The sequence below is a fragment of the Arabidopsis lyrata genome, assembly GCF_000004255.2.
Source record: "Arabidopsis lyrata subsp. lyrata unplaced genomic scaffold ARALYscaffold_1, whole genome shotgun sequence".
Lineage (NCBI taxonomy): Eukaryota > Viridiplantae > Streptophyta > Magnoliopsida > Brassicales > Brassicaceae > Arabidopsis > Arabidopsis lyrata.
This window is the reverse complement of record NW_003302555.1, coordinates 14,633,453-14,703,266: the sequence shown is the minus strand read 5'-3', so window position 1 is coordinate 14,703,266 and position 69,814 is coordinate 14,633,453. Positions and strand designations below refer to the sequence as shown.

The following is a 69,814-nucleotide window of genomic DNA, read 5'->3' as shown; positions in this document are numbered from 1 at the left end:
GGATAGAGAGCGTGTGGGATGCTAAAGATAAACCATTCCAAAGTTTTCACCTTTCTAGCTATTCCTCTTCATGTGATGAATATTTTAGTTAATTTATGTTTAGTAAAAGACATTCGAAGGAATTTTTCATATGAACCTACTTTATTTCATACTTTATTCTAATTAAAATGAACATTTTCTATTTTCTTAGAACTGCGTAGGTCACTAATTTGACAAACTTCTTACGGCCATCGCCAAAGAAATGATTAGAACAAGATAAATAAATAAACCGTAAAGAAGTACCTAGCCTTAATTTAATTATGAGACCAATATATTATTGATAATTCCATTTATTCATCTTTTTGGGGTGCAAATTCCATTTATTCATATTTATTAGTTATAGGGGAGAAACAAAAAAAAAACGAGTGGAAAGATAAAATAAAAGGTGGAATGTAGACTAAGAAAAGAACAATAAAAATGGTTTTAAATCACAAATAAAGGATTTACTTTTCTCCTCCAAAGAAAACAAAAGAGTGCAAAGAAAGAAAGAAAAAAGAAAGCCTTATTTACCATTTACCACTTTTTTTTTTTTTTTTTAATTTCTTTCTCTTTTCATTTTCTTTATCCCTTTGCTTTTCTTCCCCCTTTCTTAACCTAAGTTCCTCTAGGCTCTAGCCCCCCATGTCCACACAAATACCTTCTCTCTCCTCTCTCTCATACACACTCAAGTGTCATTTTCTCACATATACTTCACACAAAAGAAACAACCCATTCACTACATACTACCTTGTCATTGATTTTCTCTCTCTATATCTCTCAAAAATCTTTGCAAAATCTGCTTAACCTCAAACAATATAAACAACATTCTCAACAAAACCCAGAAATCTCTTCCTCAAATCTTTAATACTCTTTTCTTTTTCCTCCTACCCACAATAAAAAAAGGATATCTTTCTCTTATTATCTTCTTTGTCCTAACCCAAAGAAAAACAAGAACTAGGGTTCATCATATCTGGAAACCGACTGAAGAATCTCTTCAAGAAGAAGGATAAGAAGTTAAAGGTCTCTTTCATGGAGTTATTTCCTGCTCAGCCCGATTTATCCTTACAGATAAGTCCACCGAACAGCAAACCAACATCGACATGGCAGCGAAGAAGATCAACAACAGATCAAGAAGATCATGAAGAACTCGATTTAGGGTTTTGGAGAAGAGCTCTTGATTCAAGAACATCTTCTCTCGTCTCTAATTCAAGCTCAAAAACGATCAATCATCCATTTCAAGATCTCTCGCTCTCTAACAACTCTCATCATCAACAACAACAACATCATCATCATCATCCTCAGCTTCTCCCTAATTGCAACGGCTCTAACATCTTGACCTCTTTCCAATTTCCGACACAACAGCAACAACAACACTTACAAGGGTTTCTTGCTCGTGACCTTAATACTCACTTAAGACCAATAAGAGGAATCCCACTTTACCACAACCCTCCTCCACATCATCACCGTCCGCCACCACCGTGTTTCCCTTTCGATCCGTCGTCTCTAATTCCCTCTTCCTCCTCTTCCTCGCCGGCTCTTACCGGAAACAACAATAGCTTTAATACAAGTAGCGTTAGTAACCCTAATTACCACAATCATCATCACCAGACTCTGAACAGAGCCAGATTCATGCCAAGATTCCCAGCTAAGCGAAGCATGAGAGCTCCACGGATGCGATGGACCACCACTCTTCATGCCCGGTTCGTTCACGCCGTTGAATTACTCGGTGGCCATGAAAGTATGTTCCCTTTAGCTCCAAGCTTATCTCTTTTTTTCCCTTAATTACCCTTTTTAATAAAAAAAATGTTTTGTTTTATTTACTTGCTAATTAGGAGCAACACCCAAATCAGTTCTTGAGCTCATGGATGTCAAAGATCTAACCTTGGCTCATGTTAAGTCCCATTTACAGGTAAATTGATTCAAAGTATAGTTCTTATAAATTCATCCATGTAAGTATATAATTAGATGGGAATAAAAAGATAAATTTATATAAGTATATAATTAGTTAATAGTAATAATCTTCTCGGGTATCGATGCATTTGACTCGGTGACTTCCTTAAATCAGAGTTCCACTGGAGTCAGAAGAGATCGAATCTTGTTTTCTTCTGATCCTTCCTTTTTTATTCTTATCTTAATTAAATCCAATTTTGCCACACCAATAATGCACCCTTGGCTGAGTTAAGACAAAAGAAAAATGTATATAAACATTCCATATATATTTTATATAAAAAATATTTTATTTTTCAAAAACCTCTTCTTCTTTTCTTCGTGCTAGATCTGATGGTCTTTGTAGACGATAGACAGTCTTCTTTTTGCAAGTCTAAAAAAATTTCGTCTTGGAAGAATAAACTTGTCCTGTTACAAGTAGACCAAAAATTACTCAATATTACTATTACTGACACACATAGAATAGAAAGTTAGAGAGAGAAATAGAGAGATGGGGTAATTACGTAAGTGATTGTGCTAATTATAAGAAAAAAATCTCCTATAGAGAATCAAGAAAAACATTAGTACCTTTGGTTTCTTATCATCCATATTTTCTTGGGTTATACACCAAAATTTAGACTTTCTTTCTACATAATCATATTGTTTTCTATTTTATAATTTATTAGAATCAAGAACTACTTGGTTATATATTCTGTAAGGTATATGTAGATATCTTGTGCCTATAAGAGCCAAAATCTTAGGACTAATTCTAATTAGGGATGATTTCGATCTTAATTAAATGAATATATCGGTAGGAATATTGTTTAATAATAATAAATATAGACTGAAAGGGAGAGTACAAGAAACACCATCATTTCTCAATGATGAAATGGTTTTGGTCTTACACACAGTCACAGTGAGAGAGAGAGAGAGAGAGAGAAGGTTTCTTTAACTTAACCATGGTTCCACTTCTCCATATGTTTAATGCTAGATTTTAACCATGGTTAGACACATAAATTCATGCATGGGTACATGAAAATCGCAAACTTCATTAATAATGTCAATTAATGCTTCTGTGTCCGAACAGTTTTATATTTTTCTCTCTTTTTTATTTATCTTCCAATGTGTCTGTGCATATATATAGAATATAATTGTATGTGCATATATATATATATATATATATATGTTTCTTATTTTGAAAATTGGTTGGTACTATTCAACTGTGTCGGAAGACAACAGTACATTGGTCTCCTTACTTTGGTCTCTTCTTCCTTTGCCATATAATTCGATACATGCATCTATTGTATATACGAATTATAATTAAGAGTGTTGCTTTCTGACTTATTAGTCGAAACTATAATATGGTTCATGAGTTTTATTAATTATATTTTTGATGCATATTTTTTTTTTAATAATATCAGATGTACAGAACAGTGAAGACAACCGACAAAGCAGCAGCTTCGTCAGGTTAGTGTTAGAGAAATAATTCAGATTTTTTTGGGCTGAAATTATTGGATATATATGATTTAATAATTGAAATGTGATTCTGATAGAAGCCCTAATTTTTATCTTTTCTTCATGTTATTTAGGACAATCTGATGTCTATGAAAATGGATCTTCAGGAGATAATAACTCAGACGATTGGATGTTCGATATGAATCGAAAATCTAGAGATAGCGAGGAATTGACGAATCCTCTAGAGAAATCAAATGGTCTATGGACAAATTCTTCCGGGTACGTATACATGAAGTACGGTCTATCTACACATGCATGCCTAGATATAGGTGATTATTCCATCGCTACTATATATAACTATATGTAATGTGAAATCTCGTTCAAGCATGTGCATGCTTCTATATCTATATAAGTGTAGTTAAGAATTGGGTTAGCCGGTTAGGTTTATGTTTCTGCTTTGTAGTCCTGTTTTGTCTCTTTCTCAGCCACAAACCCAATGGATCGGAGTTGAGACAAAACACATGATGGGTTAATCATCATGTGTTGGTCTCTCTCTCAGTCTCTCTACAGTCACAAGAACACATACATATATGACATTCACCACAAAAATACTTACATACATATATATATATATATATATATATATATATATGTGTGAATCTGATGGTAGTGTATATTAAATTATTATGAATAGTCTTTAATTTCCTTAGGTTTTTCGGACTACTTAGCAAAATGATATTACTATATTATGAATATGGCGAATTAGGAGAAGAAACTTAACCCAAAGCTGAATTCCTGAGTAATTAATCATTACATGAAAATCATAGTCTAACGTAAAATCTGTATGCATAAATTTGATGTGTGTGTGTGTGTATATATATATATATATATATATATATATATATATACAAAATCTAGTGCGTTTTATTTTCTAAAAATATAATAATTACAAAACCAAAAAAAAACAAAAATCCTTACATGTACCATTTCAAAGGAATATAACAAATATTTCTTCTAATTAATTCTAGATATTTAGGTAAATTAAAGCTCTTTAGAATGGTTAACCCATGAACAAATGGGCAAACACATGGGTAGGAGGAAAAGATTGATTTCTCAACTTTATACTATAATAAAGTAAAATATATGTCAGAATATAATATTAATACATCGTTCTAAATTTTGCTTACGTTAAACAAACAGCCATGCCAGTCGACAGAGATAAAAACAACTTTGTTATTACCAAAAGGAAAACGCTTTGTTTTCTTTCGTCTTGTAATTTCTTATCTTCCTTTTCACTTTCTTCCTCTTTTTGTTTATTTCATTGATTATTTTATTTTCATTTATTCATTTCTATAAAGCGAATATCATATATATCTCTCTCATATAACAAACTTTTGTTGGCTTTTGCAGAGAAGCACGTTTGCATGGGAAGCTAATCGATAATGTTGCAGAAATTATGCTACCTTCTGAGGTACGATACATCTCTTTCTGCAAATATAACTATGTATACGCGAATATGTGTGTGTAGTATATAACATTGAAATCAATTTAAATTATGCATTGTCGATTTCTTTTCATTGCTAAGTCACCCGAAAACCTAAAAAGGGGTGCCACAAAAAGGGCTTTCATTAAAGTTTGCTTTAGGAATTTTCAAAAGCAAAGGGTATTTTCGTTATTTAGACATTTATTAGGAAAAATAAAGAAAACCTAACCCCATTGACATTGACCATGATGAGTTTTTGTTTTGACCTTTGACACGCATATATTGTGACTTGTGAAAGCTTAAGCCTTGAGGTGCGGTTATCTAAGTTGGCTTATATGCAAATATGGGCAAAAGCAAATCCATGGCAGCTTCCATTGAACAATAAGAAATCTAATATGTATATATTTTTGTCAATGTCAAACATAAGTCCTTAGGACAATAAATAGGGTAAGCTTAGATCTAATAAGAACTAATGTCTTAATTATGAATGATACAATATTAACCTTAAACCTAGTTAAATGTTGAGATCACTTTTACTTAGTGTTGCATGAGTTTCTGCATTTTATATTTCATTTATCGAGACATAAACCATTGATAAATTATTTACATTGTACATGCTGATCATAGACATGTGTACATATAAAAATGCAAACCATTTACACACCAGAAAATTTAGCTAGTTGATTAATGATTCCTTTTTGGGGGTTTTTAATTTCGACAGAAGGAACTAGATGGAAAGTGCTCAAGTTATGAGAGAATATCCTCAGAAGAGATGAGCTCATCAAGCATCTCGGGAACAAGCCCATTCAAGCCAAATCTTGAGTTTACTCTGGGTCGATCTCACTAAATTTATTGTTGTAGCTAGCTAGTAATTAATTAGTATCAATTAACTTATATTTTTGGCTAATGACTAGTTTCGATATTCATATCAATTGAATAAGTGTTTTTTTTTTAAGCTTCTCAATGTCCTCTTGGAAGGTTGGCAACACTGTTCTTTTTCCTTATCTATTGAGAAGAGCTAGTGAAAGAATCAACTACTAGAGGCACAATAAATGTTCTGTTTCTTTGGTTGAACTTTTATTTTACAATCCGATAATAAATAAAGATATAGATATATAAATAAAGAAAAAAGAAAGACATAAAAGAGAAAAAGCAGAAAGAAAAGAAAAGAGAGAAAAAGGTGTAAAAGAAGGACAAAAGAGGACATGGATGAAAGAAAGCAAACATATTAAAGGAATGGGTAAAGTTGTAAGAAGAATATCTATATTTTTTATACAAAAAAAAAATATTCATTTGTTTTGTTAAGAAAACTAAATGGACGTGAATGCTGGTTAATATATGATTAATGATTACCTTTATGATTGGCCTTAAGGTTTTAGAGTGGGTATAAAGCATATGAACTGTCTATCACCATAAGCTTTTCGAAAAGATAATTAACTTATACAATAAAGCAAAGAATATCTCTTTATTCTCGTAAAAAGAAAAAAAATATCTCGTATATGTTTTTAGGTCCAAAGTATTAATTTTGGGACTTGTTCTTGAAATAAATATGGACGACGTATCACTAAAGTTCATTGAATATATCATAGGGAAAAACTAAAATGTAAAAGACATCAAAGAGAAAAATAGAATAATTCAAATGTATAAGGTAGATTCCCACCAAAGAATATTTAGTTCATTGCTTTCACTTTAGCTAGGTTTTTGATGTTTCCTTAGTCGTCAACACTCTATTCTCAGCATTTTGTCTTCCTCAAGCACACATAATTATATTAAGTATGACGATTGCCATCCATATGCAACAGTCAAAATGACCAACACCTAGCTGAGTAAATAGAGATAAAATAACTGCTAAATTGATTTGTTGATGGAGTTGAATTGACGGTAGATGACGTTTGTGTTCAAAATTTTCATCATCTAAATAAAGTTTGCTTTGTGTAATATGTAATTTCAATACGAATACTGATACTGGAAAAATAAATTCCATAATTAAATTCAAACAAAACTAAAAATAATGATAATTTGTGCCTACTTTATATTTTTCTAACTCATGGATATATTCGAAAACATTATGACTAACTTAAGGGCTTGATTGGTTCTCCCGCTAGCACCCTCCTAGCGGTTGCTAGCGATCGGTTGCGGTTGTTAGCGGTTGGTACCAATCATAGAAACCGCTCCATACCGCTTCAAACCGCTCGAAATCGCTAAATTTCAAAAGTTCCTTCCCGCAAGCATTTGCGGTTGCGGGCGGTAACGGTTGGATTTAAAAAAAAAAAAAAAAACAAAAAAAAAAAAAAACAAACAAACCTTTACTTATAATTATTATAAAATATATTTATCCTATATGTATCTTTTATCTTTGTATCACGTTCTCATCATAAACTCTAATCAATATTCTAAAATTTTATTTTCTCAATGTCTTCCACCCAAACTGATGAAAATCAAGAACCAAACATAAGTATCATATATCATTTTATTCATTCACTACCTCATGTGTAACTCTTTGAATATTTTTCTTAGCATCTTTTTTTTTCTTTTCATTATGTATTGCTTTGCTTTTTGATTGAATATATGTTTCGATTTATTTTCTCGAATAGAAAATCACTTGTTTTTTTGATTGAATTCAACGTTATTTACAGTTTGTCTCATTACTTGATGCAATTTTTGGTGTTAACCCAGTATAAAATACTATCTTATTACAAAATTTCTTTATTTTTGAATAACTATTTAGTACTTTATTTATGGTTTTAATTATTAAGCATGTTCAATTTTTCTAATATTATCATAATAATATATTAGTATTTTTATTTCTTTTTTTTTGTAATATTTTTTTATTTTTTTTGGTCATATTTTTATTTAACTGCTACCGCAACCGCTGATTTACCAGTCATAAAACTCCCGCAAACGCATCCATTTTCAAACGATAAACCAGTCGTTCAAAACGCTTGGTAACGCTTAAAACCGCAACCGCCCGCTTCCGCAAACTCCCGCAACTACAACCGCAACCGCTGTGTTTAAACCAGTCAGACCCTAAGTCTAGATTATTTGGATGATAATATTATTTTGGTTTATATAAATTTTATTAGAAAATACTATTTACAAAGAGTAAAGAGTTTTTCTTTTCTTAGAAAAAGAAGTAAAAAGCACTTTTAAACAAAATTAAATGAAAAGTTTTTGTTTTTCATACTACTAGACCGAAAATGTTTAACATTTGTATCATGCAATAAAGATATCAGGTTGGTTTGGTTAGGATATCTTAGTCATGTTCAAAGAATGATCGAATTATGAGTTAATTTGTTTAAACAAGTTTTGGCTAATCGAATTGACTGAGAAAAGATATTAAAAAATAATTGAATCGAATGTCAAACTAAGAGAAATCTGAATGATAGATCAAACGACTTAGTTTATATCACATAGATGATCGGAGAAAAAATCATCAAAGAAAGGTTTTGGCAACTTGGCCAAGTGAGGATGGATGTGTTGATGTCACATCAGAGTAAGCTAGTGATCATGAAAAGACTAAGTGATATAATGAAACTAAGTTAGGCTTATATTAACTACAGAAGGTAGAGTTATGATCATGAGATTGATCAAATGATTCAGTTACAGTAAAATAACCCATAAGATTTAGTACTAATCATAATCCCATAATTATTATACATTTGCAATTAGATAATCAATAGCATTACTCAAAACTACTATTAATTTAAACTTAATTAAATGATCTAACGAGAAGCAACCAAGTGAAAAGAAAACTTTGGTTAAAAATATCTAAAAACTTGCATTAATAGGAAAATATTTGGACTGGGTCGACCTATAAGACAAACCGGATTGAGTTCATGTCAAAATAGGCTTATGTAAAGGTGTAGCTGGCTAATAATTTTAAGTGAGACTTTAAGATAACGCTTAAACTTGTGACAAGAATGACCTAACCCTATCGCTAATGAAAAGGTAACACAATATACATGTGTCATATCAAAATTGAGCTTAGTTCCACCACGCCGAGGCCTTTCGACGAATCGATCTTCAAGAAAAATTTAACTAGTTATATGCATCATTACTCATTTGCATCCAAAAAAGCATATCCTTAACTATTTAAACCTGAAATGAATGATTTAAAAAACACATACACACAAGACGTTATAGGACTGTACATACTAAAAGATTCATAATGTATGGAAACCATAATAAATGAAAGAAATTCCAAAAAAATTGCTATAAAACGTTAGAATACGATTTTATCATAAAATAAATAAATAGAAAATTAGGGTAGTCCTAAAGTAATGAAAAAGCTCAATCGAACCAAACCAAAATTTTATAATTGGAATCAATCTATCCGAACACGAATTTTTATAAATGTTTTTAATCAAAAAAATTACATTAGTTCTTAAAACTACCAAATTATCAAAATGTATCACACCAAACAAAATTTATAAATTATTCAAACTTATTTGCGGTTATCTAAAATACTCTAATATGCATCTAACGGTAACACTTTTATTTAGTGATTTTCTATGATAACTATCTACATCATATATGTAATATCCGATCTATCAAAAAAATTCATTTCAAATGTAATTTTTGCTTTAATATCTTTAACTTTATGCACACATCATTTACTAATTATCTATTATATGATCATTTTTATATATAGAATAAATATGTATATATCTACGTATCAGTTGGTATTGTTAGAATTGTTAAATCTGGATGAATTTAGTAGAATTCAACAAAGTTTAGCTTTTATGTAAATGAATTTGGTGGAAAATGTGTTTGGTATCCGATAAAATTCTATGTAAGATTTCTCTATCATTGGACAACCAATATGTACCCGAAAATTATCTACGAACTATTAATAAACCAAATAATATTTTGGAAAATTTATCCAATTTCATTGTGGCCACAAATACTGTAGTTTGTTGTAATATAGAAGCGATAATCAAAACATATTGTAGAAGTCTTCCAAATATCAAAATCATCCAAATTCTTTAAGAAAAATCTAAGAATTTGACAATTGAAAGTGTGGTTGTCTTCACATTGTATGGGTAGTCGCATTTGACAATCGAAACACGGCCTTGTGTCATTGTCATGTCACGTGCAACATGAAATATCCCAAACATTTATGTTTTAAAAATTATTAGTATTATTGTTTTCAAGTTTCGAAAGCAAAACAGAATATAGATGGCATGCAAAAGGTAGTAATCATTCACCAATAATTGCAACATACACCCACCCACTCATCCAAACTATTAAATGCTATCACATATTTTGGAAATAAAACTTATCTTTATAAGCTGCAATGTAAATCTAGCAGATTTAGATTCTAGAAATATCTAAAATTTAGCTAATCTTATAGTCAACACAAACTTTGATTAGTTTCTTTTACATGTATATATAAAGTTCAAAGTTTTTGGTGCTATGATGATGAATGATCTTATGATTATATATGTGTATATATATTAATGAGATAAAGAGGGATGGCACAAGTTAGTAGATCCATGAGAATCAGAAGGAGAATTATGGGAAAAAGAGAACAATCGGTCTTACTCTCTCTCCCTAGCTAAAAGTCTTTCATCTGTCCTTTCTCATTGGGCTACCCAAAATTTATTGACTTTCCTCTTAAATTATTACTACTTTAATCACACAAGTTCAAAAAAAAAGTGTACTACAAAAGTTTGAAATTATACTTTTGAGTCAAAAAAAGAAAGTATGCAATTATATTTAGCAACTCAATGACTAGTAGCATTGTTGGCTAATAATCGAAATCATCTCCCCTTACTAGGTAGAGTTCAACTCAATGACTAGTAGTATTTATGTAGATGTAAGTAACATTTTTTTCCCTTGACATGTAAGAAATAGTTACAATAGCTATTTGTTTTTTTGTTAAAAAGCCATTCATATTCTTTTCTTTTTTTTTAACATCTAAAAGCCATTCATATTCATCCACCAACGTTACAAAATATTTTCATATATAAATAATTTATAATTTTATTTTGAGCTTGCTTCTGTCACTCTCTCTCTTTCTTCTCTGCGTTTGAGGCAAAGACTGAAACACTGGTCGATATTATTTACTGTCGTACGAACAGAACAGAAGAGCACGAAGTCCACAGAATGTCAAAAGTATAAATTATTAAACCATCATTACATTATCATTTCAACTTTGGATCTTTCGTACAAATTCTTTCATCCACGTGTCGTAATCTCAACGGTTTGATTGTTGGGTCTCTGTTGCTCTGCCAGCCGTCAGATCCGATGTTGCCAAATGTTGCAAAGATGATATACTGATAAACAAGAAAGTGACCAGTAAAGTTGACCCTCCTTGTTTTCACCTTCAAGAGACATCTCTTTCTTATTCCTTTCTATTTTCTTTTCAATATATAGCCTGTAATTCTAAAAAGTACAAATACAAGAAAGTTTTTATAAAAATATGAGCATTTTAAAAATTAAAGAATCCATTAATAAAAGATGACTCCTATGAGTTTGCATTTTGAATTTTTAAACACTTCGTCGTACAATATTATTATTATATTATATATTAACACACCTATAATTTTTATACGGTAAAGATAAAGAAGGCCGAAATTATGAAATTGAATGTTAAAACCAACTTTTAACCAAGAAATGTAAAACATTAAAAAGTGAAAATTAAAGAGCAAGGGAAGAGACTATTTTCATGAAGTTTGCAGTGTTTAATTGAGTAGCTCGAGGAGCTTTTTGCATGGGAAGAAGCTGTATTGTGGGTCCTATCAACGTTAATTCAAACGTCAATGTGAGAAAAGATTTCATGAAACTATACGCTATATATGTAGGAAAATAATTTTGATGAATATTAATAACTAATTCAGTAAATGTCAATCAATTTTCTAATATTTGACATAGAGACATTGTTTCTTTAATTAATGTGATGAAAATTTCTGTGGAATTTTGTATAAAGAAAAAACAAGAGAAAAAGAAAAGAATAATGCAGAAAGTGGAGAAGACAAATATAACAAAAATAAATTATTCTCTAAGAGGACAACGGATAATAAGGCGAAATTCTCGCGGGAACCAACGCCTCCCTCTTCCTCTCCCTTCCGTAATAAATAAACAGACAAATTACATACGTACAAACACACAAAAATACTCTCATATACATAACATTATACATTACATATTTACATATATTATATATATATATATATATATATTTCTTAATGTCAAATTAAATTTAATATACAAAGAAAAAAATCCACTATAGTCTATTAAATCCACTATAGTCTATTCAACCGATTAGAGAAATATATAACAATTTGATGGAAGAATATAAATCTGTAACACCATATTCAATCTAGACACAAAAACTACGACAGTACTATATCTTTTTATTATATATTCCTTTGAACCCTATCACATAAATGATTAGGTTTTGAAAATTTATTGGATAAAATCAGCTACCTTGTTGGTTAAGAATGTTCAGTTTCTTACTCGAAAGAAAAAAAACTATATGGAAATGAATCTTATGGTATAAACATATAAATGTAGTCAAATTTTGGTTGGCTAAGATTTAAGAAACAATAAAACGAAAATAATATTAGGAATAGAGGAAAAAAAATACTTAGAAAAAGAGTCAAAAGGACCAGAAAAAAGAGAGAGAGAGGTGTTGGAAAAATGTCAGACGGTGGCGGAAGAAGTGACGTGTCAAGAGGAAGGAGGTAGGACCCAAATCAAAAAGGTCAAAAAAAAAACGAAATTACTGTCACGAGTACCAGTGGGGACCAATCAACGACAAAACTCCCTCCCCAATCGGTTTGTCATTTATTGTGCCCTCTTTCACAGTCCTGTCACTGTATCACTTTCTTCTTTTTTTTCCCCATTTTTTTTACAATGACAAAAATTCCTAAATTCATACATAAGAATTGTCAATTTGTTGGAAACAAACAAAACGAATTGTCAATTCTATTTAATCATCTATATATACATTTTTGGATGACTTTTAGCAAATAAATCCTGGAGTTGGAATGTATTTACGGATGAATGCCATTGGCATTAATTATTTAAATTTGAAAAATATTATTTAAAGATATTACCAACACGATTTCGAGAATCATAAATTCATATCTTCCTTAATTTTCTGAGTCATTAATGTGATAATCTTTAGGAAATATTTCTCTGTAAAAAAAAAATCCACATTAATGAAGGCATTAAAATCGACACTAACAATTAAATTATTTAGATATTCAATTATTTTAAGATTCTTATATCTTATTTGATATTTTTTTTTAATATCTCATTCTTTAATTACTGCGTTTAGAATTTATTGGTTGTTACCTATTTTTTGGTGAAATTTATTGGTTGTTACTTAATAAGTAATTATGGTGCGTTTATTTTAGTTAATATCTAATTTAAAAAAATTTGTTTTCTTTTATTATTAATAAACGAATAACATGTATAGAAATAAAAGATTTTTCTTGCGACTCCATAATAAAAATATTAAACTCTTATTTTCTATATTTCTTACACATAATATCTTCTTATTCAATAACAAAAAATATATATTGCATATTTTTAAAAATATTTATAATATTTAAATTATATAAAAAGTTTGTAATATTAATATTATTTCAACTCTATACAAATTTAATATATATGTATATATATCTTATGGGAACCATTTAAAAGAAATTTTTAAATTGACTTGAATTATATAGCTTTTAAATAAAAGTATTATTAAAAAGAAAAATAACTAAATGATGTTTAATTTCACGGGACGGGTAATATGATGGCACGGGTTTGGGTTGATATTTATAAAAGATAGTATACCACGGGTGAAATCCTAAAATTAACAATCAAAATAATCTATCAAACAAATTACATTTTGATTTTTTTAAGAAAATATAGCCCCGCAGTGTACCGCGGGTTAAAATCTAGTGTTTTTGTATTCTCGATTGGTTTTTAGAAATATATTTGATGAAAACTCCCCTTGGATAACAAAACATAATAAAACCATTCATTAATTTTCAAGCCCATTACCAGGCCCAATCATAGGCCCATGGAAAAAAGACTGCTTAGTTTCAACTTGTATTGGACATGTTATCCATTTGCAATCTACATATGTTCCAACTTGAGAGGAGTGTTGGAGACATGTAAGATGTAACTATACGAAAAGTAGTCAGAACATAGTCTTTCCTATACTGCTCTTTATAATTTGGATTTAACTTTATCGTAGATGTTGTCTGATGTAATGTGTTTGTAGTATCTTAAAGTCAAGGCCCAAATTGAGTGTATGGAATGTTGTAACATCTTAAACCCCAAGGCCTAATTTGTTTAAACCCTACCATAACATGTGATTGTATGGGTTTTGAAGAATCTGTATTTGGTTCATTCGACAAGAGAATGATATTCACCATCTACTAAATTTTACAAACGAATTAGAGATGGGAGACTCTCATGGAAGATTATAATTTGTATCGGAGGTTTCAATGGTGGAAAAATTGATTGTGAAGCAAACAAATATATTTTGTTTAAGAATACGTAAAGAACATTTCTAAAATATCTTATGTTATATGTTAATATATTGTTCACAATATAATCAAAGACCTTCGTAGTAAGGAACTCCGGTGGAATCAAGCCACGAATCTCTATTTATATGTTTCTCTATCGTGAAATTCACCGCTTTCGTCGGATCCGTGAAATTCACTTCCACTTCACTCTTTTGTTTTTATATTCATCATAATACAAAGTGGACAAACGTCCAAAGTCACATTATCCCATGGAACCCAACACACCGGATCAATGAGATACCTACACAACATTGCAATAAAACCACTCTTGAGAACACACTACATTGGCAGTATTGGAATACAACCATTGTTTTACAATTAATTTGTTTATGAAATATTTTTGTCTTGTTACATTTTATTAGTTAGTTGAATTCATATTTAGTAATCATATTTTTGTTTTAATATCTCAAATTTTAACGTACAATTTATCTTTTTATCATTTGTCTCTTATATTGCTTATATTTTGCTTATGTTTTGATTAGTATTTGTTTATTTTTTGTTAACTTGTTTTCTTTAATCTGATTTTAGTTTTATGTAATCATGACATGTATTGATAAAGTGATCGATAGTTACAAATACAATTTTCTGTAATACTAGTTACTAGTACAAGTATTAATAAAAATAATTACTATACAAGTATGCTACTATCAACTAACCAAGAATGTAGTACTATGTATCTGTACCAAATATAAATGCAAATTGGCCGAGGACTTCTTAAGCTGGATTAAATAATTAACTAGTCAGTGGGTAATTGTATAAATATAGCTATAAATGATGTTAAAACTTTTTAGTTCTTGTAAATAATTGATGTTAACATTAATAAAAAAAATTACTCGGTCTCGTCATAAAAATGAGGCCACTGCAATAAATCAACGAAATACATTTTTGTTAGTTAGTATTATGGAACTTTTTTTTTTTTTTGATAAACCAAAGTCATTATGGAACTTTTAATAACAAGATATATATCAAATCACCAAATCGATTAAAAATTAAAAAAAATATACAAGTTGGAGAATGTTATTGTAAAAGAAAGATACGTACATTTGTAGCTCTATTGCCACAGGTTTCACGATGCACAAGCTTATCGACAAATGTCTCTTCTATTACGGAGACCGCCGGGTCGTGAAGCTTAATTACCTTTTTTGGCACTGTGTTACAATAAAATCACTTCTAGTTCAATTTTAGATATTCTTAATACACATATGACATATCCTTGTCTAACGTAAAAGGTTTCAAAATGATATATATCAATTTAACATTTCCTAGAATGCTACAAAAATACCACTTTAGATACTCGTGTTCCACATAATCACTTTTTATTTGTAATCATGTGAAATTGCATTAAACCAAATGGTTATTTTACGCAATAATATAAGGAGGTGTAACTAAGCAAACTTATCGTTTTACCGATTACACAGAACTTTTAATAGTTTCATGTAGTAGATAAGAATGGTGAAAATATTTTTCATGGCTCCAATCCTCCGAAGCCCTCGAAGTATGCAAGAGTTAGGCTCATCATCAATTCCTCAGTTGCAAATTCGATATTAAAAAAAAAAAAAATCGGTTAAAGCTAAATGCCGACTATACAACACAAACCTCAGATCATAACCATGAAAAGAAAGCAGTCAGAACCATTGTACTTTTGGGTGAACAACTCGGATCGGATTCCAGGTCGCTGTTATAGAGAAAGAGATACCAAACTGACCGTTTACTCTACTCCACAGAAACTCCATAGTATCGAACTGATTGGACCTACAATATGGAGATATCCGCTGGCTTCTCATCGACAGAGGCCAAGCTTACTCAGTGCGCATCATGAAGAGCTCTAAAGGGGAGGAGAGGACCAACAAAAGTTTCTTGCGAGTCTTGATTGGCCCGTAGGACACAAGTGGCAAAGGAACCCAGCGTTATCACACTTAAGTGACGGAAGTTTTACACAGTTGTGCCATGATTCCCAATTTTACATAATTCTTTCGTCTACAAGTAAATTTTTCCATTTACTAGTATTCTCAATCTCACACAAATGAGCGGCATATAATAAGCTAATAGAATAATAAGAAAAAGTATAGTGAAGAGAAGTTTCACGCGATAGACTCAACGACCAAATTTTCGTCAAGATTCAACGACTTCTACAACAATGTTTTGCAGCTAAAAAAACAAAGACCCAGCGACATCATTGACTAATAAGTAGAATCATAGTATAATATAGTACGATTTTTCAAGACAGAAAGAAAAGTCGACACATTTAAACTCTACCAACGACCCGACCCAAAACCAAAAGTCTAAAATTATAAAAAGTCAAAAGGAGAACCACAAAAGGCGGGTAGATAGATAGAAAGCAGCTTCCTTTTGATATTCGTCATCATCATCCTTCTTTACTTACAACAACCCACCTGCACCTTCTTCATGGTCTCTGATGCTTCCTGGAATCTCCTTCGACTTTGGCTGAAGTCAAACCCAAAAAAAACCTTTGTTGAGCATTTTTGTTTACACACGTAAACTTATGATTTAATAATATCTCTACGACATCTTACCTGGTTTTGAAGCGTTGTTATGGTGGACCTTAGCAGATCATCTCCTACAATCACCCGCAGTTTCCTCACAAACTCTGCTCTCGTCATCTTCTTATCCTGCCCAACAGATTTCTTATTATAAGCTCATGCAATCATCAATAATATATACATAGCAAGCTCTCAGACTCAGTTTTTCTTTTTCTATACCCTCAGTTGTTGGTAGTCAGCATTGATCAACGACATGTCCTTCTCTGCAACCTTATGTGAGATTGCTGCAAACAGAGTAGGAAAAGGCATCCATGGAGATTTGGGTCTTGTAGTGCTTGAACCAACACTGTTTGCACTTCCTGAACCTCCTGCTCCATGCTTTTAAAACACACAACAACACAAGTATAGTTGTTCAATCCCTCTTCTTTCAATAACATCATACAAAGAAAAACTACAATAACCAAACTCACGTTTGACTCCACCTGAGGAGGAGGATTCTTAGGTCCTTCCAAAGTGACCCCTGAGTTATCACGCTTAGCAATCAAATTACCTGCAGAAACCAGTGTATGTCATCGACTTCTAATACTACACAAAACAGAATTTAATGGATCGAAATACCCATTAAGGCGTGAGTATCTCATCCGACCCCCGGATGATGAATCAGAGACGTGTCTCTTGAAACCCAAATGTGTTATAACACCGGAGGTCGTTAGGTTTACAACACATGGATCCTTTTTTCTAAATTTATCAATTGAGACCTGAGCTTCAGCCAGATCTCTAAGCTGTCTCCCTTTCAATGCGTCATCAGTTGATTTGAATGGGGAAAAGTAATATGTGAGGAACAAAAAAGAAACAAACTAATCACCTTCAGCATTGGGGAGATTAGACAGCTTGAACCTAACAACAAATTCCGGGAATATATGGGTGTTCATATTGATGTTCCAGACAATGTAATTCTTTGGATTCTCGATATCATCGACTCCATTGTCATATTCTTCTCCACCAGAAAAGAACTGAGCTTTATCACCACGAAGAAGCTCCATATTCCCCATTATTACACGGCATAAAACCATGTAACGAACTCCGTTTTCGTCAACATCACAATATCTAGCACTGAAAACAAGTTCACGGTTAGTGCTTGACACCCAAAGTACATATTGCAGAGAGGAGTGTAAAATATATGATCTAAACATAAAAAAACAAATGAATATGAGGCAAATTTAGTGACAAAGCAAGAAAATACCTGAAGTAAGGGCAGTCTGCAGCAGTTAAATGGATCCCAACACCATAGATGGACTTTCTTATAAATGCTCCACCAACTCCAAGTCCTTGCATCATAACTGCTGATAAAACTTCCCTCTTTGCAGGAAGCCAAGCATACCTAACGTTTGCATCCCCTCGATGTTTCTTAGTTATCTCAACCTGCTTCTGGAAAAGTGCTAGACGAGCTTCAGCAATCTCACTGGAAAAACGGCCCACATCCAGCACTGCTACATGTCCTAGAGAAGCTGTGCCTACAGCAAACATTTTTTTAACTGCATCTTTATCAAGTACTTCGGTTCCAGTAAGCTTGCCACCAGAGACTATAGCATCAGTCTCATCCCATTTCGAAACAGCAGCTTCAAGCTTGCGGCTGCAGCTATCCTCTGTTGCCTCGTCGTCATAGTGCTCATTTGAAGATCGTTGAGCAAGGGGAACATCGTCCATATTATCACCAGACTCATCACTGCACTCCTCCAAATTTAACCTCGGTGACTCGCCACCATTAACGTCAATCTCAAGGCGCAGTTTGATATCATGTGGAGCATTCTGTTTTGGATCTTCCACACAGTTATGATGGCAACCATTGGTCCTTTCATCACTCTCGTAAATTTCAGGGAAAAAGCACTTGCCTCCAATGTCAATCCATGCAAGAGGGGTTTTTGCCCCTGTTCCCAAGTCTAGTCTATGCATGTGCAAGAAGTCCAAGATAAAATTGTGACCGCACAACTCGAACTCAATTGCAGCTCTCTTTTCATCTAATTCATTCCGGATGGCGCATATAATATGCTCAGGCAAATCATTCCATTCACCATTTTCGTAGATCATAACACGTTTAGCGATTCCCGTCTTCTTAAAATAAGTGTAGTATCTGACCAGTGCCTTCCCAGAGCGATTCTCATAAGCGCTAAGCTTATTTTCACCTTCCAGCCTTCTTCTTTTGTCAGGAATTTGGCACAGCCCGTTCGGTGGGGGCACATTTTGCAGCTTTGCACACGAAACTCCAGTAACATATGCAGCATAGCTTGCTGCGCGCTTCCTCTTCTTCCCGAATCCATCTTCACACCTACTATCCAACACCTTGACGATCTTGGCTTCCATTTCTATATATTAACAATACTAAACCTATAACCTTGAAAGAAAAAGTCAACTGAGTAACCTCTAAACTCCCTAGCACTCCTAAAGATAGTGTCTTGCCGACAGCATTAGAAAACACTGCACAAAAGAAATGGAAAAGGCTTAAAATATTAAACAACTACATTACAGAGAACAGAGTCAAACAAAAACTCCTCACAGTTTACATGATAAAAAGTAAGTAAGCAAAAAAAATCAGCATAGATATATTGCTTGTTGTATTTTGTGTTATAAAGAGCACAGATATCCATTACAAAGACCGGAAGGTACAAATCAACCTACACAGGAATGAAGCAATAAGAAATGGACCACATCACATCCTATGAGACACTAAAGGTGAACAAAATTTACATGTAAACACAGAAACAAACCAACAAAAACATACAAACACCAATCCAGTAAAATAAGCACAGTAAACCCAAGCCATGAGCTTGAAACTCACCCAACAGTAACAGTTAGAGGCTGATAGATTACAAGTTTGTTCATCTTCTCCGTCATAAAAATAAACACAATCAGAGAAGAAATGCCACCGCCTTTTATATAACAGCCGTCGGCAAGATAAAGTTCCTGCAAAATACAAACAGCAAAAACTTTAGCTTCCAATAACCTTAAAAAAAATCTCTCAAGTCAAAAAAGCTCTGTTGCTTCACAAAATCCATAAATCGAAACAAGTCAATCGCAGTTTCATTGATTTTCAAAATTAGAGACGAAAAAACACAGATCGTGAGCAAAATCACACGAATAATCCATAAAAATTCAAACAAAACAACTCAAAACCTCTCAAAATCAAACGAATCTAAGCCGATCTACAATCACCGACTTCAAAAAAAAAAAACAATTCGAGATAAAAAAAAACCTCAAATCGCATGCGAAGAATTGAAACAAAAACGAAGAGAAAATGAACCTAACGGACCTTTTTTTTTCAGATCGATCGCTGAGGCAACAAGGGTAATAATCTCTGTAAAAGCAAAAGCTAACCGGAGGAAGAGAAGAAGATAGGTAGTTGCTTATCGAGAAGAAAACCCTAAGCCGGCGATGACGACGAAGAAGAAACTGAATCGAAGAAGAAGAGTCATTTATATATAATCGGCGATTTTGGAGATGAAGAAACTCTTAAGTCGGCGGTTCCTGAGTTTTTCCTCTTTCTCTTACCAAAAATTTGCTTGGACGAAAAGCAAATCATGTGGGCTTTATTAAAACTACAGGTCGGTCAGTCAATATCGAAATCTGATTGGGTGGTGACTTATTGAAGAGGCGGTCAATACACGCAGATAGATATGGTCGAATACAATAATGGAATAATATTTTCATGAAGAGAATAAAATATTAAAATTAATGTAATTATAAAATTATTGAAAATTAGAAAGTGTGTATTGACGGACCATGATTGATAAGATTTGTGAATCGATGTAGACTAGGGGGCCATTTGAATGGAGATAACTATCAATAATATTTTTATTGCATAGAGATTGAATAAAGTTTTTTTTCTGTAAAGCTAGTGGCAAATAGATTTTTAATAGTTGAGGATTGTGTTAGAAGTTTTTTCTATATTAATACTATATTGGAGCTAATTTTCAGTTATTATTATTGTACTATGTTTTGCAATTTTATACTGATATTTTATAATTTTTTATTAATTTAGAGGGTAAAACGGTTTGGCGGCAAAAAAACAACAGACACTAACGGTAACCGTTGTTTATATTTTGCCGCATTTGTTTCTAACGGTTTTCACTTTTCCATTTCTTTGATACATAACGACATATATTTTTCCGTAACAGAAAAAATAATTGATCAATTAATAGTGCAACAAGGAAAAAAATAAATTTGATATATATATTTAAGACCAAATACATTTTTTATAAAGGTAAGAATATTTAATCATCTTTAATATAAATAATTTTCAAAATTAGCTAGACATGGTAAATGAGATACAAAAAATCCATCAAATTGACCAACTATCAATATACTTCCAAAAATATATCACATTTCTAAACTAAGAAGTTTTATTTTATTTTAAAACATAGAAGATCCGCATAATAGTCATAAACTATTGACTTGGAAAAGATATCACCTTATATACTAAGTCTGGACATTTTTCATAGCTTTTTCTTATAAAAAATCTATCAAAATTAAATTTCTACAATTATTCATTAAAATAACAAAGACGAATTTGAGGATGGGAAATAACACTTCGATTGGCTTATGAGAGAACACTAGATCGATGATATCTCTTGGAAAGAGTTAGAACACTTAACATTACTTATTATAATCATTGCAAAAATTATTGTCATTCTAATAAATTGATGCAAATACTAACATCATTTTAACTAATGCAAAATTATCATCATTTTTTTTACCACTGGTGTATTTTAACATCGATTACTACATCGATGCAAATAATTATTTTAACCGATTTAAATATTTTGCATCATCACTTTGTTCCACATTTTCTTCTTCTTTTTTGCATAACATTTATCCACGCATAGTTATCTTTGAATCTTGGCGCCAGAAGGTATAAGAATAATCCATTCACATACTGCGGTCTCAGACCTAGAGGATCGTGATGATTTGATGTAGGAAAGGGATGAGCGATATGGTGATTGTATATCCTCAAAATCTCCGACTTTCTGGTTCCACTTGAGGAAAACTTTTGTGACAGCACTAGGAGTCACAAGAGAATATGACTCAAGTGGCTCGAAAGAAGAAGCTCGGAAATCTGCCAGTAAGAGGCTGAAGGATGGTAATTCACTATCATCATGACCTCGACGTAGAGGTGACATCAATATTTTAACGCAAGCATCAATATCAATTCCACTAAGTGTTTCTTTCTATATGTATGTGACAAGGGGAGTTCCAAAAAGATACAGATTTGTATCAAACCTGCAAAGTATAAGTGTTACATCTATTAGAAGCAGAACGTAATAGAAGAATCTTAAATCACAAATTATAAAGTGAGAAATCTCACGTATCCTCTTCCCCATGATAAACTTCTAGTTTGAATAGTTCTCGTCCTTTGTTCACAAGGTTGAACCTATATCCCACAAGGTAATCAGTGTCTTCTATTGTACTCAGCAAATCCAAAGGATTCACGAAGTAGCTCTTGTATTCATCCACCTGACAAGAAAAATACCAATTTATATTAGTCTCTTACTCGATATCAAGGACAACAAAATAGAAAAAGACTCAACATTCTTACTTGGGAAAGTTCAAGTCTCTCTTGACTATTCAAGAGACAAACATCACTTATTGCTTTACTAAGATCATTAAATACACCATTTTTCGCAACGATTACAGTATATGGTATCGGAAGATTGCTTCCATTGCCATCAAAAACTGTAACCATTATCGATCTAAAGCCAACCAAAGGCAAGAGTAAGGATTTGAAAGGATCAAACTTGAAGGATGTCTTCCCACAGTCTTGGCAGATCATTGTAGACGAGGATTGTCCCTGAAATTTACATATATCATGAGGAGAAGAACACTCAAAGAAGAAGTAGGCATGAAATGCTTACATGGAAAGCATCAACTATCAAAGAGTCAATTTGATCCTTGTAGTTCTTCCAAGCTTCTACGGCTACTTCATTAATTAGAAGACCCTCTGAATACTTGGCTTCAATATACGTTTCTTGTTGTAGCTTGTTCAAGTCTTTGTGGAGCCCATCCAATAGAGAAGATAGCATCTTCTGGGAAACAATAACATATCACAATAAACCAATGGTTTCCTGATGTGGGAGAATGTATAAAAAACAAGGAGATTGGTACAACAGATTTTCTCCAACTATTAACAATGCACACACAATTAACCATTTTGAACAACTAACTTGAAAATCATGCTGATCATCACCATCAAACTACGAAGCAAATTCAACGAATTTTTCCTTAAAAGCGCGCAGAGCAGTCCAGATGACCACATCTTCCTCAAAAGGGCCCCAAATGCACTAGCAAGCTGATCATGCATTAAATATATATTCGTTTGAATGGCTTCACATGGAAGAATATAAACAGATATCAAAAGACTCTTACATGCTTTTCAAAAAGATTATCTGCATTAATGTTGGAGTTGTAATCGTGCAGAAAAAATTCAACGATGAAAAAATTCAACGATAGGGGGAGTATGCACCAAACATTGAATTATGTTGTTCATGTAACATGTGTTCCCCAAGTTCATTAACGCTGCTAAACCTCCCCTCTCTCCTTTCCTAGAGGCACTCGAAGAAACATTATCTGCAGAAGCTAACTTGGAACTATTGGACCTCGTAATCTTTAGAGATGCCAAAGCTACTTGATTTACTACCAATCTCATGTAAGATTGAGTAGACATGGAACCATCAACTTCACGATTTCCTTTTTCTTAAACCCTTTTTCATAATCCACTTAGTTTTTTTTTTTTTTGCTCTTTTGGATTAAAAAGGCTAAATGTGATGAAAAGAAGGGAAAAAAAAAAAAGAATATGTGAGATCATTTTAAAAATAGACTTATTTCTTTATGAACAAAATGAATTCTCAATTTCCTGGAATATGTTTAGTTCTTGTGGTGGTGATTTTGCATAATAAGAAATTTATAGGATCACATTGCAGCACAAATGTGTTAAAGAAGCTTAAGAAGCATCACAAGCAGAAAGTAAAAGGCAAATGTGGTGAATCTATAAAGCAGTGAACGTGACCTAAGTATCTAGGGCCATGGAGACAAATATATAATTGCAAGATATGCATATATAATTGCAAAATTAAAATAATCATAATGAATATTATAAATGAATACAAGAAAAAATTAAAGTTTTTACTTTGAAAACATATTTCTAAAATTTTGAATAACTAATAACCATGAAAAAATAGAAAAAATAATAATAAAGTTAATTTTTTGAGAGCCAAACTAACAGTTTTGTTAAACTGTTTCTTCCAAACATTAATAAAAAGACATAGTTTTTGTTTTTGAGTATTTTTAAAAAAAACATTGTATATGCGGAATTCACTGTATATCCACTGTATAATCGTCGTATATACAGACTGTATAGCTTTTACCGTATTAAAAAACTATACAACCATTATATAATGTATATACACGGTATATACGGTCGTATAGACCGTATTTTAGAACACTTTATTGGTTCAAGATTTCAATTTTTTTTTGTCAAAATCATATGTTATTCGTTTACTAATTTCTATATACTAGTTAAAATCTAACGTTATTTGTTTAGTGATGTTTCATTGTATGTGAATAAATATGATTTCATTTCATATCGGATTTTAACAGATTTTGAATTTAAAAATACAAAAAAAAAAAAAAAAAAAAAAACTCAAATTTAATCTTGCTATTTGGAATTTTTTTGTTTGATTTCAATTCACGTATTTGATTTTAAATCATTGAAAATTTTACATCATATTTACATTTCTAAATCAATAGAAATAAAAATACATACCGCTTGTTATTCTATTTTGAATTATGCATTGAGGAGTAAATAGATCATCGACTTAACAACGTTACCCATATATACGTTTTACAAATGATATACGTTACAAATTTGACGAAGCTATTTTATTCAGTCTATAAAACTCCAGCAAAGTGCACAGCCCAATAACACCCACTTAATAGTATCTAAAGACTCTTCACACTCTCATTTTTGCAGCTGCTTCTTTGATCTGTTCAATAGTGAAAATGCCAAAGAAGCCGTCATCTTTAACGGCGTTAATGACAGCAAGTGCTAAATCATCGACGTTAACCGGTGGAGCCAAGATGAGATCAGATGCAGGGAGAGACCTCAACGGTCTAATGAACCTCTCTGCAGAATCATAAATCTTGTCTAGTGGCTCCCCGACTAGATCAAGAGGGACCTCGATTCCGTTCACTTTTCGTTTCCCGTATATGAAACCGGGTCTTAGCACAACTCCTTTAAGAACAACAAGAACGAAAAGAAGATCACAAAAACACTTGGTAAGGTTTCTCATAGGATTTTTTAAAAAGCAAAATGGAACCGATATCTAGAAGGTGATCTTTTACCCGAGGTGGGATATTTGGAAAGAAGTTCTGCCTCTGCGTTACGTTTTCCAGTGAAATATCCGCTGGAGAGGATAAATGGCGGAAGATTGTAATCGTGAACCGTGATCAAGACGAACTTAGGAACCCCTACAAACAATAAATGAATCGAAATGAAAACCACTGAAATGCGAATAATAACTCGGGTTTTCAGCTAAAGAGATACTTAACCGAAATCCTTAGCAGCATTCACAGCGGTAACGTTAGCTTCACCATTGATTCTTTTCATCTGTTCTTCATTTCCAAAACCACCAATGGTCGAAACTACAGCAGTAGCACCAAGAAGTACTTCATCCCAATTCAAATAGAAAACATCACCTACAAAATCCCACAAAGACGAAAAACACATTAATAATCACACTTGGACATGTTTATGTGAATCCTTGATATAACCAAAAACAGAAGTGATTACCAGTAACCCATGTAACCTGATCCAACCATGAATCTTGGAAGTTAGGACGACCTGACCTAAAGAATCAATCAAGGAGATCCGTCATCCATACAAAGGCGAGATTGGTCAAGATTTCAATGCAAATCATTCTGTTTCTACATTTTCTGTACCTGCTAACACTCACAACCTCAATACCATTGGAGATTGCTGCTTTGCAGATAGCTGAGCCAACGAAACCATTGCCACCAAGAACTACAACCTAAGTAAGAGAAAATGCCTTTGAATTGAGACACAAAATCATATAACACACAAGTAAAAAGGCTCGTTCTTTCGCTTTCATACCCTTTCGGATTTGACATCTGCCACAATGTCAATAGGGGCTGACCATGAATCACTACTTAATCCAGCTTCAGCATAAGTGCACTTAACACAAGACTTAAACAATCTGTACACAACAAAAAGAAGCTTCTTTTAACTTCTCATTATCAACTAAAGAAAACTATCAACTTTCGACTTCAAGAATTCAGAGACTCTAAAGATCCTAACTTTCAAAACCCCAATGCAGAGATATTGATACTTTTGTCGAAAGGTATCAATTAGATCCATGAATCTATGAAATTCAATGAAGAAACGTAGTTTAAAAGAGAGAGATAATGACCGGGGAGATAAAGAGCGAGGACGAAATGAAGCGCCGGAAAAAGTAGGTGGATGAGCTGAAATGGCGGAGAAACTAAGAAACGAAGTCATTTTCCCGGTTTCTGATTTCAATATTCCGACAGAAAATTTGATTGTAATAACCGGAGAGAAAACTAGTGTCTGAAAATCGCCGGAGAAGACGGCCAAGCGAGAAAAATGTGGTTGGTACAATTCGGCGGAATTGAAGCAACAAAAAATTTATTTATGCATTTATTTAAATTCAATACTCAAAACGACGCCGTTAGGAATATTCAATTAAAGCCCAAATAATCTTTAGATAGGCCCAGTTTGTAAAACGACGACGTCGAGAGTAGAAGTTTGTGAAGAGTGATAAAAAAGACTTGAAGACTCGCGAAGACGAAGAAAAGCAATCGAAGAAATACGAAGAAGAAGAGAGGGATTGGTGTTTGTTTGTTGTTCTTTGATTCGAAATGGTGAAATCGACAAGTAAGGATGCTCAGGATCTGTTTCGATCTCTTCGTTCAGCTTATTCCGCTACTCCGACTAATCTGAAGGTACGCCATTGTTGTTTTCTCTTAAACCTTTGTTTTTTTAAGGATCAATGGTTTAATTTTCGAATCCTGTTGAAATTCAATTTCTTTGGAACTTCTGATTGCAGATCATCGACTTGTATGTCGTTTTTGCTGTCTTCACCGCTCTGATTCAGGTACATACTCTAATATCTTCGAATTATGGCTTCCTAGATCTGCGATTCTCGAGTCATTGTTTACGAAACTTTCGATTTATCATGGATCTGTTGTTTTTTTCACGCGTCAATGGTTTATGAAATTTGGTAGAATAGGTAATCGATTTAGATCTTAAAATCTGCTTTACGAACCTTTAACTTCAAATTGCAATGTAGTTTCATAGCATTAATGTGCAAATGGGTTTGCTCTGTTACGCATCTGTGTATTTTTTTTCTGTGTGTTTGTTAAGGAAATGAGGTAATGAAGCTTTCCTGTTTTTTGTTTCTTGACTTACTTAAGCTTCATGGATAAGTAATTTGATTTCTCGGTTACTCATAGTAGCATTTCAGTTGAATGCCAAAAGGCTAAGCATCTGGCCAGTGAGTTTTGATCTCTAGAGCTCTGCCTTGATTTTTCGCCGAATAGGTAGCTTATACTTGTGTGAAATGGTAAATGTTTCTGTTTGTTTCGATGTCGTATTCAAGAAAAATCTCTCCGCTTCAATCATCTGTGGAAATGAGACATTTCTTGTTCTTTTTTTCTTGACTTATTTCAGTACTAAATAAATTCATGATGGATAAGTAATTTAACTTCCCTGTTGCTCATGAGCAGCATTTCAGTAAATGGCCAGTGAGGTTTAATCTCTCGAGTTTTTTCTTGATTTTTCACTGAATTAGGTGGCTTATATGGCTCTGGTGGGATCATTTCCGTTTAACTCATTCCTATCTGGAGTTCTCTCTTGTATCGGGACAGCAGTTCTTGCTGGTAAGTTTAGCATATCTTACAACAAATACTTATACGGTTATACCTTGAGAATGTATGAATCTAGCATTCTTCTTTATTCTGTGTTTATAGTTTGCCTCCGAATTCAAGTGAACAAAGAAAACAAGGAATTCAAGGTAATGCTATGCCGTTTCTGAAAACATTTAGATGACGATTTTACTTCTCTTCAGTAATCATACCACTGTTTTTGTTATAGCAATGGCAATTTTTCATCTCCCTCCTCTTATTCCCAATATTTAGTTGATTGATTTATATATCCATCCAAACTCAAAACATTTCCATTTAAGCTGTAGTGACACTGCAATTATAATGTTAAGGTGTTCTTGTTAGTGTAGTGCAAGAGCAAGACTATTGGAACTAACTAGGACGATTTGTATTGGAATGCGGCTATGTTTGAATTTCAGCTATATGAGATAAGAGTTTGAAAGGGAATTAGGCAGAAACTGTATAGGCATTCTAGAAATTCACCAACCTAATTAGGGTTTAGGTTGGGTTTGTGGGAGAGTTAGAGATTCTCGTGAATGATCCCTTGGTTAGTACATTGATTCCATCGAAGAAATATAATATACAAGGTTCTGGACATATATATATAGAACTTCTGAAAATGGGAATCAATTATCTGAGAAACTTATCATTGATCTCATTTTCCCTAGGGGTTTATACACAGCCAACAGTTTCATTACATTACCATTAGATATCTGCAATGTACTATTGTATAATATCCTAAACTAAAATCATTCGAAAACTGCAGGATTTGGCACCGGAGAGAGCTTTTGCTGATTTTGTTCTCTGCAACTTAGTCCTCCATTTGGTGATCATCAACTTCCTCGGATAGAGGTTTCACTCTGCTATCTACAAGTTGCTTTCATGTTTACATGTACTGGAGTTTTTAGGTGTCACTTGGAATCAAAACTCTAGTTTGAGATATTTTTGTTGTTGTCAAATAATCAAACTTTTATTAGTCTCTCTCTCAATAACACAGTCTCCTGCAGTAATGGGACCCTTAGTTTTGATTCGGTTCTCTCGGCCTATATTTGAACCACTCACAATCTGACACTTGTCAATAAACCCAATCCTCAAGTTGGTGGAGCTGAGTTTTGTGCCGTTTATGTCACAAACAAACTCACGACACTCTTTAAATGAGAAAAAAAAAGAAGAGAGATCTGTTAATAATTGAAGCTTATCTAGTCAAGTGTGTAAAAATTATCACGAAAGTGAAAAACTGTAAATCTAATTTTACATTTTGACTTTGACATTTTGTCAACTACTATCTTAGAATTTAGAATTGTTACATGCTTTTTAATATCATTACGTATACGCACAAATATGACTTCTTTAAATACCAACAATTTAAATACTGACGCAACTAAGGGAAAAAAAATTATCTAAAGCTCTTAATTTGATATCAACTATTTCCACAATCTATAATTTCAGAATCGTTACGTGATTTTTCTGTTGTTGACATCACATGATTTATATTTAGATATTCATAATGTGTACACACAAACATGACTTCTTCAAACAAACACAAAGGCAAATTACAAGTACGGACGCAACTAAGGGGACAAATAAAAAAAATTAAGATATGAGGTTATAATTTGGTCTTGACTCTTGACTCACAATATCCACATTTTATTAAATTTAAAATTAATACAGTACATGTTATCACTATAATTATGAGTTCTTGAAATAAATAAAATTACTGAGGCAACTTTTAATTATTTCTAACAGGGAGGAAAATAAATAGAAATATTATTTAAAAAATAGAAAAATGAGTTTTTAATTTGGTGAAGAAAAAAAAAACGTGAAAAAGAGGGACTCATGGGATAAATAAAAAGGAGGAAGAGATCTCCGTCACACACACGCTCTGCTTCGTCCAATCACCAAACACGCTTTAATGACTCTCACGTTTTCCTCCTCCGCCGCAACCGTTGCCGTTGCTGCTGCAACCGTAACCTCCTCCGCTAGGGTTCCGGTTTATCCACTCGCTTCGTCGACTCTTCGCGGTTTCGTTTCTTTCAGATTAACCGCGAAGAAGCTGTTTCTGCCGCCTCTTCGTTCTCGCGGCGGCGTTAGTGTGAGAGCGATGTCTGAGCTTGTTCAGGATAAGGAATCTTCCGTTTCGGCGAGCATTGCTTTAAATGAAACCGCCGGTGAGACGCCGAGTGAGCTTAATCATTCCCGTACTTTCTTGGATGCGCGAAGTGAACAAGGTTAGTTAGTCTTCTTCTTCTTCCTGAGGATATTTGAATTGACTCTTTAGTTTCACTTGTCGTAGCAATTCGGAGATGGAATTTAGAGTTATGGAGATTGTTCGATTCTTGTTGTTCATAATCTTATCGCGAAATCGATATTCGACTTTGTTTCTTGTTTGACTGGATAAGGTTAATCGAATTGACTTCTTGGTTTTTGCTTTGATCTTGCTCCATTTTTGTTATAATCGATAAGAACGTCTCTGGAATCGTTACGTTGTGTTGCTTTCGCTTTCTTTAAGAAAGATCAGATCATTTCTTTTTTCAAGTCTGTAGTTCCGTAGTGCAATTATGAGTTTCTGGATTGATGTGTAACAATGCCTGTATTAACATTGTGTTTATCTTCATTTCTGTATTCAGATCTTTTATCTGGTATCAAGAAGGAAGCTGAAGCTGGAAGGTTGCCTGCAAATGTTGCATCAGGAATGGAAGAATTGTATTGGAACTACAAAAATGCAGTAAATGAATCCTTTTATCACTCACTAGTTTGTACGATTTGTGCTATGCTTTGGAATTTACTTGGATTAAAGAACATCAGCCCACTGAACTTCACATTGTCGTTTATTTGGATCGGTGCCATGTTTTTTAGGTTTTAAGTAGCGGAGCGTCTAGGGCAGATGAGACTGTTATATCAAACATGTCTGTTGCTTTTGATCGCATGCTTCTTGGTGTGGAGGTACTTCTTTTGTCAATCTCTTGGAATGAGTTTTCTACTAGGAGATGTCATCTTAATATTCTCTTACTTGAGCTTCCTTGCCCTGTGAATATTTCAGGATCCTTATACTTTTAATCCATATCATAAAGCAGTCAGAGAACCATTTGACTACTACATGTTTGTCCATACATATATCCGTCCTCTAATTGATTTCAAGTAAGCTGGAATATGCACTCATAGTTATCATATTTTATCCATAACTGAAATGCAATTAGAAAACAGTATTGTTTTTAATTTCGTTTGGTTCATCTACTAACAGCCCCTGAATATGTTATGCAGAAATTCGTACGTTGGAAATGCTTCTATATTCTCTGAGCTGGAAGACAAGATTCGGCAGGTCCTCTTCCCTCTTTCTTGTGCTCTAGTTAACTAACTTGAAGATTTTTAATGGAATTTGCTTTCATCAACAGTTGAACTCCTTTCCATTTAGGACTTTAATATTCAAATGTTTAATTACAGGGACACAATATCGTGTTGATATCAAACCATCAAAGTGAAGCTGATCCGGCGGTCATTTCTCTATTGCTTGAAGCACAATCTCCTTTCATTGGAGAGAACATTGTGAGCCTTCAAGCCTTGCTTCTGAGTTCTTCTATACGCTATTGTCTCTATTCTTACTTTGGTTGCAGAAATGCGTAGCTGGTGATCGAGTCATTACTGATCCTCTTTGTAAGCCGTTTAGTATGGGAAGGTATCACGAGCTTTCATTTGCAATGGTATGCTACCTGATGGGCTGAAGTGTAATCTAAGCAACCTTGTATGATTTCCGGGATTTCTACTGCTTTCAGGAACCTCATATGTGTTTACTCGAAAAAGCACATGAATGATGATCCTGAGCTTGTTGACATGAAAAGAAAAGCAAACACACGAAGCTTAAAGGAGATGGCTACAATGCTAAGGTTATTGGAACTAAATAGCGAATGTGTATCCTGCAGATAAAAGAACAATGCTCTCTATTAAAGGAAAGCGTTGATGTTTTTACTCTGCTAATGTTGATGAACCTGTAGGTCTGGCGGTCAACTGATATGGATTGCACCAAGCGGTGGAAGGGACCGCCCGAATCCTTCTACAGGGGAATGGTTTCCTGTAAGTTATTTGATGGAATGCAGAAATCTTATCTGAGACTGGTAGATTTGCAAGTATACTAATCTAATAATGTTCAGGCACCCTTTGATTCTTCTTCGGTAGACAACATGAGAAGACTAGTTGAACATTCTGGTGCTCCTGGACATATATATCCAATGTCTTTGCTTTGCTATGACATCATGCCCCCTCCACCACAAGTATTGATTACTTTCTCTCTGTCTCTCTTTTCCGTTTTGAGCTTACTCTGGTTTACTTTCCTCACATCATCACCTCATTGTGAATCATCCAGGTTGAGAAAGAAATTGGAGAGAAAAGATTAGTTGGGTTTCACGGTACTGGACTATCAATTGCTCCTGAAATCAACTTCTCAGATGTCACAGCAGACTGCGAGAACCCTAACGAGGTCTTTTCTATATTACTCAGCACACCAATTACTTTAGTTTCAAGATCGAGTAATTCATGATGGATATACATACTTTCTTGTGGTATGGCAGGCGAAAGAAGCATACAGCCAAGCTTTGTACAAGTCGGTCAATGAACAATACGAGATCTTAAACTCTGCGATTAAACACAGAAGAGGAGTAGAAGCATCAACGTCAGCGGTCTCCTTGTCACAACCTTGGAATTAGTCTCTCTCATTTTAGGGGTAACATGTTCAAAACCCATAAATCTTTTGTCTCAAAAGTTTTGCTGCAACTTTATAAATAGAGAGCATTGTTCTTTTATCTGCAGGATACACAACACACAATCAATGGAAATACTCAAAAAAATGGAGATATTATTCACACGTTGTCCTAGGGAGTTTTTTTTCGTTATTTTCACAAAAAAAAAGTTCCAAAGCCTCCTTGAAACAACAAGAAACAAAAAAACAGGTACGTTGTTGGTTCTAACGTAGGAAGAAGAAGTTTGGTTTGTGTACATATGAATAGTGAGAGAGAACAAACTCTTGCTAGGCTCTTAGAGATTCACATATGCTTTCATATGTAGTAATATTCTTTTCTTTTTTTTGAGGGATTCCTACTATATAGAGCCGAATAATTCACAATCCCAATTTATGCCTCTTCCTTCTCTGCTTTCTTATATGCTTCATGATTTTATTCCAATTTAGTCTTCCATATAGATTTATAATAGGGTTTGATATCAGTAACATAATTTTGCGGAAAATGGTTTTTGTTCAATTATACTACTATATTAGTGACAATTGGCAAACAATATCTCTTATAACTTTGCAAAAAATTCTGAGAAGCAATTCCACCAATACTCGATAGAAATTTACCTCTAGTCAATACATTCTATTTCACTTTTGAAAACGATTTTGTTGTGATCTCTAACTTTTAAGAGCGCGTAAAGAGAGTGTGTGTGTATGAGTGCTATTTATGTGTTACTTGGCAAGTTGACAGAGATGATGAGTGTCTGGCCTGTTTGGATCCTTATGTCACATACTCTCTCAAGCTTCTGTCTCTGTATTCACGTGTCTCTTCTCTGTTTTCTTCTTCCACTATCTCCCCTCACTTTCTTATTTTCAGAAATACAAACAAGCTTTAAAAAGCATAACCAGTGAGGTATTATTTTATTTTGTCTATTTATCACATTATGACGATGAGCGACATTAGTAGTGAATTATTCAAATTTGGGTTCTATTCATTTCAGTAATTACGGATTATATTTGGAAAGCGACAACACCACTTACTTTCATCTGTTTAAGTCAACAATTAACACTTTCTTTTAGTGTTTAATTAGTGATCAAAGTTTGGATTACAGCTTTTTCTCATCATTATAATCATTCCGACTTTTATTCAAGTTGATGTGATATACGACTGTTTTTTGTACTATGATAATGATATAAATTTTCGAATTTAAAGAACGGAATCGTGTGTGATCAATGAATAATAACAACTATCAAATCTGTCTCTCTTCTTTTTATTATCTTCTCTGCATTTAGATGCCACATTCTTTGAACCAAAAAAGAAAAGAAATAAAATAGATGCCACATTCTATGATTCCTAATCGTAATTACCTTATTATTTTTATTTTTTTTAACTCCAACGCGGCTAATTCCTTATCGAATCGGAGATAAAACTAGTCTTCTCTGCCATAACTTTAAACATGAGGACAACTGAAATCGTATTCCGGCTAATCTTTATATGTTTTCATAAACTTATAGCCAAGTTTATATATTAAGTAGTAATTTATATTCTTTGGAAGTGGAGAAGATGTATTATGTAATAAGTGAAATTTAGAAAATGACAATAAATACTTAATAACACAAATGTATGTTCAACTTTTGGTAATATGATTCTAGTTCTACCAGTTTTGTTTCCATTATTCTCCGGAGCAATAATCTTGAGATGGAAGTGAAAAGTTACTGTGGTTTTCAATTTTCACGGCTCGATATCCACAAATAGTTATCACGAGTACTATCACCTCTTTCGTGTCAACCTCAAGAACAAAAGTTCTTCCTTTATATTGTTTCAAGAAAATTTTGTTTTTTTTTGTATCCTTGAAAAATTGCACAATTTCACTAGACGACAAAAATTAAAACTGTTTTCTATTTGGATAATTTATATTGGACAAAAATTATATTGATAAGTGCCTATAAGTATATTGTTATGCATGAATATTTTTTTTGATAACTCAGGGGAATCCCAGACTTATGGAGGAGCCCAGACTAATCCCCTGGGGGAGGTGCAGCCCACAGATAGACTCTCTCTCCGGGTATGCAAATGAGCCGAAAGCAAGGGGCCCATATCCATGTGGCCAAGTGGAGATCTAACAATTGCGCGCTTGCGGGAAATCGATCCCTGGCCTAGACTAACAGGGCAACTCCTCCACAAGTAGCAATCACTAGACCAAGAACACTTGGTTAATTATGCATGAATATTGAATTTAACATTAAGGTTTTGTTAGTTTACATTTGTTATACGTAATTTTAAATAGCAAATGTTGTCTTATCCTTACGTCAAACCATAATTACAAAATGGCATGTAGAAATTTTTGGGTGCACGAGTCCCAGCGAAGGGCATGCACTCTTACATTTATGTTCATATTTAATTTCTGTACACTTTTATTAGTTTCTTGATTCAATGCGATTTTCATCGCACGTGGCTCTCGAATCCTTTCACATTCTCAGACCTTGTTTAAACATTTTTATAGTCCATTGTCAGTTTTAAAATATGGGAGTATTTCGTTGCTCGATTATCGACCGATTAATTTATTCAGTTTGTTTTCGTTTGTGTTATTCGCAATTTTTTTCTTGAATAAAACAAATGTATCGATGTTGGAATCCACGTTATAAGGAGAGGAGTGACGTTTAAGCCTTCCTAGACAGACGATTTTATTATTATTCAATTGGATTTATATTATATAAAAAAAAAATTTATAAGTTTGTGGTTCAAAAAAAAAAATTAAGAATCTTTACACACGAAATACTGTGAAAAATTACATTAAAATACCATCACTTTGTATAGATTCTAATTGGATGAAAAAGGTTAGAACGACACTAGGAGACTACTGTTTTTGTTTAACTTTAAATGGAGTATTTAAACAGTTTAAGTTTTGAAAAAGGTTCATTGTTTGCTAGTAATTAATTAATACATTGAAAATATCGATTGATTTGTGTATTTTCGGTGGATAATTTACGTAACCAAAGGATTTGCAAAAGTTAAGGACTGTCACAATCTTGGCCACCGTTTTTGAAAATTCGTAAAGGCTGTTATAAACATAATTATGATATATGCTCTAATCAGTATTAAAGCATGAGTTAATCAGATTAATAGTACGGTAATTAAGTAACTATATTTTGTTTCTTAGTCAGTTAGTCCACTTAATTTGCGTTGGATTACTAATTGTGCCTTCCACCTTCGCGGGTATCTTTTTAATTTATGAACTCCTTAATAATTACCTATCATTATTTGAAAACAGAATCTTCAAAGACTAAAACTCATACTAATACATTCCAGTGGCGGAGTCAGGATTATCTATAACTAGGGTCAAAATAAATATTAAAAAAAAATCGTTTATAAACTGTAAAAAGAAAATCTACAATTGCATTCTACATTCATTCATACTTTTTCTAAACAAACGAATCATATCACAAAAGTAAAAGAGATTAAAAAAAAAAAAAAACAAAGAAAGCATTACCTTGATTTAGAGATGCCATAATTTGGAGTTTATTTTCAAGCGGCAAAATTTTTTTTATTCTTATTTCTCTATTAATTCATATAAATCATTAACAGTTGTATTGTTGTTTTGGGTTTCGTTTGAACGTGGGTTCAATTTTGAAAAATATTGCGCTGTTCATGTATGTAAATTAGTTTTTTGATTGAATTAATGGGGTCAACTGATCATTTTAATTGAGTTCATTAAATCTAATGTTAAGACATATGATAGAATTTTAGAAAGTAGCTGACCCCACTACCAATAGTGTGCCTCCGCCCCTGCTATAATCTGATGCAAAAGTTAGCTATCGTCCACCACCGAAACTAGTACTCCCTCCGTCACACAAAAATAGATTTTTTAGAAATTTCACTTTTTTAAGAAATAATGTATAATGATAATTTTAACCTTTTAACTTTTTAACAAATTTAAATAGTATATTATATATTGTTGTTTAATAAGGGTAAAATAAGTAAACTGTTTTAAATTTGACATCGGAAACACAAAACTTCTATCTTTGTGGGACAAATTTTTTTTCTAAAAAATTCATCTTTGTGGGACGGATGGAGTATTATATAAACTCTACTAACTACTCCCTCTGTTTCTAGAATATTAATTTTCTAGAGATTTCATATATTTTAAGAAATAATCATTGTTTAATTATTTATTTTTATTAAACATTTTTTAATAAACTATGAACCAATAGTAATCTAAAACAGTTTATCATTACCTCTTGAAATATACGATTTATTTATATCAATTAACTAAAAATAAAGAAAAAATCTAGAAAATTAATATTTGTGGAACAAACCCAAAACACTAGAACATCAAGCTTCTAGGAACAGAGAGAGTATCTCATACAAATGTGAACAATATAGATTATATGTCGTTTAAAATATTTCCTAACACAAATTAAATTATATAATTCTAAAAGAAGTGTATGTTAACAATTTCTTTAAACTACCAATAAATCAATCGTACATCCATCCAAGAGTCACCATGATCAAATATCCACTCTTCATATATAAATATACGACGATGGTCCTAGCGTGGTCTTTCCAAATTATTAACCTGATATTTCAACATGATCGTCTGTGCATTAGCGTCGAACCATGCATTGCATACAATTACCACATCTATTTTCTACTCTTCACTGTCATACGTATTTGCAACACCAAAACATGTTAACAACAACAACAACAATTTACACCAAAAAAAAAAAAAACAACAACAACAATATTTAACCAGAGGTGGTGGACTAGTGCAGAGCCGTGTCTAGGATTATAGACACCAGAAGCGATGTTATAAAAAACCTCAACCCATATAAAATAATTTTTTGAAAAAAAATAATATGTGAGACCAAAGCGGGTTAATAGTCCTCTTATAAATGGGAGATCAAATTAGAAGTGCATGTTAACCATATTTTTTTGAATGATTTAGGATTTTCCCCAAAACTAAACGCTACCTAGATATATAAAACAAAGTTTATAAACTACTAATCATCATCATTCCAAACAAATTGAGTAAGAAAACCCAAAATGTAGTTATAGTCTCTTTTATAAGTTATAATTTAGTTTGTAAATCATAACTCATAATTACTAATTTAAAACGTAGTCTCATTTTCTTTGTTTATGTTTTATCAAATCTTGTATTAATAAACAAAAAGTACTAAACCAATATGAAAAACAAAAGTTAGAAGCTTAGTTGATTTTTTTAAAAAATGGTCGTAGGCCAATGTTTCTATTTTTCCTTCATAGCCACGGGCCTGGACTAGTGGTTCTAGTCGTCCTGGACCCCTCCATAAGCCTAGAGATTTACCTGAGTTAACAAAAAAAAAAACAACAACAACATCAAAAATGAACCAAGGCAACCAAAAAGAAAAAAAAAATGACAAGTAATAAAACATTTGTACTTTAAAATTCAATAAATTGAACCAGAGTGAAGCACGTGGCAGAGCAGGAGTGGAGAGGACCACAAAAGAAGAAGATTATTTGTACAAAATCTAAAATAGTAAGCAAACTGATTAAGCTAGTGTGGTGGTGGGACTCACTTACGGACAAACAGATCTCTTTTAGGGCCAAAGTCAAACTCCAATTGAATAACTTGTTCAGTTGTTTCGATATCTTTAAACATCACGAGATCTATATCTCACTCGCCAGATAGCTCTTCTCCCACGCGCCTCCGTAGAGTAATCTGCCCAAATGCGTAGCTTGGTGACTTGTCGGACTTTTTGGTGTTCCTTGAAATATTATTTTAGTATCGATCACAACTTTTCCAAAGAAATTGCGCTTATCACTATTTTGAATAACTATTTATTAAACTTATATTCTAGTTTTTCTGGCCGACATCTTTTAACTACGAATATAGTTTTATCTAAATGCATTTGGTTCACACGTTTTTATTAAAATTTGAGTTCTGATCAAGTGCAAAAAAGTATTTTAGTCCTAAGGAAATATATAAATATTTTAGTATTTATAGGTTAAAAAAATATAGTTAGATTTGACCAAAAAAAGATCCTAATCGAAAGTTATTCTTTGTTTTTGTTCCGATTGTTAATTACCATGTTTGTTTTGCTCTTTTTGATAAATAGTTACCATGTGCTTCTTAGAATTTTTTGGATTACTCGAAATGCGATCCAAAGGAGAAGTTAATAATGTATATATTTTTTTTTCAAAAGTTCATAATGTATTTGTTTTAATGACAGTTTGTTAGAAATAGTAATGGATGACGTTATGTGAATACCCCTAAAACTCGTGATTTGATTTACTACGATCGTCTCTCTCTTTTATTTTGTTTATTTTCTATTATAACAAAGAAAAAGCATGATAGGAAGTTATTTTTTTTAAATAAAATAATTGTCTTGGAAAACAAATGAGCTTAACATTTTGTGTAACACATGAATATAATTATCAACTTCTAATGTTAAACAAAAAAAACACTAATGTTAAATAAACTACTAAGACCAAGTCCAGCAAGGGTTTTTAATTGGTTTCTAAGATGGGGTTCTAAGAAGAAATGAGCCCAGATGAAAGAAAAACAGATCAATTCATTTAGGATCATTCCCAAAAATGGGATTTTCGTGACCCAATAGAAACTCATACGTGTATGTTTTTTATTGGGTAGAGGTTGTTGACAAAAAAAAACAAAAAACGCGTTTTATTTTTCTTCTTCTTTCTCTTTTCTTCTTCGGGGTCTCCGTCGGCGACACCAAACGCTTCAGTTCGTCGACGCCAATCTAGTGATTTGTTCATGAAATCATGACAGATCATCCACCTAAACGACTGATTCAACCACGGGATGATGATCGAGCTGGAGTTTGTTCCCCAAATCGATTCTTCGAACCAAATCGAAACCCTCATCATGGTTCGTATCTCTTCTTCTTCGAATCGATTTGATTTTATGAGCTTTGAAATTGAATTTTGAAAGATATTATGATCTGATTGCATTGGTATGTATATTGAATTACGAATTCTGGAAATTTTTAGTTCGTGTACTAAGCTTGAGCTGCATATGTTGTTATTAGCTTGTTCTTAGTTTTCTATATGTTTGCTTGATTCTCAGTGAAGTCTTATTGTTGGATACTTACATGTAAACGAGAGGTTTGATGATGTTGAGCTCTGTGGTGTGGCTAAAAACATTGGCGATCTAATTTCTCGCTATTTCCCTCAGGCACCAATTCTCTTGGTAATTAAATCAATGCTTTACTGTTATTTATTGTGAGTCTTATTGTTGGATACTTACATGTAAACGAGAGGTTTGATGATGTTGAGCTCTGTGGTGTGGCTAAAAACATTGGCGATCTAATTTCTCGCTATTTCCCTCAGGCACCAATTCTCTTGGTAATTAAATCAATGCTTTACTGTTATTTATTGTGATAAATGCTTCTTGGTTGATATAAATAGAAGTGTCATAGTTAGATAAACGTCAAATGCTTTTGTAGGTAAACGTCAAATGCTAGTTCTTATAGCATTTAAAACTGTAAAACCGTGATGATTGCTTGGTAGGTTAACTTAAGTTAATAGTATTTAGTGTGGCATTGATTGTGAGCTGTCTAACAAAGCCATAATTTGCCTTTAAAACACAGCACCATAACCTTTAATTTTTAAAACACAACCACAAACAAAGATATGGATTCAACGAATCCATATAATCATACTTCAAGCTTTATAAACCTGTTGAACAGTCAAGATGACAGTCACATTCTCCCATCAAATCCATATGAATGCTTGGAACTTGGATCAACAAATGTCTCTGTGTTTAGCACTGATTGGTCTGATGATGATCTAAGTGAAGATGAAACACCAATTGCTGGGAAGAAAGGAAAGAAAGCCAAGAAACCAAGGAGGAATTGGTCTTCAACTGAAGATGTTGTTCTCATAAGTGGGTGGCTGAACACTTCCAAAGATCCGGTGGTGGGCAATGAGCAAAAGGGGGCAGCGTTCTGGGAACGTATAGCATCGTACTACAACTCAAGTCCCAAGCTCAAAGGTGTGGAAAAGAGAGGCCACATATGTTGTAAACAGAGGTGGTCAAAAGTGAATGACGCCGTGAACAAGTTTGTAGGGAGCTACTTGGCCGCAAGCAAACAACAAACAAGTGGTCAGAATGATGATGATGTGGTGTCTATGGCACATCAGATCTTCTCGAAAGATTATGGCTGCAAGTTTACTTGTGAGCATGCTTGGAGGGAGCTTAGATATGATCAAAAGTGGATTGGTCAGTCTACTCATGGGAAAGCAAAGAGAAGAAAATGTGAAGCTGACTCTGACTTTGTTGGCGTTGAAGACAAGGAAGCTCGTCCCATTGGTGTTAAGGCTGCCAAAGCCGCAGCCAAAGCTAAAGACAAAGCCAAGCTAAGTCCGGTTGAAGGTGAAGAAACCAATGCTTTGAAGGAGATACAAAGTATCTGGGAGATAAAACAGAAAGATCACGCTGCCAAAGAGAAGCTAATCATTATTAAAGAGAAGAAAAATAGGACTAAGTTGCTTGAGCGTCTGTTAGGGAAAACAGAACCTCTATTTGACATAGAGATTGATCTTAAGAACAAGTTAATCAGTGAGTTGTTGGCTTGAGTTTAAGTTTTAGGTTTAGTGTCTGTTTCTAGTTTATGTTTGTCTAAGTGTCTGTTTCCAGTTTATGTTTGTCTAAGTGTCTGTTTTAAGTCTGTTTTTATGTTTAGTGTCCGTTTTAAGTCTATGTTTTATGTTTAAGTGTATGACTATGTTAATCAATGAGTTGTTTCAGTTTATGAGTTTGAGTTATTTCAGTTTCAGTTTCAGTTTGAGTTTATGTTTGTCTTATGTTTCATGTTTGTGTTCAGTTTAAGTTATAGTTATGATTGATCTTTTTATTACATTTTGCAGGACCACAAGGAGTGTTCTTTAGTGCCGACATCAAGTACTTTAGTTTGTCACCAAGGAATGTACTTTAGTTTTGTCACCACAAACTTGATTGTTTTTTTCATTTGTACCATTCATTATTGTACCATTCTTTTGTACCATTCACTACTCATTTATTTTGTATGAATGAATGTACACCACATAATAAGAATCCGAACACTACTCCTTTATTGTTCTATATATAATCCGTTGAACACTACTCTTTCTACACAATTCTACACTACTTCAATATTTCTATCAACTCTCTTTATCACAATAATAAACACTCTTCTCTTCTTTCTATTTCTATAATTTTGCTAAAATGGCAGGTTCTTCTTCAAACTATAATCTCGATGATAAGTTTGATCAATGTTGTGATCAAGCATTAGAGAGTTATGGTAATCGTCAACGAGTCAAGCCAAAGAAGAAAAAAGCATATATCGAAAGACATCGTGAAGAAGGTCACATCCAATTAGTGAACGATTATTTTTACAGAAAATCCAACATATCCTCCCCATATATTCCGACGCCGGTTTAGAATGAACAAACCGTTGTTCATGCGTATTGTTGAGAGATTCTCCAATGAAGTCCCATACTTTAAACAAAGAAGAGATGCTACCGGAAGACTCGGTTTCTCGGCACTACAGAAGTCTACAACAGCAATTCGTATGCTCGCATATGGTATTGCGGCTGATGCGGTTGATGAATACCTCCGAATTGGTGAAAGCACGTCCTGTTATGTTTGGAACATTTTGCAGAAGGAATCATAAATTTGTTCGGGGATGAGTATCTAAGAAGACCCACACGAGATGATCTTATACGACTACTCCATATTGGAGAGAAACGTGGATTTCCCGGGATGATAGGAAGCATCGACTGTATGCATTGGGAGTGGAAAAATTGTCCCACCGCTTGGAAAGGAAAATATACACGTGGATCAGGAAAACCAATAATCGTTTTAGAGGCCGTTGCTTCCCAAGATCTCTGGATATGGCACGCGTTTTTTGGACCTCCAGGTACTTTAAACGATATCAATATTCTTGATCGCTCACCAGTTTTTGATGATATATTACAAGGTCGAGCTCCGAAAGTGAAATACGTAGTCAACGGGAAAGACTATAATTTGTCTTACTACCTCACATATGGAATTTATCCTAAATGGGCTACATTTATCCAATCAATTTCAATTCCACAAGGTGATAAAGCTTCTTTATTTGCTACAACTCAAGAAACTTGTCGTAAAGATGTTGAACGTGCTTTCGGAGTTTTGCAAGCTTGGTTTGCCATTGTCAAACATCCAGCTCTTTTTCATGATAAGGTTAAAATTGGAAATATTATGCGAGCATGTATAATACTTCACAATATGATAGTAGTGGACGAACGAGATGGGTATACTCAGTTTGATGTATCTGAATTCGTACATCCAGAATCAGCCAGCTCTTCACAAGTGGATTTCACCTATGCTAGAGATATGCCTTCAAATCTCGGTAATATGATGGCCACTAGAGCCCGAGTTCGTGATCGGATTAAACATGAAGAATTGAAAGCTGATTTAGTTGAACATGTATGGCAACATTATTACCAGAATCAATCTTAAAATGTAATCGTTATTTTTTTTACTTTTTTAATATGTTTTTTTTTCTTCTTTTTATATCATGTATGTTTAAAATTTTATAATTCCTAATAATAATCATGTTTGTTCAAATAAAAATATTAACAAAAAATTTTTAAAAATTTTATTTTAGTTTTTAGAAACCCACTTAAGGATTCCACCAATGGACCATAAAATTTTCAAAAACTCTACAAAATCTCTAAACTACAAAACTATCAAAATTTATTAATAAAAAATACATAGAAACCTTACTTAGAAACTAATCACTGTGGTTGCTCTAACACCTCCAACCTAGTAATTTGTGCTAATATTGTCGTAAAACCAATACCAAATCTAAACATATATACTTAAGTGCTTGTTGGTAACAATTTATAAAATATCATCATATCGGAAAGCAACATGTGGATGTCAAAAATATTGCGAGATTATGCAAGAAAATCTTCCGCATTAATCTGCACTACCCAAATAGTAACAAAGAACATCCGCATGTAAAGAGTGCGAAACACATGTAGCACAGAAAATTGGAAACACAAACACATCAAATATTTAAATGTCGAGACATTCTCTTTATTATGTGTATAGAGTGTCTTTAGACGGAAGATGCAACCTTCATCTTCGATTAAACCTAACATGGACATGTCTTTATAATGTGTACCATCACCATCTTGTGCGACTGATATGTAACTTTTAAACTTTCAGTTTTTCTAATGATATTTATATTTATATCAATTTTGAAAAAAAGATCAACAGTCATGATAAGGCCAAACACGAGATTTGAAAACCTAATATCCGAACATGGGGATATATCTTTCTATAGACACACTTCTTAAGTTATACTTCAATGAGGATCCAAACAAAAAAAAAAAACGAGAAAAAATAATTTATAGCATACTTAAAAAGATACGAGTATATATTATAGAGTTTTCCGATTGTATGTTACTTTGGGTAAAGTTGTTTATTCTCCAGAAGTTGATGACCTGCACAATTATCTATAGACTAGATTGTTACCCGCGGTACACCGCAGGTTAATTATTTGATTTTTTTTTATCTTTTTATAAACTGATGAATTTGTTGTATATAATATTTTTTGTTGTACATTGCGAGTCACATGCGTTGTAACTAAAAATGAAAATTTTAAGTTGTATTTGTTTTATTTAGTGTTTAAAATTGTATAATTGTATTTTGATTTGTTAATCCCAGGATTTCACCCGTGATATATTATCCCGTATTAATATCAATCCAAATCCGACCCGTCCCACCATATAATCATGTCCCGTAAAATTAAACATCATTTTGTTATTTCTTTTAATAACACTTTTATTTAAAAGACATATAATTCGAGTCAATTTAAAAGTTTGCTTTCAAATAGTTTCTATAATATATATATATATATATATATATATATATATATATATATTTTCAAATTAGTGTGTGTTTTTAGACCAACCCGTAAAAATATTTTAAAAATGTATATTAGAATACTAAATAATTGTATTTCGATTTGTTAATTTTAAGATTTCACCGTGGTATATTGTCCCGTTTTAGATAATTGTAGAAATTAAGAAAATATCTGAATGACTCAATTCCGGGTCAGAGTGAAAAAAAAAATACGACCTGATTAAACGCGCAAATTTGTTTTTCAAAAATCTTAATATAGATTGTACACATATTTTTTTCTTCATCGATTGAGTAATATATGTCCGTTTTAAAAAATTTTGAATCATAGCATATGCAGAAAAAAATCGAATTTTTTTATTAAGTATATATATTTTATAATAGTTCAAAATAATATAAATATAAGATCATATAAAAGTGAAATGAGAATCATATATTTATGTTTTAATTAGGTAGAGAGGTTTTAGGAAATTAGTTCAAATTTATTATATTAGCATTAAATAATCATATTTGATTTCTATATCTATAAAAATTAGAGAATATGCCATAAATAAAGAGTTTAGGTATAGTAATTAGTTGAGAAAATATATATTTTTTAGATTTTATTGATTAATTTTCGTTTTTTAATTTTTTCAAAAATAAGGAAATATCCGATTGAAGATTTCCGGGTCAAAATTAAACAAAATTTGATCCGATTAGGAACCCCAAAAAATGTTGCAAAAATGTATAGTAGATACAAATTTCATTTGAGATAAACGATAAACATAAATATTTCTACGAAAAAATATATAAAAAAAAAATTTATAAGAACATAAACAATTTATAATTAAGAAAAAAGAATTTAGCCATTTAAACTATTTAGTACTAGGTTATGAACCCCGCGATGTCGCGGGGGAACTCAGTTTCAACAAATATATTTGATTGTGTTTATGTATTAAATTATTATGATAATATATTCAAATATATGAATTATTATATAAAATTAACTATGTTTTAAAGTTATATCATAAATATTTTCCAAAGATGTTAAAACAATTTATGAATAAAAATATAAAAAGAAGAATTATGATTAAAAACACATTTGAAATATTTTTTATGAATGTAAATTATTTATAAGTGACAAAATACATAACGAAGAGTTATAATATAGAGATGAAAAATTCTAGCAGGTCAAAACTCAAAAATTCGGATGGAGTCAGTACTCAGAATGACTTGTGGATGACTAAGAACTTCGCCAGAGAATTTGTGTTTTTTTATTGCCCATTATTCTTTAAATATAAAGTTAATATTTATTCTATTATATATATTAGAAAAAATATAAAATTTGATCACGTAAATTACATCTATAACAAAAAAATAAATACTTACAAGATCTCATAAATTTGTATTTATATTGATAAATTAACTGACTAAAAAACTTCTTCCTTGAATAACATTTGACGAATTGGAAGCATTTTTTTTTTCCTAATAATGTAAAAGATTTCTGGATTACCAAACCATTTGAAACAGTTCATTTAACGCTTACCAAATTTAAAACACCCAATCACAAGCTTCATATGAGCATGTCTTCTCATATTCGGACTTTGTAATAGTGTTAATGCAACATCAATATTTTTTTGTATATAACTCATATATATTGCCTTAAAATAGAAAGCATCATTGTTACTATATAAAATAGTTAGATAAAAAAATTCACTAGATAATCCGTCCAATTGTTGTTACTTCATTAAAATATTATATGTAAAGTTGATTAAAACTTCTCCATTTTTATAATCATTCCGAAAAAACTTAAGTTAGATCAAGAATGTGAATAATTTCTTTAATATTAAATGATGTATGTTTAGAAATAGTTTAGAGAATAAAGAATTTGGAGCCATTTTACAGATTATTTTTTTTTGATTCATCATAAAATAAATAATCTATGTTAAAGATAAAAAATTCGGGAACTACTTAGGAAGAAGGAAAAATATATAGAGTTCAAAAGTCATGAAAATTTTAATAGACAACTATTCATACAAAAAGTTGTGATGAAAAAATACAATGAAATATAGTGAACAGACTTATTTAAATGAATAGATGCAACTATAAAGACACAACCGTAAACTGAAAAAATACGACTATAATTGAACAAATAGAACTATCCCCAAAAAATAACTCTAAATATTTTAACGGAAATTTGAGATAAAAAAAAACACAGACGAAAAAATAACCGTTAATATTTTAACGGAAAGTTGCGATAAAAAGACAAAAAAAAATAACCATCAATAAAAAATATAACCGTCAATATTTTAACAAAGAATTGCGATAAAAAGACACATCCGAGAAAAAATAACCGTCAATATTTTAAAAGAAAGTTGCGATAAAAAAGATACAACCGAAAAAATAACCGTCAACGAAAAATTAACTATCAATATTTTAACGAAAAATTGCGATAAAAAACCAAAACATAAAAAATAACCGTTACTTTTTTAACGGAAAGTTGCGATAAAAAGACATAACTGAAAAATAACCGTCAACGAAAAAAATAACCTTCAATATTTTCACGAAGAGTTGCGATATAAAGACACAATCGAGAAAAAATAACCGCCAATATTTTATCGAAAAGTTGCGTTTAAAAAAAAACACCACAAAAAAATAACCATCAACAAAAAAAAGTAACCGTCAATATTTTAACGAAGTGTTGCGATAAAAAACACAACCGCAAAAATAACGGTCAATATTTTAACGGAAAGTGAAGATAAAAAGACACAACTGAAAAAGTATTCGTCAACGTAAAAAGTAACCGTCAATATTTTAACAAAGAGTTTCGATAAAAAGACTCAACCGAGAAAAAATAACCGTCAATATTTTAACGAAGAGTTGCGATGAAAGATACAACCGAGAAAAAATAGCTGTCAATATTTTAACAGATAGTTGCGATAAAAAGACATGGCCGAGAAAAAAATAACCGTGGATATTTTTACCGAAAGTTGAGATAAAATACACAAACGAAAAAAGTAACAATCAATATTTTAACAGAAAGGATAAAAAGACACAACCTAAAAAATATCCGTCAACGAAAAAAATAACCGTCCATATTTTAGCGAAGAGTTGCAATAAAAAGACACAACTGAGAAAAAATAACCGTTAATATTTTAACGGAAAGTTACGATAAAAAGACACAACTGAGAAAAAATAACGATCAATATTTTAACGGAAAATTGCGATAAAAGACAGAAACGAAAAAAGTAACCGCCAATATTTATCGGAAAGTTGCGATAAAAAAGACACAACTGAAAAATAACCGTAAAAAAAAAAAGTAACTGTCAATCTTTTTAACGAAGAGTTGCGATAAAAAACACAACCGAAAAAATAACCGCTAATATTTTTAAAAAAAGTTATGATAAAAATACGCAACCGTTGAAATTTGCAAATGACATTTATTGAGATTGCTATTATATTTGTTTTCCCGTGATATCACGTAAATGTTAAATGAATGATATAATTAAGGAGGTTATACTATTAAATATATCCATATGTAAACTATGAAATAAAACCAATTTTATATGTAGTTTATTGGTTTACGTAAGAAGAAATTCAACTAAACAACATGACCGTACAAAAATAACTGTAAGAAAAACAACCATAAATATTTAAACGAAAGGTTGCAATAAAAAGACGCAACCGTTCAGATGTGCAAATGGTATTTATTAGAAACGACATAACCGTAAAAAAAATAACCGATTAAACCGAAAATTGCGATAAAAAGATGCAACCAAAATAACTGTAAAAAAATAACCGATTTAAACGAAAAGTTGCGATAAAAAGACGTAACCGTTCAGATGTGCAAATGGTATTTATTAGATTGCTATTATATATAGATTTGTGGCTTTCACCAAATTACACATATATACATATATATATTATAATATTTGAATGTATTTTTTTATTTTTTATTTTTTTGGATATCTCTTGTTTAAACGTTTCTTCTATTGATTGATTTCTCATTTTCTCTTTATATTATACTCAAAGACAGAAAAACATGCAATTATTGCATGTGTCTGGACGATAGGTGAACAATGAAAGGTCCCGTTACATGCTTCTTATCAAATAACATTAAAAAATGTGGGTCTGTCACACTCTGTATGTTTATATCAAACTCAAAATTCACGATATATACATAACATAAGTTTTAAAAGTAGTCGATCATTGATGTTCTAGATATCATATTACCAATTCGGCAATTACGCGGGTGGAGTCGGTGTTTGTTTTGCTCTTTGTTTCAACGCCGTTGACGGCTCAGGTTCTTGGGCCACCAGTGAAAGGCTTCCTTTCGTTTTAGTTATCTTTGATTCAATCTTCGCCGTTTGACAACACGATGTTTCTCCCTTGAGGTGTCATCATTTAGAATACTTCAGGATCGTTTTATCGTTTCATTGATTCCGAAAGCGTCACTGCTTTTGTTGATGTCAATGGACTGATTGATTTTGCTTCCATGTTTTTTATCCTTTTTTGCCATGGGACCAAACTATAGGATCTACTTCATGTAACTCCTTAAATTTTTCATTTTATGAAATATTTATATTCTTAGCAAAAAAAAAAAAAAAAAAATTCGGCAATTACAGATTTCCCAATGTTTTAGTTCTAAGACACATGCCGATGCTTCGTTCCCACTGTTATAGTTTGTTCGGAATTCTCTAATTTGTTTTTTCATCTTTGTTGATTTTATTTTATATATACTCCCTTGTTCTTTTATAAGTGATATTTTAGAAAAATGCACATAGATTAAAAAATAATTTAATTTTTGTTTATTTCTAAATTAAAACATAATTTATTATCTAATTAACCAATTAAAAAATAATCTACAGAATATAAATTGTCAAAACCAATAAAAACGTAATTAATTTTACATTAAAAATTGAAAATATCATCTATTTAAGAACAAAATTAGAAGCTTAAAACATCACTTATAAAAGAACGGAGAGAGTATATAATATATATATTTTGTTGTTGGCCAATAAATTTTACTCTCTTTGTTCCTACAAGTTTGATGTTCTAATGTTTTGAGTTTGTTTCACAAAGATTGATTTTCTATATTTTTTCTTTATTTTAATTAATTGATATTAACAAATCGTACTCCCTTTGTTCCTGAAAGTTTGATGTTTTAGAGTTTACATATATTAAGAAACAATCACGATTTAATCATTTGATAATTTTTTCTTTTAATTAATTTTTTTAATAATCTATGAACCAATAGTAATCTAAAACAGTTAATTATTTGTAATCATTACGTCTTGAAATCTACGATTTGTTAAAAACAATTAATAAAAAATAAAATAAAAAGCTAGAAAATCAATCTTTGTGGAACAAACCTAAAACACTAAAACATCAAACTTTAAGGAACAGAGAGAGTAGATTTTAAGACGTAATGATTAACTGTTTTAGATTACTATTGGTTCATAGTTTATTAAAAAATGTTTAATAAAAATAAATAATTAATCAATGATTGTTTCTTAAAATATGTAAAATATCTAGAAAATCAATCTTTTAGGAACAGAGGGAGTACATTTCAACACAAAAGAAAGGAGAGACATTAACATATTTTTCGAAATTAGATTAGAGTAGTCATAATGTTAAAAAAAAAAATACATCATTATCTTTCATGCAAACATCATTTATAAATGTTTTGGAAAAAATTTAACCTCTATTTTTCGCGCTTAATACTATGTCTCTAAACCAGCAAATCCGCGGACAAAATCCGCAAAAACCCGCAATCCGTCTGGGCTTGTCCGCGAAGCCCGCTATTTTATGGATATGAAAAATGATATGCAAGCCCGCCCTGACGTGGGCTACTTGGACAAAGCCGTGGACTATCGGTCCACTTGACATCTCTATGAAAAAAGTTCAACAAAAAATTTGCAAGAAAATAAGTTAAAAAGTGTTACCAAGAAAAGATAATTTTTTTTTTTAATACTAAAAGATTCTGGACCAAATCTCATAATCCTCCACATTTAAAACTATAGCATGTAATATTAGTTTCGTCCCAAACATCACTTGAACTGGCGATCTCTAAACTTTGCAAATAGTTAAAATGTTCAATCTGATTTCTAAAAAGTAATAAGTCCATATTGCTACGTTTTGCTCCATATATAAATCCCTAAATATTTACAATTAGCAAACTTAACAAATACTCATTGTAACATGAAAAAATTAATGAACATAAGTACTACTAACAAATACTAGTAAAAAAAAAAGAAATAACGAAGAAGAAACAGTAAAGACAGAGCACTAACCAATTACCTAGGAAACGCACGTTCACTCTCACACGCTTCCTCACACACACACACACACACTCTTCTCTCTCTTCTTCTTCCTCCTCCTCTGTACTCTCTCTTTCTCACATAACCAGTGGCCAATCTCTCTCTCTCTCTGCTTCTCTTTAATCTCTCCGTTAATCTTCCTCTTGTAGTATTTTCATTTTCATTTCTTTACTCTTTTTTATTTCATATCTCTCTGTTCCTCTTCAGTCTCTCTGTACCCTTCTCCCTCCTCCTCTGTCTCCCTCTCTCTAGCGGCGGACTGATGCACACAGCTTTGTATTCTCCGCCGTAACTAACTTACCTAATATGGGGTGCATGTTCTCTCACCTCGCCGCCAAATTCGCCTTCTTCCCACCTTCTCCTCCCACTTACCACCTCACCAAAACACCCGACGGCAAACTCTCCGCCGTCTCCTCCGCTTCCTCCTCCTCCTCAACTTTTCCCTCCGCCGGAGACCCATCTCTCGACGTAAAAGTAGTGAAAACAAGACGCGGCAACAAAGTCACAGCTTTTTACCTGAGAAACCCTAACGCAAGACTCACACTTCTCTACTCACATGGAAATGCTGCAGATTTGGGACAACTCTTCGATCTCTTTGTTCAACTCAAAGTCAATCTCCGAGTCAATCTCATGGGGTCTCTCTCTCTCTTTCTCTTTCTCAGATGTTCATAACTCCTAATACGTCGTCGTTTCGTATTTAGCAATTATAATTATTGAGAAGTTCTTGTTAATGTTTATGTTTTTAATGCTTATTAGGATTTGTATAGACAGTTTTATCCATAACTATAATTAAATTAAGTAGATTTTAGCTAAGTAATAATTAATCATGTTTTTTCCCTAGTTTTTGTTGTTTTTTCTATGATTTTAGATTTGTTACAAAAAATGTCTTTTTTTTTTTTTGCTTAAAGGTTCACATTTTTTTACTCATTGAATATTTTTTTATGTCTTTATGTTTCTTGAGAAAGCTCACGCTTTTGGGAAATGGGTTCTTCTTGTCTCGTTGCCCAAAAAGCTCAGATTTGGTGATATTTCCGACAAATTTTCTTTTTCCTTTTTTTATGTGTAAAATTTGCATGGTTTTAGTAAAATGTTTGGTGATTTTTTTTTGTTTAGTGTCGTTTTAGTTTCTTAAATTTGACCTTTTGTTTACCCCAAAATTTCAATTCGAAAATTCTCACCTACCACCATTCAATTTGTATTTACTCTTTTATAACGTTAGATTTAAATCTGAACATAGGTAGGTGATAATATAAGGTGTTACCTTTCATTGTAATAATCAATATAGGTCAGTCGATTTATGAGGGTTCATTTATAGTTTTGCTGCTTGAGTTTTGATTTTTTTTTTTGTTTTTTGGTTATTTTTGTTTTGATTTTCAGGTATGATTATTCAGGCTATGGAGCTTCTACTGGTAAGGTGTGTCAAAATGCGTCTCCTCTAGTTAAATGCTTAATAGATTTAAGCCCAACTCAATTTGTATTGCAAATGTTACCTAGAAATCTTTTCCTAGGTTGTTGGAATGTTCTGTATCTATCTCATAGTCATATAGTCTAGGAATGTCCCATGATTTGATTGATCAGGCGATATCTTGAGTTTTTAGGTTGATCAGATTGAATATTTTCTCTGGTTTTCATTTGACTAACTGTGGTTTATAATTTGCGTTTGTAGCCAAGTGAGTACGATACATATGCGGATATAGAGGCGGTTTATGAGTGTTTGCAGACGGATTATGGGGTCGGCCAAGAAGATTTGATCTTGTATGGTCAATCTGTTGGCAGCGGACCGACGCTGCACCTTGCCTCTAAGCTTCCCCGGCTTAGAGGTGTGGTTCTTCATAGTGGCATTCTCTCTGGTCTTCGGGTTCTATGTCATGTCAAGTTCAAGTTTTGTTGTGACATTTATTCGGTAAGAATACCCTTCACTGCTTTTTGTCTTTGTCGATTTAAGTGCTTAGTGTTCCCGATTTAGGGAGTGAGAATGACCATATCATGCAAATCTAGTTAAATAAGAACAGTTTCTTTTGGAGCCGCGTTTTACTTGTCGATAGATATTAGAAGTGGCTATGGCTAATGTGGAAGCTTACTGGTTTAGAAGTGGCTATGGCTAATGTGGAAGCTAAGCGGTCTTGGGGTTCTAACACTATCCTCTTACTGATTCTTGCTGTTTAATCGCAGAACGTAAACAAGATCAAGAAGGTGAAATGCCCAGTTCTTGTCATTCATGTAAGTCAACTGTAACATGTCCATATCATTCGGCCTCGACCCTATTTGCATCCGTAAAAGTTTACTGATCGTACTATTGTTACGCAGGGAACAGAAGATGATGTGGTGAATTGGTTACACGGAAACAGGCTTTGGAAAATGGCGAAGGAACCGTATGAACCGCTCTGGATTAAAGGCGGTGGACATTGCAACCTTGAGATATATCCGGACTACATTAGACATCTCTACCGGTTTATACAAGACATGGAAAATACAACCACTAAGTCTCGTCTCAAAAAGATTTGGCAAGAAATCCGTCGGCGAGATGAATCCACAGGATGTTGTAGTTCCGGACTGTGCAGACCTAGCTGCAGTTGTCCCAAACCTCGGTGTCCCAAACCTCGGTGTCCCAAACCTAGCTGCAGTTGTGATTGCGGTTGCAGCAAATGCGGTTGTTTCAAGTGTTCATGTCCGTCGTTGAAGGGATGTTTCTCTTGCTACAAGAAACCGAGCTGTTTTAGTAGATGTTGCTGTCCCAAGTTCAAATGCAGCAGCTGCTTTGGGAAGCCAGAATGTCCGAAATGCTCTTGTTGGAAATGTTTAAAATGCCCCGAGACCGAGTGTTGTTGGAGTAGTTGTTGCTGTCCCGGTTGTTTTAGCTGGTTGTGTTGCTGCGGCGGAGGGAGGAGGAAAGAGGGGGAGAGGAGAGGAACAGGAACTACTACGGTGGCTAAGAGTGAAGGGTAATATTGGTATTTTGATATTTTTGTATAGATTTTGTTCAAAAGATTTGGTAAAACATTAGGAGATTCATTGGAAGAGACTGAGATTTGAGGCGAAAAGTTCATCTATCATTCCAAGAATCTATACAATATGAAAAAAATATTAAATCTTGAATCTTGAACCAAATCAAGTTTAATGTGGCTCAAGGATCTCGAGCTCAAATATCGATTAGTTGTTTAATTGTGTTAACTATTCGGATTACGGATATTTAGCTACCTTTAATGTTAATGCAAATGGTTTTACTTTTACATAACACTCTACTAACTACTCAGCTTGAACTGCTGAATTGGGCCGTAGTTATGCTAAGATTCTAAAGTTGGCCCAAATCAATCTGATCCACTACTGTAGTACAGTATATTAGTGAGTGATTTACTTACACAAACTTTTCCGTGAAGATTTGTTTTTAAAAAATTTCTTAAATGATTGTTTTGAAAAAACATAAAACATGAAGAATAGTTGTATTGTATGGTTAAGAGTCTGAATGAATCATTACCCTTTTTAAATTTGCATTGATGAAAAATATTTTAGAAAACCTTGATATCATTGAATTTTTTGTTTAGTGTTTTTTTTAATATAAAATGTTAAATTTATTGTTTTGTTTGATTTGAATCTCAATGCGGTCCTTAGCCTTTTTGACTTGACCATACGGTCCATACCAAACAATATATTCGACGTGTATATATTTCTATAGTTATACTCCAAGACTTAAACTGTAAGAATTCTCATCTAAATTTAGAGACTTAAATGCTATACAGGACGGTCTGAGAAAACGGGAGCCAAATACAAAACATAAATAAGGGGCCTATTAATATAATTATATATTTAATCTTTTGTATTATTATATAAATTTTATATTAATTTAAAATTATTTTATATTAATTTAAAGTTATTTTAGTTAACAAAATGTATTAAAAATTGAATTTCTATTTTAGATTTTATAGAATCCACACTATAATCTACCATTTCAAGTAACACATTGCACTTCGTCAATGAAGGCGAACCCTGCTTAAATTTAAAACAAATTTATGCACCAAAATTTCAAAGCCTTTTCTAAGTTTAAGAGCATTGAGATTCAAAACACATCTAACCTTTGAACCAACAAAAAAAAAAACCCTCTAAGAACTCAGCTAAACTTTATATTAAAACAAGGGATCATACGTACTCCATATAAAATGCTTATTAATTTGATATGTACATAGTACATTCCGTGAAACAATTGTACAATTAGGAAGAACTAGTTAGAAGCTATCTCGAGAAAAGTTCATGCGAATGGCACTTCACTTTTTTTTTTTCTGGTTAATTAAAAAAAAGGACTTAGTTTTTTAAAGATTAAAAAATGCCTAGTTGGCCTTATCCATACTATGTTTTGGACCACATTTCGTGCAAGATTTGTTTCGTCTTATTAGCTTGTTTGGTTTGGTATGGCCCATTACAAGTTATAATAATTAATAACTAAACATAAAGAATTAAAAACATACAAAGACCAAATGAAAAACTGTTTGTTTCTCTTGAAATTTTTAGTTAAAACGAAAATTTCTCAACAGTCTTTTGTTTAGTATAATTTTTGATTAACAAGTAAGGTTCTGATAAGCATACTAATCTTTTGACTCGTTAAAATTAAACGTTCTATCTCGTTGAGAAAATATACCAATACAACTGTTTACAAATTCAAAAGAAGAAATATCCAAGTGTTTATAATTTCAAAGTCAAACCTAACATGTATATCCTTTTCGAGAAATAAGTATGAAATGTAAAATATTTTTTCCATTTAAGTGACACTCTTTTATTATTTGCTTCTACCAAACCATATACTTTTCAATTTTCCTTTGTATGACTAAAAATATATTTTGAAAAATCAAATGGGAACTTAACAAAATAAACTGTTCAAAGTATTTGCTTATAACAGTTGTATTGTATTAGATTCTATACTTTGTAAACTCTTGGTGAAATGAAAGTATTTGATTTGCCTTAAAAGAAAAAGAAAAAAACTGTTTCAAGTTTTTAACGAATTGATGCATGCCTACTGCATTAACTAATTAATAACTAACTAGATTTTAACCCGCAGTACACCGCAGAATAATTTAATTTTAAAATTAGTATAAAAATATTTTGTAAATTGTATCTCCTTATAAAATATTTATTTATATTATAGTTTATTATTATTATTAAGTAACGGTATACCACGAGTTCACGAGACAATTATTAATATACGGAGGATTTAACCCGTATTAAAGCGGTATATAAATATTGATTCAAATTCGTCCGCCATATAAATCTTTTCCGAAATATAACATGTTCCGTAATTTCTTAACCCGTCCCCTGATTTGTTTTTATTTTAAAATTTAATGATTATTTATTATATATAAAAGTTTACAAATCATATCATCCTCTAAGACCACGGGACATTATACCACGGGACAATTTTTGATTTTATACAATCTTTTCTAAATGAGACTGATTTAATATGTCTAATATTTGTGGTATTAAAAAAAAGGATTTAATCCGTATTGAAGCAGCGGATTAATGATATTTTAATCTTTTTATTATGGTTGATTCAAAAACCCGTCCCGCCAAATCCGTCCGGCAAAAAAAACTCATTTATTTTATTAATGTTCTTATTTATGATATGATTCTGAATCATTGTCTAAATATTTTAATCGATGTAGAACGTTGAACACACATTTTCGTCAATTGGATAATATATGTCCGTTTTAAAAATTTCGAATCACAGTATATGCAGAAAAAAAATTGATTTTTTTTTTACTTTATGTATTATATGATGATTCAAAACAGTTAAAAACAAATCAAACAAAAATGATAGGAGAATCAGAATTATAAATCTTAATTAAATCTTTTAAATATCAAAATTATTAAATATGGAATATCCGGTGTATGAGTTGGGTTAAATATAACCCGACCCAACAAATTTTTTGTGAAGGAAATTTAAAAACGGGTCGGGTATCCGATATACCTGGAAGCATTTTTACCCACCCGTCACCAAAGTGTCGCAAAAATACTAGTATAGATACATATAATAAATATTTGGTTTTAGTGATACATTTTTAATAAATACATATAATAAATATTTTCAAGGTGTAATTAAAAGGGTTATAAAAATTATATACTCGTCAAAATATATAGTTCAAAAAAAGTAAAAATTAGTGCGTCATACTTAGCTTTTGGCAGAAAAAAAGACGTTACTCCCTCCGTTTCGTTTTAGTTGTCGTTTAAGGTTTTTTCACACAAATTAAGAAAACATTAAATTTTCTGTTTTACTCTTTATTAATATATTTTATAAAAAATTTCATTGGCCAAAACATTAAAACTGTAGGGATAAAACTGGAATTTTCACCAAACATTTGCATTGAAAACCTAAAACGACAATTATTATAAAACAAAATTTAAATCCCAAAACGACAACTAAACTGAAACGGAGGGAGTACAAACTTTTAGTGATACATTTTTCCGTCAATTAATTAGTACAAGGGAGGATTTAGCATAAACTTAAATTTGTGGGTCAACTATTTGAATACACCATAAACTCGAGGGTTAGGTGAATAAATTTAATTCATTATGCATATGAATTCTCTCAAAAAGGGGTTTTAGCGTTATGGGGATATGGAAAATGATAAAATGGGAAAGCTAATCCATTAAGGTTAGTGAATTTCATTTTAAACATTCTTTACTTCTTACTTTTAATTCTGAGTAGATGGATTCACTGAATCAAAACAACCAAAGTGAAGTTGATGCTATAGAGTCTATAAGAATCGAAAGCAATTCAGAGATGATGATACGGAGTCTATAGAATCAGAACAACTTTTTTTTTTTGTGCACCAATCAAAACAACTAGTTTTGATAACTTTTGAAAGATATGAATTTTTCGCTTGTGAATTGCGAATCCTATATCTAGAATCCTAGATAAAGAATACAGACGAAAAAGTTCCAAATTTTTTTGGAAAGATCACAAGAGAAAAGGTGTGTTGATGGATGAGATTGATGGATGATCTTTTGACCATGGAGGATACTCACTAGAGTAAGAAAATGAAGATGGAAGACTATGTGATAAGAATGTTCGACAGTTTATGCATCTCACGTAGATTAATAAAGAGATTTGTTCTTGAATGCGTTCTTCCTCTTCGATATTAAGAACAAATACGCTTTGGTTCGCGACGAATATATTTTAAAAATAAATAAAAATAAAGAAAATAACAAATTTATCGATTAACGAGTAAAACTTATTACACTTTTATAAAGACTGAAAAGATTTTCGAAAATGTGGATAAAGATCTTTTAGAGGTATTACGTTTAGCGGAAAATGAGGCACAATCATAGCAGTTAGGTCAAGTCGAGCTTCATGCTGAAAACCATGGTTCATTGGATTTGGAAAAGCAATCTCGAGTGAGGCATATTGTCACAAGATACTACATATTCCGGATATCGTTGCTTCGTATAGATGATGGTTCTATAAATCTTCAAATAGAGATCCACCAACCATGAGAGCTGCCAACCTCCGTAGAAGTCTCACTCCATTACATGCAGAAGTCGAAGTTCTTCTCTGGGCGATGAACTGCATGATTGGTGTCGACAACCAAGATTTAATTTTTTTTACAAACTGTTCAGAACTGGTGAAGATGATGTCTTCCCCAACCGAATGGCCTATATTTTCAATGTATTTGGAGGAATTTCAGAACGACAAGGAAGAATTCTCAAGTTTTTATTTATCTCTGATTTCTTATTGTGCAAATGTTAAAGTGGATAATCTGCTACGAAAAGTTTGTACCGAACCGTGTTTTATCACAGTAAACAAGATTCCTCATGACTCTCTTAAAACTTATAAAAAAAACTTAGTATGTTGATTGTTCAATTATTATCTTCTTTATTGATAAAGTTACTTTGACTATAGTGTTGTTTATTTACATGTGTAGAAAAATATTTTGAAGTCTTATTTAACTAAAATATAATTAAAATACTTTTCAAACAATATATTGAATAATTTATTACAATTTAGAAAAGGATCTATATAATTAAATTTTCAACGAAAAAAACAATACAAAATTGATTAATTATGTAAATTTAAATTCAATGTTTTATTTAATTACAAAATTACGCCCAATTAGCTTTAATTGTCTCCATATTTAGTCCTAATCTTTCCCCTTTCCGAGTCAGCGACTGGACAAGATCATGAATCAGCAATAAAAGTTACCAAATTCCGAAAATACCCTCTATAATTATTCGAATTCCCCATTTCTACCACCCCTTGTTGTACACACTTCTTCGTCTCTTGCTGCAGCATTAATAGCTGTTCAACACATTTTAATTAATACTAATTTCACAAATTATATTTACGATTAAGGAAACAAAATCTCCTCTAACACCAATTTGTTGACCATTTAATATGATTTTGTAGAAAACCTCAATCACATTAAACCCATAACCATACACAACACTCCAATTCATAAAGTTTTCGAATTTAATCAAAATCTTCAAAATTTCCCAGAGAATCTGCTTCTGGGCTTCGTTTTGTTCTAAAGAAATTTCTGAATTTTGCGTTTATGGTAAATGGCAAAAAAACAGAGCAGAAAGTAACATTTTGAAAATCTCATCACTGATTCTGATTTTGATTAAAAAGGGTAAGAGTTTCTTTTGGATTTGATTCCCAATTAATTTTTTCACACAAATTTTTTCATTAAAAATCGAAACTTTGATCCTCAAAATAATCTTTTTTACTCAAGTGCCGTTTTTTTTTTGCTCCGTCTCATTTCTCCAGATTCCGGCGACGGAAAAGTAGAGATTTATTAAAATGATGTACGGAGAATCTCCTATAAGACTTCCCAGAATCAGCCACGTGTCAAATTCCGGCAGTGATTTCGGATGCAGCTCCGATCACACCAGTTACATCGTCCATATCCCTCCGACGCCGGACAACAATCCGGCGCAGGTTTCAATCGTTCTCCGGGAATTCGATTTCAATCCGGCCTCGGTTCTGGTTCCATCCGCTCCCGGGGACATCGATTCCGGTTCATCTAGAAAAGACAACGAACCGGATCTAACCGATGTGAGAATCAGTGAAGAAGAAGAAGAAGATGATACCTTGCTTTACAAGATATCTCATCCTCTAACTCGTATCGTCAAAATCTCTCCGATCATCATCGCTCTTTATCGGTAATAATAATATTATATCTTTAAAAATCTCTGTCGTGTCAGTTACAAACACTTTGATGTGACATAAAACATGATCTTTTAAGGATGTTTTCGAACATTGATTTTGGTTTTTTTTTTATTACAGGATTCTGATAGTTGTTCGAGTAGTATCTCTTGTTCTGTTTCTCTTCTGGAGAATCAGAAACCCAAACAATAAAGCAATATGGTTATGGTTACTCTCTGTAATCTGTGAAATCTGGTTTGCTTTCTCTTGGTTACTCGACCAAATCCCTAAGTTGTTTCCTGTTAACCACGCAACCGATATTGAAGCCTTAAAGGCGACATTCGAATCACCAGACCCGAATAACCTGACCGTGAAATCAGATCTTCCGGGAATTGATGTGTTTGTTTCAACGGCTGATGCAGAGAAGGAGCCTCCATTAGTCACAGCCAATACAATTCTTTCGATTTTATCGGTTGATTATCCTGTTGAGAAGCTCTCTTGTTATATCTCAGATGATGGCGGATCGCTTGTTACATTTGAAGCAATGGCTGAAGCGGCTAGCTTTGCCAAAATATGGGTTCCGTTTTGCAGGAAACATAGGATCGAGCCGAGGAATCCGGAGAGTTACTTTGGTTTGAAGAGGGATCCTTATAAGGATAAGGTGAGACATGATTTTGTTCGAGAGCGACGGTATGTGAAACGAGGTTATGAGGAGTTTAAAGTTCGGGTTAACGCGCTGCCTCATTCGATTAGAAGGAGATCAGATGCGTATAATAGCAAAGAAGAGATTAAAGCTTTAGAGAAATGGAAGCATTGGAAGGTGAAAGTTGAAGAGGATCAAGTTAAGGAACCAAGGCCTGCTTTAGTAGCTCCTAAAGCTACTTGGATGAGTGATGGAACTCATTGGCCCGGTACTTGGGCTGTCCCTTGTCCGCACCATTCGAGAGGCGATCACGTTAGTATTATACAGGTAATTTATACGCACGGTTTGATCTCCAATTGATTCGTTATAGTGTTTGTGTTTGACTCTGTGATTTATTTGTAGGTGTTGCTTGATCCTCCCGGAGATGAACCGGTTGAAGGGAAAGGCGGTGAGGGGCGCGCGCTGGATTTTGAAGGAGTAGACATGCGATTACCTATGCTTGTTTACGTGAGCCGTGAGAAACGGCCTGGTTATGACCATAATAAGAAGGCAGGAGCTATGAACGCTTTGGTTCGAGCCTCGGCTATAATGTCAAATGGACCGTTCATCTTGAACTTGGATTGTGACCACTATGTCTATAACTCTAGAGCTTTTAGAGATGGGATCTGTTTCATGATGGACCATGACGGCGACCATGTTTCCTATGTTCAGTTTCCGCAGAGGTTTGAAGGAATTGATCCGTCTGACCGCTATGCTAACAACAATACTGTTTTTTTCGACATTAATCTGCGGGCTCTCGATGGGATCCAAGGTCCGATGTATGTTGGGACGGGGTGTCTCTTCCGTCGAACCGCACTTTACGGTTTCAACCCGCCTGATGTTTTTGTGGTGGAGGAGGTACAGTCTGGTTGCTGCGACTGCTGTTTCCCACGGATCAAGAAACGCAGTCGTGCAACCGTAGCTTCTGAACCAGAGCACTACATTGACGATGAGGATGAAGATCGCTTTGATATTGGTTTGATTCGGAAGCAATTCGGTAGCTCGAGTATGCTAGTGAGTTCGGTAAAGGTCGCAGAGTTTCAAGGTAGGCCACTAGCTACAGTTTACTCAAGCCGGCGTGGACGCCCTCCTGGCTCTTTGACTGGAAGCCGCGAACCGCTTGATTTCGCGACTGTAAACGAGGCTGTTAACGTGATCTCATGCTGGTACGAAGACAAGACGGAATGGGGATTCAACGTTGGATGGATATATGGTTCCGTAACTGAAGACGTAGTGACCGGTTTTCGAATGCATGAAAAAGGATGGAGATCATTCTACTGCGTAACAGAGCCAGACGCATTCCGCGGAACCGCACCGATAAACCTAACTGATCGGCTCCACCAGGTTCTACGATGGGCCACAGGATCAGTAGAGATCTTCTTCTCCCGAAACAACGCCATATTCGCCGGTCCAAAACTCAAATTGCTCCAGAGGATCGCTTACCTCAACGTCGGAATCTACCCATTCACAAGCATTTTCATCTTAACCTACTGCTTCCTCCCGCCGTTATCTCTCTTCTCCGGTCACTTCGTTGTTGAAACCCTCACCGGATCATTCCTCATTTACCTTTTGATAATCACATTGTCTCTCTGTGGATTAGCTGTTCTTGAAGTCAAATGGTCAGGTATCTCATTAGAAGAATGGTGGAGAAACGAGCAGTTCTGGTTAATAGGCGGCACGAGCGCACATTTAGTCGCGGTACTTCAAGGTATACTCAAAGTTATCGCCGGAATCGAAATCTCATTCACCTTGACTGCAAAATCTTCAACAGGAGGAGATGACGAAGACGACGAGTTCGCTGATCTTTATCTCTTTAAATGGACTGCTCTGATGATTCCACCGTTAACAATCATAATCTTGAACATCGTAGCGATACTTTTCGCGGTTTGTAGGACGGTTTTCAGCGAGAATCCACAGTGGAGTAATCTTCTTGGAGGGACATTCTTTGCCAGTTGGGTTTTGCTTCATATGTATCCGTTTGCGAAAGGTTTGATGGGAAGAGGAGGAAGAACACCGACAATTGTGTATGTTTGGTCAGGACTTATCGCTATTTGCTTATCTCTTCTCTATATTACCATTAAGAATTCGGAGATTGATGGAGGATGGTTTATGTTGGCTTAGAAGCATCCCATAGGTAGGAGAATGTAAATATATGTTATAGCTAGTGCTGGTGGGAACTCAAACAGAGTGGTGATATAAGAAACATAGCATTCATTTAAAAATTAACAGACATTACCATTGTTGTTTCTTTTTATGTTGATTTTGGTTTCATCTATTAAGATTTGGTTTTGGATGGTTTTATTTGTTAAGACTTAAGATTGTAGTTCTTGTTTTGTTCGATTTTTATGATCAAATTTTGAATTTGTTTGTTAGATGGTCACAAAGCCCAATCGAGAGGTGTTTCTTACTCAAGTTTTGACGTCAAAACTTCCCATCAAACTAATTAACATTTAACAAAGCTTATAGTGATGGATTTTTTTTTTTTTTCTTTTTTTTTTTTTTTTTTTTTTCGGCAAATCAAATATATTGATATCATAAAAGTTTACAAGATACAGAATAGATACAAAACAACCATTGTACGCAAATATAGGAAATTGAAACAATTTCGATGAAAGAGTGGAGAGTAACTCTGCTATCAAAAGCCTTACGGGCTAACAGTGATGGATTAAACTTGTATTTTATCCATAAAAAATATTGTGTCTCGACCATTTTTGGTTTTAAAATTTTAATTTTCATATCAAGTTCTAATTAGTCAATTTTTTCTCTTCTGAAAAAGAGATATTCGTGAGCTTCATTTTTCTCTCTTTAATTTGACTTTTCAAATAATTTTTCTGTAAAACTTCTCTAAATTAAATTGGAAATAAATAATTGCATGTTAAAAAAATGGAAACTAAATAAACAATGTAAAATTACTAATGCTGACAAAAAATAATAATGTAAATTTACTAATTAAATGGGGAAGAAAAGATAAGGTTGAAGATGAAACCTTATTTAACCTTATTTAAGCGTGTAAATCAATTCGAACACGCTTGCTTATAACACAAGCCAACGATTTTCCAAGGCAATAAACGTTCTTCGAAAGCTATGAAAAGAGGAGAAAATTTGGAATCCATCCCAACTGATCTCATTATGGAGATTTTCTCGAGATTGCCGGCAAAGTCAGTCGCTAGGTTTCGTACCCTTTCGAAGCTATGGGGGTCCATGCTTTACCGTCCATATTTCACCGAGTTGTTCTTGACCAAGTCCTCCACTCGTCCACGTCTCTTATTTACGGTCGAACGAGGCAATGAGTGGCTCGTCTTCTCGTCCCCTCAGCCTCAGAATCGATATGATAAGTCGTCTCATGTAGTAGCTGCAACTTTTCATATGAAGTTCCTCGGAAACATAAACAGCTATGTTTGTTCTGGTGGTTTGATCTATATTTCTAATATGTGGATCTCAGAAAAGGTCGTGCAAGTGATATGTAACCCTATCACGGGAAAGTATGCGATCTTACCTAACCTGATCAGAAACTCGACAATGAGCTTTTTTGGGTTTGATCCGATTGACAGCCAATACAAAGTGTTGATCAGGAAACATATAGCTTATAATGATCACTATATTTTGACATTAGGAACTGGAAAAATGAGGTGGAGGAAGATCCAATGTCCCTTAATCCATGGTTTTAGTTGTGAAGGGATATGCATCAATGGGGTTTTGTATTACTTAGCTTACAAATTTGATATAACGTCTGATGATAAAACTCACTTGCTAGTTTGCTTTGATGTTAGGTCTGAAAAAGTCAAGTTTGTTGATGCAAACTGCGTTTTTGATGATTGGTCTACTACATTGATAAACTATAAGGGTAAATTCGGTGTTATTAATTGGAAGTATGATGATGCTTATGCCATTGAGTTGAGTATGTGGGTTCTAGAGGATGAGAAACATGAATGGTCAAAATATGTCTACACTTTTCCGGAGATTAATAAAGCCCATGATCTCGACCTTAGACTTGATGGAGTGACTGCTGCAGGTGAAATTGTATTTTCAAGGTGGAAATCTACATGTAAACCGTTTTATGTTTTATACTACAATCCCGGAAGGAACACTCTCCAAAACGTTGAAATCCAAGGTTTTGGAGATATTCATGAAGCGTCTCGGCCTCATTGCAGTGTTTATACCACTGTAGATTATGTAGAGGATCTTAGTGTTAACGATGCAAAACAACTCAATTCAAGCATCTATGCTCCATCTCTGAAGAACAAGCGTAGCCTAAATATCATTATGAAAAGGCCAAAACCACAACATTGGGAAGAAGTAAGAGAAAGGGACAAGGATAAGAGGTATGATGATGGTGTGAGTAGAGAGATACACAAAGAGAGAAGAAATGAAAGAGACAATAGGGAAGATGAAGAAAGAAGAATAAGAAGAAGAAGACGCCGCTATGAGCGGAGAGATAGAGACGATCATTGGAGTGATAAACAATATAAGAAGAGAATGGAAAGGTGAAAGCAATGGGGCATTTCATCTATGCGCTCATGTCCTTTAGTTGGATAGACAGAAATTTTGGAGAGAATCGTATGTACCTTCTTATAAAAAAATATTCAGCTCAATAATATCTTCCCCCACGGTAATGAATACAAAAATCAGTTGTAGAGTTTATATAGACAGAGAGCTCTGTTTTTGGGCGCCATTCTGCATAAAAATAGGAGTACATATATTAGAGTGTGATTATAAATAAACCCTAATTTTAAATTAGGAGTATGATTTATGATTTTAATTTTTTTTTCTTTCTATAAATAAACCCTAAACCTAAACCTATATCCTACATATATTAGAGTGTGATTTTAATTCATATATCTCTCTCAAGAAAGACATACAATACAACCAACCATCACAAAACTGAAATTCTATATTTTATTGACGTGAACATCTTTTTTTTTTTTTTTTTTTTTTTCGTCGAACACTATTTTATTAAGTTATCGGATGGAGGCTTTCCTCTATAGAGAGTCAATCCGGAGTCGATGTACTTACATGGAAGAATAAAGAACCTCGTGCTCTTGCTTTTTTTTTGCTAGACAATCGGCGCAAACATTGTTACTACGCGGAATAAACCTAATATAAAACAAAGGGAAAGAGAGCTTCAAAAGTTTAAAATGTTGTAATTCTACTGCAAACGTAGGTCATTCAGATGGATAATCTAAAATATAAATTAGTTCAGAACAATCTGAGGCGAAGCCAAAATTCGTCTTCGAGTCTGAGATAAGACATTCCATTGCCCAAAGCAGAGTTTCGAATTTTGCTTGCCGAGGGGATAATCCCCGACGAAAACTCTTCATTCCCATAAAGATAGGAGTTTCTACGTCCATAACAATCCACCCATGTCCACTGAGGGGTCAGTTAATTACATGCCAAAATCCATCAACTTGACATCATGGTTGAGTAGCTCCCGACTTTATAGAAACATGTACTGAATCTATGCTTTCAACGGGGAGATCATCTTTACTATTTGCCACCTTTCATGCAGTCGCCACTTGAATGGCATGCTCTAGCGTGTCTTAAGGAGATTCCCGAATATTTTCAAATATAAAGCTATTTCGAGCTTTCCATAGATACCATAGTATCCATGGGAAAATATGCCCAATTTCTTCTCCATTCATCATCCCTTTCACTTTCCAAAATAGAAAGTCCAAATTGGAGAATAGGGACTGACTAGGAAAGGAGGAAGGCAACGATGGGATCGGTGAGAGGGCCCAAGTTTGAAGCGCTGGTGGGCATTCAATGAGGAGGTGATTAATGGTCTCCTCCTCTGCACCACAATTAGGGCAGTGCTTCTCCTTACCGATGTGTCGGTAGAATAGTGTATGGTTTGTTGCCAAACAACGTGATAAACATTGCCACACAAAATGCTTAACTTTTCCTATAGTTTTTAGCTTCCGTACTTGTGGCAAAAGGGGAGTGATCCCGATCCCTGAAAAAGGTGATCACAAGTAGGGAGAGAAAGTTTCCGCACAGCCCAATACCCTGACTTAACAGAGTAATTACCAGATTTTGTACCATTCCAACTATATCCATTACTCAAATAAGAGCGGTTTGGATGAATACCTAGAATGAGAGGGATATCCGTGGGGTCGATCAAGGCATGAAGTGTATCAAGATTCCATTGTTTTGAAACAGGATCAATCAAATGGTTACATAGAGATGTGGATCTCTCTCGGTTGTCTTGCCTTTGGCAAGACGAGCCAGAATGTCGGGAATCTAGGGATCCAACCAAACTCTGGTATTCATCCCGGCCCTAAACTCATACCCGAGGTTAATAGAGTTTTTGCCGCCATAATGCTTCGCCACCCGTATGAGGGTTCAATAGATTTTTGTATCTGAAGGATCACTATAGCGATAGTATCTTCCCCGAACGACACGACTGAGCAGGAAATTCTAGAATTTGAATAGACACAGTAATTGTTTTGCAAGTAGAGCCACGTTAAATTCCTCTAATGTTTTGAAGCCTAGACCTCTTCCGAAAATTTGGTAAAGCTTTTTCCAGACAATCCAATGGATCCCTTTACTGTTCGCTCTCTTCTTCCACCAAAAGTCCGCAATAGCGCATCATATCATATCATTGTGGTACTGGTACGTTTATACACATCACATAGTTAATCACAACCATTCATTTATTTACAAATTGTTTCGAAAACTATTAAATTATTTTGAAGATTTTTGTAAATAAATATATTTAAAATATTGCTCAATATCTTAAGCTTGCATTAAAGCCTAAACATAAATATATACAGTATAAATCTATTGTTTAACAAAAAAATCCGTTGTAGCACATGGGCTAAAGCCTCTAATGATCAGTTTGATCACTCCATCAAGGATTTATGTGTTTAAAGCCCAACAATGAAAAATAATTTTTAAGACAAAATATGAATTTAGAGTTATTTGAGATGATTTTGATGAATTTTGGTGAATGAGAAAATTTGTAATTAAAATTCTCTCCAATCTCACCTAAAACAATGAGATTTGTATCTTTGTATTTTTAACTAGAAAATTCTCTGAAATCTCTCCTAAAGTCATTCAAATCACTTCAAATCACTAATCCAATAACACTTGTTTTTAGAAAACTTTTTAAACTTACTAGATTTTAACCCGCGGTACACCGCGGGATGATTTATTTTTAAAGTTAGTATAAAAATATTTTGTAAATTGTATCTTCTTATAAAATATTTATTTACATTATAGTTTACAATTGTTATTAAGTAGCGGTATACCACGAGTCCACGAGACAATTATTAATAAACTGAGGATTTAACCCGTATTAAAGCGGTATATAAATATTGATTCAAATTCGTCCGCCATATAAACCCGTTACAAAATATAATCCGTTCCATAATTTCTTAACCTGTCCCATGATTTGTTTTTATTTTAAAATTTAATGATTATTTATTATATAAAAGTTTACAAATCATATCATTCTCTAAGACATTTATATTTTAATAAACTGAAGATTTTATATATATTAAAGCGGCACGTTAATGATATTTTAAAATTTTATAAATATTGTTATTAAGTAACATTATACCACAGGATAATTTTTGGTTTTATACAATCTTTTCTAAATGAGACTGATTTAATATGTCTAATATTGGTGGTATTAAAAAAAATAAGGATTTAATCCGTATGGAAGCGGCGGATTAATGATATTTTAATCTTTTTATTATTGTTGATTCAAAAATCCGTCCCGCCAAACCCGTCCGGCCAAAAAACTCATTTATTTATTAATGTTGATCTTATTTATGATATGATTTTGAATCATTGTCTAAATATTTTAATCGATGTATAGCATTGAACACACATTTTCGTCAATTGGATAATATATGTCCGTTTTTAAAATTTCGAATCACAGTATATGCAGAAAAAAAATTGATTTTTTTTTTTACTTTATGGATTATATGATGATTCAAAACAGTTAAAAACAAATCAAACAAATATGATAGGAGAATCATAATTCTAAATCTTAATCAAATCTTCTAAATATCTAAATTATTAAATATGGAATATCCGGTGTATGAGTTGGATTAAATATAACCCGACCCAATAAATTTTTTTGTGAAGAAATTTTAAAAACGGGTCGGATATCCGATATACCCGGAAGTATTTTTACCCACCCGTCACCAAAGTGTTGCAAAAATACTAGTATAGATTTTTGAATAATGTAAGATTTGTCATTTTAATAAAAGTCACTCCAAATCCTTTATCCAATACACCCCCTTCATTTATCTACAAACTGTTTCCATAAATATCAAATTATTTGAAGATTTTTAAGAAATTATATAAGCCCACTAGAACAAGTTCATCGTACGTTTGAGACTTTGAGAGAGTTAACAAATTTGATGCTCTGTGTCTTTTAGAAGATCATGAATCTATAGGTGTCGAAACCTGATTGCTTCCCTTGCTCCCCAAGTCAGCTAAAAGCTCTCTACTTGATACAAGTGTTGTATTCTCTCTGTAAACATCAAGTTATCAAAGAAGTTCTTACGAAATTAAGTTTTTAATTCATGTCAGGGCCATGGCTGAAGTTGTCTTCATAATATTTATAACAAGAAGTCTAGCTATATTGCCTGTGAATATGACACTTCTCATTTACAGGTTTCGTGTGAGCTTTTTTCACTCCGTTGACTTGGCCTTCTGTTCTTTTTGGTTATCATGATCATGTCCTAATTGTGTTACACGTTACTTGGGAGCACACTAATGTTTTAACCGTTTTCGTAAAAATCCTTGTTCTATAATTTTAAGTGTTTAAAAGTTCTTCGTAGACCTCTATTATAGTATTCTTGATATTCTTATGAAACTAAGTTTTAAAATCAAGTCATAGCCATGACTGAAGTTGTCTTCATAATATTTACAAATTACAACATAGAGTCTAGCTATTTTACATGTGAGTATGACAGTTCTCATTTACAGGTTTCATGTGAGATTTTGTCATTCTGTTGACCTAACATTTTGTTCTTTTTGGTTATCATGTTCATGTCCTAGTTGTGAATTACATAGTGTTAAGTTTTATCCGTTTCCACAAAATAAGTCTTTAAAAGTTCTTTTAAGATCTCTATTACATTATCTTTGTTTTCCTTGACTTTGTTTTAATCAAATTACTTGGATGATACAGAGAGCTTGTACGTACCTAGATCTATCCAGGCAGTGAAGAAAAGATGGGCTAAGGTTTGGTCAGTGACGC

At 32.9% G+C, this 69,814-nt stretch overlaps 9 protein-coding genes and 1 pseudogene across 12 annotated transcripts; 7 read left to right on the top strand and 3 right to left on the bottom strand.

Annotated features, from left to right (window-relative positions):
• The first annotated feature begins 625 nt into the window (after window positions 1–625).
• Window positions 626–5,949, top strand: LOC9327038 (probable transcription factor KAN2). Its single transcript, XM_021014350.1, has 6 exons — window positions 626–1,756; window positions 1,851–1,927; window positions 3,366–3,411; window positions 3,534–3,678; window positions 4,810–4,870; window positions 5,604–5,949. Exons 1-6 carry the CDS (start codon window positions 1,048–1,050, stop codon window positions 5,727–5,729), a joined length of 1,164 nt encoding a protein of 387 aa, XP_020870009.1. The 5' UTR covers window positions 626–1,047; the 3' UTR covers window positions 5,730–5,949.
• A 10,535-nt stretch (window positions 5,950–16,484) lies between these two features.
• Window positions 16,485–20,502, bottom strand: LOC9327037 (inactive poly [ADP-ribose] polymerase RCD1). Of its 2 annotated transcripts, XM_021010969.1 has the most exons (8): window positions 20,227–20,493; window positions 19,756–19,880; window positions 18,163–19,394; window positions 17,785–18,032; window positions 17,390–17,469; window positions 17,139–17,297; window positions 16,953–17,048; window positions 16,485–16,863 (listed from the first exon to the last, which is right to left on the bottom strand). In XM_021010969.1, the coding sequence occupies exons 3-8, from the start codon at window positions 19,278–19,280 to the stop codon at window positions 16,798–16,800; spliced, it is 1,767 nt and encodes a 588-aa protein (XP_020866628.1). In that variant the 5' UTR covers window positions 19,281–19,394; window positions 19,756–19,880; window positions 20,227–20,493; the 3' UTR covers window positions 16,485–16,797. The 2 variants fall into 2 exon arrangements, 1 of the variants encoding a protein (XP_020866628.1); XR_002329127.1 differs by lacking the exons at window positions 16,485–16,863; window positions 16,953–17,048 and having other exon boundaries at window positions 17,272–17,297; window positions 17,390–17,709; window positions 20,227–20,502.
• Window positions 20,503–21,492: 990 nt separating this feature from the next.
• Window positions 21,493–23,025, bottom strand: LOC9327036 (putative ubiquitin carboxyl-terminal hydrolase 11). The gene is made up of 4 exons (XM_021013775.1): window positions 22,826–23,025; window positions 22,510–22,761; window positions 22,279–22,427; window positions 21,493–22,193 (listed from the first exon to the last, which is right to left on the bottom strand). The coding sequence occupies exons 1-4, from the start codon at window positions 22,991–22,993 to the stop codon at window positions 22,142–22,144; spliced, it is 621 nt and encodes a 206-aa protein (XP_020869434.1). The 5' UTR covers window positions 22,994–23,025; the 3' UTR covers window positions 21,493–22,141.
• A 1,700-nt stretch (window positions 23,026–24,725) lies between these two features.
• LOC9329774 (uncharacterized protein At1g32220, chloroplastic) lies at window positions 24,726–26,647 on the bottom strand. Its single transcript, XM_021011463.1, has 7 exons — window positions 26,396–26,647; window positions 26,080–26,182; window positions 25,908–25,996; window positions 25,759–25,814; window positions 25,518–25,664; window positions 25,311–25,436; window positions 24,726–25,200 (listed from the first exon to the last, which is right to left on the bottom strand). The coding sequence occupies exons 1-7, from the start codon at window positions 26,482–26,484 to the stop codon at window positions 24,920–24,922; spliced, it is 891 nt and encodes a 296-aa protein (XP_020867122.1). The 5' UTR covers window positions 26,485–26,647; the 3' UTR covers window positions 24,726–24,919.
• On the top strand, window positions 26,648–28,915 carry LOC9329773 (dolichyl-diphosphooligosaccharide--protein glycosyltransferase subunit DAD1). Its single transcript, XM_002893666.2, has 5 exons — window positions 26,648–26,948; window positions 27,053–27,100; window positions 27,797–27,884; window positions 27,975–28,018; window positions 28,654–28,915. Exons 1-5 carry the CDS (start codon window positions 26,865–26,867, stop codon window positions 28,735–28,737), a joined length of 348 nt encoding a protein of 115 aa, XP_002893712.1. The 5' UTR covers window positions 26,648–26,864; the 3' UTR covers window positions 28,738–28,915.
• An 831-nt stretch (window positions 28,916–29,746) lies between these two features.
• On the top strand, window positions 29,747–33,029 carry LOC9329772 (glycerol-3-phosphate acyltransferase, chloroplastic). Its single transcript, XM_021011462.1, has 13 exons — window positions 29,747–30,115; window positions 30,515–30,612; window positions 30,744–30,830; window positions 30,928–31,025; window positions 31,149–31,206; window positions 31,329–31,430; window positions 31,499–31,560; window positions 31,658–31,768; window positions 31,877–31,955; window positions 32,033–32,152; window positions 32,245–32,358; window positions 32,450–32,601; window positions 32,688–33,029. Exons 1-12 carry the CDS (start codon window positions 29,800–29,802, stop codon window positions 32,582–32,584), a joined length of 1,380 nt encoding a protein of 459 aa, XP_020867121.1. The 5' UTR covers window positions 29,747–29,799; the 3' UTR covers window positions 32,585–32,601; window positions 32,688–33,029.
• A 6,824-nt stretch (window positions 33,030–39,853) lies between these two features.
• Window positions 39,854–43,100, top strand: LOC9329770 (annotated as a pseudogene).
• A 7,782-nt stretch (window positions 43,101–50,882) lies between these two features.
• On the top strand, window positions 50,883–53,902 carry LOC9329769 (protein ABHD17B). 3 transcript variants are annotated; one of them, XM_021014860.1, is made up of 5 exons: window positions 50,883–51,429; window positions 52,172–52,208; window positions 52,461–52,664; window positions 52,967–53,014; window positions 53,102–53,902. In XM_021014860.1, exons 1-5 carry the CDS (start codon window positions 51,101–51,103, stop codon window positions 53,738–53,740), a joined length of 1,257 nt encoding a protein of 418 aa, XP_020870519.1. In that variant the 5' UTR covers window positions 50,883–51,100; the 3' UTR covers window positions 53,741–53,902. The 3 variants fall into 3 exon arrangements, with proteins under 3 accessions (XP_020870519.1, XP_020870518.1, XP_020870520.1); XM_021014859.1 differs by having other exon boundaries at window positions 52,461–52,697; XM_021014861.1 differs by having other exon boundaries at window positions 51,351–51,429; window positions 52,172–52,203; window positions 52,461–52,697.
• Window positions 53,903–59,120: 5,218 nt separating this feature from the next.
• LOC9329768 (putative cellulose synthase-like protein D6) lies at window positions 59,121–62,975 on the top strand. The gene is made up of 4 exons (XM_021015355.1): window positions 59,121–59,406; window positions 59,544–59,938; window positions 60,063–60,891; window positions 60,967–62,975. The coding sequence occupies exons 2-4, from the start codon at window positions 59,577–59,579 to the stop codon at window positions 62,722–62,724; spliced, it is 2,949 nt and encodes a 982-aa protein (XP_020871014.1). The 5' UTR covers window positions 59,121–59,406; window positions 59,544–59,576; the 3' UTR covers window positions 62,725–62,975.
• Window positions 62,976–63,642: 667 nt separating this feature from the next.
• Window positions 63,643–65,275, top strand: LOC9329767 (putative F-box protein At5g42430). The gene has a single exon (XM_002893660.2). The coding sequence runs from the start codon at window positions 63,688–63,690 to the stop codon at window positions 65,089–65,091; it is 1,404 nt and encodes a 467-aa protein (XP_002893706.2). The 5' UTR covers window positions 63,643–63,687; the 3' UTR covers window positions 65,092–65,275.
• Window positions 65,276–69,814: the final 4,539 nt, after the last annotated feature.

Bases quoted from the DNA above. Each gene is read 5' to 3' on its own strand.
- LOC9327038 (XM_021014350.1), top strand. From the start codon at position 1,048: ATGGAGTTATTTCCTGCTCAGCCCGATTTATCCTTACAGATAAGTCCA. The intron at 3,412-3,533 runs GTTAGTGTTAGA...CATGTTATTTAG, and splicing joins CAAAGCAGCAGCTTCGTCAG to GACAATCTGATGTCTATGAA. The intron at 3,679-4,809 runs GTACGTATACAT...TGGCTTTTGCAG, and splicing joins CTATGGACAAATTCTTCCGG to AGAAGCACGTTTGCATGGGA.
- LOC9327037 (XM_021010969.1), bottom strand. From the start codon at position 19,280: ATGGAAGCCAAGATCGTCAAGGTGTTGGATAGTAGGTGTGAAGATGGA. The intron at 17,298-17,389 runs GTGAGTTTGGTT...GTGTTTTAAAAG, and splicing joins CTCCTCAGGTGGAGTCAAAC to CATGGAGCAGGAGGTTCAGG. The intron at 16,864-16,952 runs GTAAGATGTCGT...GTTTGACTTCAG, and splicing joins TAACAACGCTTCAAAACCAG to CCAAAGTCGAAGGAGATTCC.
- LOC9327036 (XM_021013775.1), bottom strand. From the start codon at position 22,993: ATGCTATCTTCTCTATTGGATGGGCTCCACAAAGACTTGAACAAGCTA. The intron at 22,762-22,825 runs GTAAGCATTTCA...TGTAAATTTCAG, and splicing joins TGATAGTTGATGCTTTCCAT to GGACAATCCTCGTCTACAAT. The intron at 22,428-22,509 runs GTAAGAATGTTG...TTTTCTTGTCAG, and splicing joins AGAGACTTGAACTTTCCCAA to GTGGATGAATACAAGAGCTA.
- LOC9329774 (XM_021011463.1), bottom strand. From the start codon at position 26,484: ATGACTTCGTTTCTTAGTTTCTCCGCCATTTCAGCTCATCCACCTACT. The intron at 25,665-25,758 runs GTAATCACTTCT...GGGATTTTGTAG, and splicing joins TCAGGTTACATGGGTTACTG to GTGATGTTTTCTATTTGAAT. The intron at 25,201-25,310 runs GTAAAAGATCAC...TTGTTCTTAAAG, and splicing joins TTCCAAATATCCCACCTCGG to GAGTTGTGCTAAGACCCGGT.
- LOC9329773 (XM_002893666.2), top strand. From the start codon at position 26,865: ATGGTGAAATCGACAAGTAAGGATGCTCAGGATCTGTTTCGATCTCTT. The intron at 27,101-27,796 runs GTACATACTCTA...TCACTGAATTAG, and splicing joins TCTTCACCGCTCTGATTCAG to GTGGCTTATATGGCTCTGGT. The intron at 28,019-28,653 runs GTAATGCTATGC...CGAAAACTGCAG, and splicing joins AAGAAAACAAGGAATTCAAG to GATTTGGCACCGGAGAGAGC.
- LOC9329772 (XM_021011462.1), top strand. From the start codon at position 29,800: ATGACTCTCACGTTTTCCTCCTCCGCCGCAACCGTTGCCGTTGCTGCT. The intron at 30,613-30,743 runs GTAAATGAATCC...CATGTTTTTTAG, and splicing joins ATTGGAACTACAAAAATGCA to GTTTTAAGTAGCGGAGCGTC. The intron at 31,431-31,498 runs GTGAGCCTTCAA...CTTTGGTTGCAG, and splicing joins CTTTCATTGGAGAGAACATT to AAATGCGTAGCTGGTGATCG.
- LOC9329769 (XM_021014859.1), top strand. From the start codon at position 51,101: ATGGGGTGCATGTTCTCTCACCTCGCCGCCAAATTCGCCTTCTTCCCA. The intron at 52,698-52,966 runs GTAAGAATACCC...GTTTAATCGCAG, and splicing joins TTTGTTGTGACATTTATTCG to AACGTAAACAAGATCAAGAA. The intron at 53,015-53,101 runs GTAAGTCAACTG...ATTGTTACGCAG, and splicing joins GCCCAGTTCTTGTCATTCAT to GGAACAGAAGATGATGTGGT.
- LOC9329768 (XM_021015355.1), top strand. From the start codon at position 59,577: ATGATGTACGGAGAATCTCCTATAAGACTTCCCAGAATCAGCCACGTG. The intron at 59,939-60,062 runs GTAATAATAATA...TTTTTATTACAG, and splicing joins ATCATCATCGCTCTTTATCG to GATTCTGATAGTTGTTCGAG. The intron at 60,892-60,966 runs GTAATTTATACG...ATTTATTTGTAG, and splicing joins ATCACGTTAGTATTATACAG to GTGTTGCTTGATCCTCCCGG.
- LOC9329767 (XM_002893660.2), top strand. From the start codon at position 63,688: ATGAAAAGAGGAGAAAATTTGGAATCCATCCCAACTGATCTCATTATG.